At 36.9% G+C, this 72089-nt stretch overlaps 1 protein-coding gene across 6 annotated transcripts; it reads left to right on the top strand.

The window, feature by feature from the left end:
- The first annotated feature begins 35956 nt into the window (after positions 1-35956).
- On the top strand, positions 35957-66298 carry MAP9 (microtubule associated protein 9). 6 transcript variants are annotated; one of them, XR_012378053.1, is made up of 16 exons: positions 35957-36056; positions 36919-37077; positions 37844-37928; positions 39031-39351; positions 45269-45486; positions 48149-48242; positions 49796-50034; positions 51692-51762; positions 52783-52951; positions 54069-54158; positions 55579-55740; positions 55873-56018; positions 56199-56331; positions 62249-62574; positions 64821-64903; positions 65769-66298. XR_012378053.1 is itself a non-coding variant. In XM_025874353.2 (14 exons), the coding sequence occupies exons 2-14, from the start codon at positions 37003-37005 to the stop codon at positions 62369-62371; spliced, it is 1926 nt and encodes a 641-aa protein (XP_025730138.1). In that variant the 5' UTR covers positions 35957-36056; positions 36919-37002; the 3' UTR covers positions 62372-66298. The 6 variants fall into 6 exon arrangements, 3 of the variants coding, with proteins under 3 accessions (XP_025730138.1, XP_073748500.1, XP_073748501.1); XR_003208862.2 differs by having other exon boundaries at positions 64821-66298; XR_012378052.1 differs by having other exon boundaries at positions 62249-64903.
- Positions 66299-72089: the final 5791 nt, after the last annotated feature.

The following is a 72089-nucleotide window of genomic DNA, read 5'->3' as shown; positions in this document are numbered from 1 at the left end:
AAGACTACATTTTACATGGGTAGCTGACATCCAGAGGCCATGATTCTTTTTTTTTTTCTAAAGATTTTATTTATTTGAGAGAGAAAGAATGACAGCTAGAAAGCACGAGAGGGAAGAGGGTCAGAGGGAGAAGCAGACTCCCCGTTGAGCAGGGAGCCCGATGCGGGACTCGATCCCGGGACTCCAGGATCATGACCTGAGCGGAAGGCAGTCGCTTAACCAACTGAGCCACCCAGGCGCCCAAGGCCATGATTCTTAATGGACATATTCAGGGTCTCCGCATTCGAATGGCAAAGACTTGTTCAATTCTCTGGCTCTCTCTTTCATTTCTGGGCCCTTTTTAAAAACTATCCCAAAACTATGGTTTTGGGAGAGTGGTAAGTCATCTCAGACTCTTATCTCTAGTCTCCTCCCTTGCTCTTTTTCTTATCTCTCTTGTTGATCCATACTCTGGCTCCATGCTGAGCTTCTCTGTGAGGCACGCAGTGCCCTTAGACCTCGTCCTGAGAAAAAAGACACCAATTCTCTATGCCCTGGGATTCCCCTTAAACAAATGTCTGCTGCCCTATCACTTCCCTCCAAGGCATGGGATGTGTCCCGAGAAGACAGTGGGAGGAATTCCTCATTAATCTCTAAATACTTTTTCTCCTTCCTCTTTAACCAAGCTCCACTCCTACCGCTTACATTTTAAAAAAGGTCTTTTCTATTAATGTGTTGAAAAGCAAAATGTCTTACTTTGTCCTATGTTCTTTCTACTCTGTAGTTTACTGATTGAAACCTACTTTCCAAATCCTTCAGACTTTGTTCTTAATAAACAATGCTAAGATTTTCAAGTTCAAAACTAAGCATCAAGTCTTGTCTTTTGTTCTTTATGTATGAAGTAGCAAACCTACACTTGAAGGCAGTACATATAAATCCATTAATGAAGCCTGAATGATAGGGGAAGGGGTAGTAGTAAAAGGCATTGAAAACGACATGATTGAAAATCAAAATTTTACTCCACTAGTATGTCTTTTCTCACTAACTAAATATAAGCTCTTCATAAGCACAGGTTTATGCATCTTACATATTTCCATAGCCAGGTACTTAGTAGTATTCTTGACCTGTCGAATGGATAAATAAAGGCAAGACAAGAAAAATAAATACTCAGAAAAATGAAAAATGCCTTACATGCACTGAAAAAAGGGAAATTAATGGTAATAATGGTAATAAAAATAACTGCTAGGGCTATGAACTGGGTGCTATTCTAGTGCTTTGCAAATATTTACTCATTTAATCCTCAGAACTCCTCTATGAGCTAAGTACTATGATGAAGCTCACAGAGGTGAAACAATTTGCCCAGGGTCACATACCAGAAATCGGGGAAGCTGAATCCCAACTCAGGTAATTTGGCTCCATTATCTGAAGTCTTACCAGTGCTGCCAGGGCTACCTCCCAGTCCAATCCCTTTTATGGATGTGCCAATGGAAACATGCAAATTTATGCCAAGCTATTTCAATGCATGTTACACAATCTCATCTCTGCCTTCAACCACTTTGAATTTGAAACTATGTTCTCATGTTTTCCTTGACAATATTCCCCTGAAAATATTAGATGTTAAGATACTGCTTCTCCCTATTTTTGCATGTGATTTCTTCCCTGTTTTTTTAAAGAAGTCCACATAGTAGACTTTCAGTATGCTGTTTTTTTTTTTTTAAATGAATGTGTCTTTTATTCTCATTTCTTAGATGTTGGCTTAGGGAACTCATCTTTCTAACCCATACCTTTATGCCAATTATCCTATCTGTGCTTTTTCATTCTCTTTTATTTCCTTCTCTCAGGGCATTTGGTAGGATAATTTTCCAGACTGCCATCAACCATGGCAAAGCCTCCTTTTACTTTACTAATGATCTGTAAACATGTGTTGTTTGAGTCAAGTTGATGTTACTACCAGCTGCGTGAGTTTTTCTCTTTTGCTTCCAAAATTTCATCTAACTACCTTTCCAACATCTGAAATAGCTTAAAAAATTTCTTTTACCTCTGCTAAAACCCTAACTTCTCACATGTCAAAACTATTGTATGAACATTTCTGTGATGGGCAAAATATGGCAAATCCTCACATACTCAGCATCCCTGCCCCCCACCATATGCTATGTATCTGTCCTGACCCTGTGTAGTACATCTCCTTAATGTAGGTCAAAAGCTCTCCAATGACAGGAACCAGCACTACTCAAACTTAAGCCAATGTTATATATTCCATGGATGTGCAGTAAACAATAATTAAAGACAATGATGATTATGGCACATTGGTTCCAATTGGCCTTAAGTTAACATATAGATGGAGGGTCATTTCCTCCTCTGATTAGACTAAATCAAGGAAATCATGGTTGTAAAGAAACACAAGGATATATATTCTGTTTTTCATAATGCAAAATTTTGAACAGCAAAGTAATTTTTACTAATCCTCACCATTTTCAATTGTGTATACTTCTCTGATTATTTAGAAAGAAACTCTCATTTGGATATTCATAGTCATAAACATCACTCACTGATTTTTGGCTTATTAAACAAAACATACTTGTTAGTTTGAATATTAAAATCTTGATAAGTGTCCAGATGTGAGTAATAGAGGTATGTTATCACATCAATTTTGAGATTAAATTCTTCAACAGAAATAGTGAGAAAATAATCTCACCTTGCTTTAAACTTCTTCTAGCTCAAAAATAAGAAAGCAATGAATCAAATTTGTTTAAAATACCTACAAATTAGAAATTAAACAAATCTAATGTTTAGTACTTTTAAGTAAAATTTCATTGTAAAAATTATATAGTTATATTGTTTCTCCTAAAAATAATTAATAATAAATATACATTAATTTGAGATAAATACATATATAAGCATAAAAATATAGTAGACCACTCCTGATATTCTAAATGTCGCCATGATAAATACTTACTGCATGCACACACACACACACACACACACACACAAACACACACCGTGACATGCATGTACATACACACACAAACACATACAAGATTAACATCTAGCCTTGCAGGTAAATTATTGCAGCATTTTATTGTCAGTTGCTGGTTTACCAAATTAAATTGCTGGCAACCTATCTAAAACATTGCAAATAACCTCTAGCAGTCAGCAAGCTCCACTTATGCCCACAGAGCTTCCAATTAGCTTTTAGAGATTCACTTCTGAATGGAGCAGACCACTAATTATAAACATTTGAAGAAACCTCGAGTCTGAAAAAAATTTTTTAAATACAAAAAATAGAGAAAACAGTAGTAGACCCAGAAACAAATTTAAAAAAATCACATAAAGTGCTAATTAATGTTTTCACATTGATATGAAAAGATAAAACAGTCAAAAAACAAAGGTAGTAGAAGTAAGCAGAAATAAACGTGAAGATTGGCGGGCAGAGAGAGAGATTTTAGATTAACCTTTTTTTTTTAAGATTTTATTTATTTATTTGACAGGGAGACAGCGAAAGAGGGAACACAAGCAGGGGGAGTGGGAGAGGGAGAAGCAGGCTTCCCGCGGAGCAGGGAGCCTGATGCGGGGCTCGATCCCTGGACCCTGGAAGGCAGACGCTTAACCACTGAGCCACCCAGGCGCCCCTAGGTTATCTTTTAAAAATAAAATAGAAAAGCAACTAACAGAAGACTAAGAGCAAGGGGAAGAGGGGAGGGAAGAGCTGAAACATCAATCCACAATGCCCAGTTTCTAAATAAGGAAGGTTTTAGGAAGAAAGAATGGAAGATGAAAAGAGGAAATTATCAAAGCATAGTAAGATAGCTTTCCAGAACTGAAGGACATGTATCTTGATTGAGAACAGGTCAAATTTCAAGACCAAAGAATGAAATTATACACACTTCAATGCACACCGTTGTAAATTTCAGAATCCCAGGAATAGAGCCATCATTTCTAAAATCTTTCAGAGAAAAATAACAAAAAGAGAAGTTACATTTCTCAACAACAAAATCAGATAACAGAAGACATAAGTATAATTCCTTCAAATGCAAAGAATATATGTATTGTTTCTTATTTAAAAATCATGATGTAGGGGCAGCTGGGTGACTCAGTCAGTTAAGTATCTGCTCTTGATTTCAGCTCAGGTCATGATCTCAGGGTCATGAGATTGAACCTCACGTCCAGCTCCTAGATGGGCATGGAGTCTGCTTAAGGTTCTCTTTCTCCCTCTGTTCCCTGCCCCCTGCTCTCTTTCTCTCTCTCTTCAATAAAAAAAAAAAAAAAAAAAAAAACAAACAAACATAATGTAGGTTTATTTTATCGAATTATAAGAATTTTTTTACATACAAGGATGAAAAAAATTTATACTATGTACCTCATCTTAAGAAATTCTTGGAGGTGACATCAACAAGATGGTCAAATAGGAGCCCTGGACTAGTCTTCCTCCCATGGATGTACCAATTTAACAGCAATACATGGATCAACTCTATCTGTGAGAAATCCAGAAAATAGTTGAAAGGCTCCTGCAGCATGGGCAGGTGCAAAACCAGCCACATCAAAACTGGAAGGAAAATGAGAGACATCCTTTTGCCATAATCCCCCCCTTGGCACAGTGCCATATGACTGAGAGGAATCTCTCAGTTTCATAGGAAGTTCTCAGTTTCTCGATGAAGAGGGAAAGAGTTGGATTTCACATCTAACTTTCAACTTTTCCAGGTACTACTTGAAGGGATGGCTTTTCTCTCACTTGTCTGGGAGCACTAGCAGGGCCTGACATACACCAGACCCCTGGGGACTACAGAGAACAAAGGCAGCAGTTTGAACTAGTGTGTGGGCCCTCACTATAGCTTGTCCCCCTGGCTCAATGCAGAGTGGGTAGGCATAAATAAATGATTGCCCAGCTTCTCCCTGGGAAGGGAAAGAATTGGCCCACATGTCAAATGTTCCAACTTTTCCAGGAGTTGAGCAAGGGACAAGATTTTAGCTTGCCTATCTTAGAGCGCTGATGGGAGTTAGTATGCTGTAGAGACCTAGGGGCCACTAAGAACAAAGACTGGAAGGTTGTACTACCACAAAGGTTTAAGAGGCCCACAGAAGCTCTGGCTACATTGATTGGTGAACGTCTTATCCTATATGAGGCCAATCCATAGATATTTTAACAGCTTTATTCATAATTCCCCAAACCTGGAAATATCCAAGATGTCCTTCAGTGAGTAAATGGATAAATAAACTATGGCACATGCAGCCAATAAGATATTATTCAGCACTAAAAATAAAAGAGCTATCAAGCCATGGAAAGACATACAAAAAACCTAAGTGCATATTACTAAGTGAAAGAAGCCTATCTGATAAGACAGCATATATTACGGTTCCAACTACATGGCGTTGTAGAAAAGGCAAAATAAAATCTGTGGAGATGGTAAAAAAATCACTGGTTGCCAGGGTTTAGGGAGAAGATGAAGAAGCATGGCAGAGGATTTTTAGGGCAGTGAAAATACTCTGTATAATACTGTAATGATGAATACATGTCATTATACAGTTGTTCACATCCATAGAATAAATAACACCAAGAGTGAACCCTAATGTAAACTATGGGCTTTGTGTGATTATGACATGTAAATCTAGGTTAATCAATTGTTACAAACATAGCACTCTGGTGGGTGATATTGATAATGCTATGCATATATAAATGCTATTATGCTATGCATATATAATGCTATGCATATATAAAGGGAAAAGGGTATATGAGAAATCTCTGTACCTTCCTCTCAATTTTACTGTGAACCTAAAACATCTCTAAGAAATAATTTGCTTTTTTTTTTAATCGAGAGATAAAGACTTTCCCAGACAAACAAAAGCTGAAAGTTTATCACCAGATCTGCCTTACGAAATGCTAATGGGAGTTCTTCAGCTTGAAACAAAAGTAACATTACAGCACAAGAATGTATAAAACTTGTTGGTAAAGGTATATATGTAGACAAATACAGAATACTGTATTAATTTAATGGTGGAGGGTAAATTGCTCTTAACTCTTGTGTGAATTTTAAAAGACAAAAGTATTAAAAATAACTATTACTAAAATCTGTATCAGTTGATACACAATATGAATAGATTTAAATTGTGATATCAATAACCAAGTGGGAGGGAGAGTAAAAGTGTATAATTTTTATATGCTATTGAAATTAAGTTATCAGCTTAAGATCGGCTGTAACTATAAGATATTTTTATGTGTGTTCCTGGTAACCAAGAAAAAAAAAAACTATAGAAATTATGCAAAAGAAAAAGAGAAAGGAATCAAAGCATACCACTGCAAAAAAAAATCAACAAAACACAATGATAGAAAGAGGAAAAGAAGAACAACAACCACAACAAAAAAATACAAGACAAACAGAAAACAACAAAATGGCAAGAGCAAATCCTTCCCTATCAATAATTTATTTAACTGTAAATGGATTAAACTCCCAGCTGAAAGAATAGAGTGGTTGAATAGATAAAAAAAAAATACAACAATATGTCCCCTATAAGAAACTCACTTTAGATTTAAGGACACACATAGGCTGAAAGTGAAGAGATGGAAAAAGAATATCCCATGTGGGGATATTCCCATTATCCCCAAGAGATGGAAAATATTATCCCAAAAAGATAATCCCATGAGGTTATCCCATTACCCCATAAAAATGGCAACCAAAAGGGAGCAGGGGTGGCTATATTTATATCCAACAAAATAGACTAAAAGTCAAAACTGTCACAAAAACAAAGAAGGACATTTTATAATGAGAAAAGTTTAATTCAGAAAAATGTAACAATTATAATTCTATTTGCACCTAACATCAGAGTACCTAATATAGAAAGCAAACATTGACAGAACTGAAGAAAGAAATAGCAATACAATAAAATTAGGAGATCTTAATACCCTACTTTCAATAATGGATAAAACAACCAAAGAGAACATCAACAAAGAAACAGCAGACTTGAAAAACACTATAAACCAAGTAGACCTCAAAGACATTTACAGAATGTTCCACCCAACAGCCCCAGAATATATTCAAGAGCACAAAGAATATTCTCCAGGAGAGATCACATGTTAGATAAAAGACAAATCTTCACAAATTTAAGAGATTTGAAATCATACCAAGTGTCTTTTCCAATCATAATGGAAAGAAGCTAGAAATCAATAACAGAAGGAAAACTGGATGATTCACACACATGTGAAAATTAACACACTTCCAACAGCCAATGGGTCAAAGAAAAAAATCAAAAAAGAAATTAGAAAATATCTTGAGACCAACGAAAACAAAAACACAAAATACCGAAACTTAAAGAATGCAGGAAAAGCAGACTAAGAGGGAATTTTGATAGCAATAAATACCTACATCAAAAAAGAAGAGAGATCTCAAATAAACAACCTAACTTGGCACCTCAAGTCCAATGTTAAAAGGAAGGAAACAATGAATGTTAGAGGAGAAATCAATGAAAAAGAAAATAGAAAAACAATAGAAAAAAATCATCAAAACTAAGAGTTGAGGTTTTGAAAAGATAAAATTGACAAACTGTCAACTAGACTAAGAAAAAAACACAGAAAATATTAAAGAAAGTTAGAAATTAAAGAGGGCACATTACAATTGATGCCTTAGAAATAAAAAGGAACATAAGAGACTATAGTGAACAACTATATGCCAAGAAACTGGATAACTTAGAAGAAACAGATAAATTCCTGGAAACATCCAACCTAACAAGACTGAATCATGAGGAAATAGAAAGTCTAAACACACCTATGTCTAGTAAGGAGACTGAATCATAGCCAAAATTGTCCCATGAAAGAAAAGTTAAGGACAAGATGACTTCACTGATGGATTCTACCAAACACTTAAAGAATAATTAATTAATTCCAATTATTATCAAACTCTTGGGTGCCTGGGTGGCATAGTCAGTTAAGCATCTGCCTTCGGCCTGAGTCATGATCCCAGGGTCCTGGGATCCAGTCCTGCATCGGACTCCCTGCTCAGCGGGAAGCCTGCTTCTCCCTCTCCCTCCCCCGACCTCTGCTCTTGCTCTCTCTCTCTCGCTATCTCTTTCTCTCTCTCTCTCAAATAAATAAGTAATATCTTAAAAAAAACCCTGAATAACTAAATTTAAAAATGCACTAAAGATTAGCCATTTTTCCAAAGAAGGCATACAAATGGCTAACAGGTATCTGAATAGATTGTCACTGCACTAATCATTTGGGAAATGCAAATCAAAACCATAAGATATCTTCTCAAACCTACAAGGATAGCTATTATAAATACACACACAAACCCACAAGTTGTTGGTGAAAATGTGCAGAAATTGGAACCATTGTACACTCTTAGTGGGAATGCAAAATGTGCAGCTGCAATGGAAAACAGTATGGAGGGTCCTCAAAATATAAAAAATAAAACTACCATAAGGGGTACCTGGCTGGCTCAGTTAGTAGAGCATGCAACTCTTGACCTCGGAGACTTTCTTGAATTCAAGCCCTTCATTGGACATAGAGCTTACTTAAACAAACAAACAAACCAAAAACAACTACCATAAGGCTCAGCAACCTACTGGATATTTATCTAAAAAATTTTAAGTCTGGATCTAGAAAAGATATTAGCACCGCATGTTAATTGAAGCATGATTTACAATAGCCATGATGTGGAACAACCTAAATATCTATCAATGGATGAATGAATAAAGAAAATGTGATATATACAAACAGTGGAATGTTATCCAGCCTTTAAAAGAAGGAAATCTTTCAATATGCTGTAACCTAAATGAACCTTGAGGACATTATGTTAAGTGAAATAAGCCAGTCACAGAAGGACAGATATCATATGATTCTACTATAAGAGGTGTCTAAAAGAGTCAAACTCATAGAACCAGAGAGTAGAATAGTGGTTGCCAAGGGCTGGAGTGGGGGTCAGGAATGAGGAATTGCTCATCAACCAGAGTAAAGTTTCAGTTACACAAGATGAATAAGCTCCTGAGATATGCAGTATAACATTGTGCCTATAGTTAACAATGCTACATTGTACACTTAAAAATCTGTTAGAGGGTAGGTCTTAAGGTTAAGTGTTTTTACCACAATAAAATATTTTTTTAAAAAAGAAGAAACTCTTGAAGGTTATATTCTAGGAAAATAAGGGAATAAATCAAGTAAGAAGAAAACAAAGAATCTAAGAAAGTGTGAACCAGTTCAAGAGATGGAAGATGACAAAATCAAGTTAGATATTTGTAAGAAAGGAGTTAAGAATTATAATAAAGCAGGAGGATAGAATATAGGTTTGCAATTGTCAACACTTAAAATTGATACAATGATTGGTACCGCAGGGAATCTCAGCAGTAAGTTTTGAGAAATAGAGCACATGACACCCCAAAAGTCCAAACCTGTTCACTACATATATCAATAGCAGTAAAGAGACAATATAGACGACTTAATAAGACTCTGGAGTCCAAATGCCACTTACTAGTCCAATGACCTTGAGTAACGTATTTTCTGAAGATTGCCATAAAACACTGTATTTTCTGGAATTTTGTCCTCAAATCTTGACAGGCTAGTGACTTGTTTGTAACCAATAGAGTGCAAGGAAGTGACATTGCATGACTTCCAATGCTGGGTTATATAAGACAATTCAGATTCTCCCTTATTAGCCAAGACAACACCTTCTTTCCTGCCATTTGGTTCCTCATCTGTAAAATGGGCACAATAACACTTACTTCAGGAGTGTGGTGAGGATTTAAAAATACAAAGAAGAAACATAGAAAATGTCTGACATTTTGTTGTAGTGGTAGCTGTTGTTGTTTTTGTTCTTTAATTCATCTTACTCAAAAACTTCAAGATAGGAAGTAAGACTTAAGTATCAAGCGCTACCTATAACAATATGCCGCTGAAGATTACATTATTGTAAATATTAGCCAGAATGACCTAAATCTTACTGGCACCCTTGTTACCATTTGGGCAAACAAACTATTTTTCTGGCTTTTGATGATACACTATATGTATTTCTACAAAGAAAAACAGAGTGGAAAAGAGACAGAGAGAGAGAGATGTCGATTTGTCTTTTTTTTTTTTTTTTAAGTTTAAAAGAAACCAATTGAAGAATCCAAAAGTGATACAACTCTATATTGGTGGCAGGATGTGAATGAGATAAATTGTATCTGTTTCACCAGGGAGTACACAAGTTAGTTGTTGAATTGTATTTTTTAGAGATGATTTTTTTTATGGGAAAGTGTTAAAAATAAAGCCTCAGTTAAAAGTTATTGACTTTAGAGGGACAGAGGATCAGGAGTAGTGGGTTGGGAGAATGAGAGAGCCCGTTCATTTTACTACAAGCTTTTTAGTACTATTTTATTTTTATATTGTGTATTAGATACTTTAAAAACTTGAGGTTAAAAAAAAAAACCATAGGCTGTATGAGAAGGCACAGACTAAAGGCGCACTGTAACCTACTTTAAATTTTCTGTTGACCAAGGTGTACTTCAAAGAGCAGAAGCTCTGTTGCTTCAGGTTGAAAATTACCAGGATTTTTATAGAGAAGAGTAAATGCCTAAGCAATTATTAAATAAAATAAAGTGGATTTTCCTGACAGTGTGAAGAGCTGGCTAGAGAAGAACATCCAGGAATCACATTAATGTAAAAAAAAAGAGGGGGCGGGGGGGCAGGAGAAAATTCCCTTAAAGCTACCTCATACTAAAGTTCTGGGTATAATCCTATATTAAAACAATAGGCACTGTAAGAGTTGTTCCTATAAGCATGCAGCTTTGGAATAGATGCAAAATCCTTAGAGATGTTTCAATCTTCAGAATCTCATCATCATCCAGGAAAAAAAGAAATAGGTTTAAAATAAAAGATAAAATCTTCTGAATTAGGTAAATTTTCTGAGAAGCATTTCTAGAAAACAGCTATAACTATGTATGTTATTTTTAATCTTTAAAGAAGCCAGAGAAAGCAATGGAGAAAAATTGAATGTGTGGGATTCAAACACGGGAACGCAAGTTGGGCATACTTGAATGACTCTAAGTATAACAAGCTAATTTGGTGTTCCTTATATAAATAAGTTCAAGCAAATTGCAGAGCTTGAAAAAGAAATTAAGCCTCATAGCTACAAAATCTCATGACGAAACCACAAATGTTTTAAGTAGATTTGTCTAAGAGCGTGCAAATAGATAAAATATTTAATGCTTATGTATCTATAAGCTGTGCTATAAGGAACTGCTTGTCTAAAATGAAGTTACAAAGTATACATTGATGAATGAAATGCAATTATTAGAAAATGTTGCCACTTCTACATTCTTATTGGATACCTCCTATGCCAGTACTTTTTTAAATTTTTTATTTATTTATTTGATAGAGAGAGACACAGCGAGAGAGGGAACACAAGCAGAGGGAGTGTGAGAGAGAGAAGCAGGCTCCGTGCGGGGCAGGGAGCCTGATGCGGGGCTTGATCCGGGGACCCTGGGATCATGACCCCAGCCGAAGGCAGACGCCTAACGACTATGCCAGTACTTTTTGCCTTGCTTTTTGGCTTATATCTATTATGATTATTTTACCTAAAAATTTTCCCTTGGGGGCGCCTGGGTGGCTCAGTTGGTTAAGCGACTGCCTTTGGCTCAGGTCATGATCCTGGAGTCCCAGGATCGAGTCGTGCATCGGGCTCCCTGCTCAGCGGAGAGTCTGCTTCTCCCTCTGACCCTCTTCCCTCTCATGTGCTCTCTCTCTCTCATTCTCTCTCTCTCAATATAAATAAATAAAATCTTTAAAAGTAAAAAAATAAAAAAAATAAAAATTTTCCCTTGGGTAGCACTGTAAAAGATTCCTAAGTTCATAAGCTATTTAGCATTTAATAAAATAATAATAAAATAAAGGGGTTTGGGGGTCGTTTTTAGTAGAAGCTATTTTATGACAAAGAACATCTGCTAAATACGCTACAAGTCTTTTGGTATCTAAATTCTTCCCAACATGATCATGTTGACTAACTGGATCAGTCAGGTCATGGTTGTCATCATGGAAATGAAAAATTGGGCCTTATAGATACACATTAGTAATAGCAAGAAAAAGAGCCAAAAGACCAGAAAAACCAGCTTAGTCATAATAGCATAAGGCATTAGAGTTAAGAGAGTGTCTTAGGTCACTTTCCCCAGAAGAAGACTCCAAGACAACTTTGTGTGCAAGACTTTTGTTAAGGAATTACTCAGTAGAAACTAGTGAGAGGTGTGGGAAGCTGGACAGAGGATGATAAGCAAGAATGTGAAGCCAGGCAAAGTCCCAAGTAGGCTTGCCTAGGACCAAGGGCAATTCCTAGACACAGGGCTTTCAGAGCTGAAATTGAAAATGTCAGCAAACAGGGACGAATTGGTTCCCCTGCCTCAGGATGCTCTTGCAGGGGAACTCCAGAGTGTAGATTGGACCTCAATCATCTGATGGTAAGCAAGGGAGGTAAGGCTCTCCTAAGCACAGGCCAGTCAGTCCCTTGTTAAGGACTTATTTGAAAGAACATGTATTTCTAGGGATTGTGGGCTTCTAGCACATGACCAGGGAAGGACCCAGTTGCTCAAAATGGTCACCTGAGAAACAGTTGCAAGTTCTGGCTGTTAGACGTAGAAAATATTTCAAAGGAGGGGAAGATGACAAACAAATAAAACAAGGAAATCTGGCTAGAGCATTATCAATACATTTTGTTAAGAGACAAGCAGTTAATCTATCTCTGGGGCTGCTTGGACCTAAAAAGAGTTTTCCGGTTGTAAAAATAGATTCCAATCAAGTAAGATCCCTCTGTTTCTAGATTCCCAAGAGGCTGTGCTCCAGAAATGCTTGCCTTCTTTATTTTCATATGTATTTTTCTCTTAACAGAACCTGAGAGAGTCTCTGTTGAAATATGAAAGTCTCTTGGGGTGCCTGGCTGGCTCAGTCGGTTAAGAATCTGCCTTCGGCTCGGGTCATGATCCCGGGGTCCTGGAATCGAGTCTCACATCAGGCTCCTTGCAGGGAGCCTGCTTCTCCCTCTCCCTCTGCTGCTCCCTCTGTTTGTGCTCTCTCTCTCTCTCTCTGTCAAATAAATAAATAAAATCTTTAGGGCGTCTGGTGGCTCAGTAGGTTAAGCAACTGCCTTCGGCTCAGGTCATGATCCTGGAGTCCCGGGATGGAGTCCCACATCGGGCTCCCTGCTCAGCGGGGAGTCTGCTTCTCCCTCTGACCCTCCCCCCTCTCATGCTCTCTCTCTATCTCATTCTGTCTCTCAAATAAATAAATAAAATCTTTAAATAAATAAATAAATAAAATCTTTAATTAAAAAAAGAAATATGAAAGTCTCTTATTAACATGGAATATTTATTAGTGAGTATGTCAAAGGCAAAGACAGGAAACTCAATAGAGATACAGATAAAAGGAAATAACGTAAGTGTCTATGAGGGGATGAATAAAGAAATTGTGATATCTATCTATCTGTCTATCTATCTATCTATCTATCTATCTATCTATATCTATCTATCTCATATATATGTATATATGATAGAATATTATTCAGTCTTAAAAAGGATGAAACCTTGCCATTTGCAATAACATGGATAGACCTCAAGGCCATTATATAAAGTGAAATAAGTCTGAGAAAGACAAATACCATATGACCTCTCTTAATGTGGAATCTAAATAAATAAATAACCAAGCTCATAGATACAAAAACAGGTTGGTAGTTGTCAGAGGTGGGGGTGGGGAATAGAATGGTGGGAGAAATGGCTAAATTTTTTTTGTTTAAATAAATTAAATTATTTACATATTCTATATTATTACATATATTTATATATATAAATTGAATTATTATTTATATAGTATATATATATATATACTTATATATGCAATTCCCAGAAAGGGAAGCCCAAAAAGCTAACATTTTTTTGAAAATATGATCTGAAGAATGTCCAAATTCATTATTAATCAGAAAGACATTAAAATTCATAAGAATGTAAAAAATTTCAAAAACTAGATAACAAAAATCATTGGCAAAACTGTGGGGTTTGATATTCTCATTCTTTGTTGCTGCAAATATAAATTGGCACATTTTGAAAAACAATCTGGTAGGATTTAGTTATCTTATATATTCTTATACCCAATGAGTTATGACGTGTGCAATTAAGCATACAGAAAACACAGAAAATATGAATTTATGCATATGTTAATTTCAATTGTACTGTAGGTGGGATCAATTACCCTAATTAGGAATGCAGACTCTAATTGGGATTCTAATTTTAATTGGTAATGTTAGTGGTCAGTTATAATTCTAATCAGGAAGCCATGCTCTAGAGTTAGCTACTACAAAAACTTCAAAGATTTTTACCTTCCATTAACACTAGAGGATTTACTAAGATTAATAGATGCTGGGAATGGATTTTCATTAGTAAAATTAATAGTGTCATGATTCTTCTCACTCTTGCATAAATAGGATTAAGAGTTTATTGGGTGGGGCGCCTGGGTGGCTCAGTTGGTTAAGCAACTTCCTTCGGCTCAGGTCATGATCCTGGAGTCCCGGGATCAAGTCCCGCATCGGGGTCCCTGCTCAGCGAGGGGCCTGCTTCTCCCTCTAACCCTCCCCGCTCTCATTCACTCTCTCTCTCTCTCTCATTCTCACTCTCTCAAAATAAACAAATAAATCTTTAAAAAAAAAGAGTTTATTGGGTCAAGGAGACTATATGCTAGAGGTTGGTGCCCAAGAATTGGTCCCTAAAATGTCCTATATCCTGCCACTAGTTCTCAGAGGATTTCTAGTTTCTTGAGTTCAGGGGATGATGGGCCATATCCTGACACTGAAATGTCTTATTTTTCTGAAGTAGAATTTTCATACAAGTCATTTTTGAAGCACCAAAGAAAGACAGAAAGCTGGGAATTCATTGAGCCACAGAAAAAATTTATATGATTGCTTTGTTCTTGTTTGCTGATAAATGCCTATTTGTAGAAGAATATAGAAGAACAGAGTCTATAAGACTTTATTTCATTATAACTTCATGACAAGATTATAGGAAAGTAGTTGATCCTAATCAGCATTTAACTATTGGTGGGTTCTGAGTTCTATTACAATAAGCTAACAGTCGTATGAACCAAGTTGAATTAAGTCAGTCCAGTGGTCTTAGTTTCAATGAGATACAATTTCCAGATTTTTATAAATATTAATATCATTAAGTTACTAAAATATTGGGCGCCTGGGTGGCTCAGTCGTTAAGCATCTGCCTTCAGCTCAGGTCATGAACCCAGGGTCCTGGGATCGAGCCCCACATCGGGCTCCCTGCTCCACGGGAAGCCTGCTTCTCCCTCCCCCACTCCCCTGCTTGTGTTCCCTCTCTCGCTGTGTCTCTCTCTGTCAAATAAATAAATAAAATCTTTAAAAAAAATTAAATGTCCATTTACTTAAAAAAAAAGTTACTAAAATATCCAATGTATCCAATAGAATCTAGGTATGTTATAATCGTGCACTTGACAGAATTAGAACATTATCATAACAAAATCTGAGAAAAAGGCATTCTCTTAATTAAATTACACCCATTTTCTAAAGTTCAGGAGCAATTTGTTATAGATAAGATTTTGGTAACATTTTACCCAAAACCCTTATAGATGTTCCACTTTGAAGAGTATAATATAATGGTCCTTGTTGAAATAAATATCGGAAACAAAAAATGATATTAGTCTACAGGTAATTTTCAAGTTTACCAAATGTATATTGATAATTATAGTACGTGCACTACTGACAGTAGATTTCAAAACCCGTTTACATTTTGTCAACCTAAATTAACCATTATATGGTGTCATGTCTGTTAACAGCCCCAATGGTCAAAACAAGTCACATGGCAGATCCAAAATCAAGAAGCAAGTAAATAAACTCTGCCTTTAATGATAGGAATAAAGAAGTCACATAGCAAAGGGCATGAATTTAGGAAAGGGTAAAGAATTGGGGTCATTTCTGCAGTTACATAGATAATAGGGCAACAATAGCCATGAAGCTTTGCCTTTCTTCTCTCATCTCTCCTATTCTACACTAGCTCTATCCTCCAGATTAGCAAAACATACCAGGGACAATAAGTCATTCTAACAGAAGTGAAAGAGGGGCAGTGAATTAATTGTTATATTTTTAAAATAGGTGATCCTCTATAAGTAGGATGTCTTGTTAAAATATATCTGCAGAAGTTTAGTAAAAGTGCAATTTTTTAAAAGAAATATACATCTGGGGAGCCTGGGTGGCTCAGTCGGTTAAGCATCTGCCTTTGGCTCAGGTCATGATCCCAGGTCCTGGGATTGAGCCCCACGTCCGGCTCCCTGCTCAGCGGAGAGCCTGCTTCTCCCTCTCCCTCTGCCTGCCACTCTGCTTACTTGTGCTCTCTCTCTATCTCCCTGTCAAATAAATAAATAAAATTAAAAAAAAAAAGAAATATACATCTGGAAATTTGGGTTCTATCTCTGTGTCTGTCAGTTAGTTCATCCTTGACCGTGCAAAATTCTCTCTAACCTTTGGTCTATTCTTTCTTAATCCCTTTGTTACAAAAAAGTGTACAATAGAGATGCAGACAGAGTTGGTCAGAGAGTGGGCTAGAGAGAAAGAGACAAAAGGCAGGGTGATAGGTAGGCAAAGGGACAGACGGGAAGGAAAGAAAGAAAGACCCATGGCAAGTCAAGAAGAAAAAGTGCAGATAGGCATTGCTCTCCCATGATTTTATCATTTCAGTTCCTAAGATTATTGAAAAATAATACCACCCTGACATTTTTAATGAGAATCTATAATAGTTAAATAAGAAAGAGGGAACCTATAAGGACAAAGTCGTCCAAAGGGAGCCAGAGGGAGGAGTATCCATTCGCCTTGCATTCCAGTCACTATTTGGTGCCGACACTAAAAATGACAGATCCAAATAAATGGTTAATCCCACTCAAGAAATGAAATCTGTGCACCAACAGCGTCTGTGTCGGCTAGAAGCCTGTTAGAAATTCAGAAGCTCAGATTCTACCCCATACCTACTGGACCAGAATCTACACTTTAACCAGCTGCTGAAGGGATTTGCAAGCACACTGAAGTTTGAGATTCCCTGGTCAAATGCACGAGGAAACCCCTTTACATATGCATTCCCAGAAGCTAAACAAGCTGGTGTGCAGAGATTAATATTTTCTTATAACAGAATCCTTGCCTCAACTGCATGTTTATTAGGGCTCAGTAAGCTCATGCATATTTGTTTAAGGCCAGGATGGGCTTTTTATAAATCCCGCATTGTCCAACTAGCTAAAGCCTAAGGTCTAAAACTGTATATCCCCATGGCATAAAGCCTCTGTTTATTTTGTTTCACAAAATTTACTTAGTCTGAGTCTCAAGGTTCACATTTAAAAGAACCACATGTAGGGTTTTCTTTTTCTTCATTATAACATAAAATTAAATATTTTCAAATGTACAATTCAGTGGCATTTAGTCTGTTTACAATGCTCTGCCACCATCACCTCTATACAATCCCGAAACAAACATCTTCATCACGGCCAGAAGAAGCGTCGTACACACTTTACCAGTCGCTTCCCATTCCCCTTTTTCTCCAGCCCCTGGCAACTATTAATCTGCTTTCTATCTCTAGGGATTTACATAGTCTGAATCGTTCACATGGATGAAATCGTACAACTCATGCTCCTTTGTATCTGGTTCCTTCCACTTCAGGTAGTTAGGTATCCTAATAGTGTAAAGTGGTATTTTGTGGCTTTGGTTTGCATTTTCCTAATGGCTAATGGTGTTGAGCATCTTTTATGTATTTACTGGCCACTTGACTATCTTCTTTGAAAATGTGTCTCATCAAGTCCTCGGCCCATTTCTTTAAATTGAAATATAATTGACATCAAACATTACATTAATTCCAAATGTGCAACATAATGATTCAGTATTTGTATATATTGCAGATGATCACCGTAGTAAGTCTAGTTAGCATCCACCATCACACAGAGTTACACATTATTTTCTTGTGATGAGAACTTTGAAGATCTACTCTCTTAGGAACTTTCAAATATACAATACAGGGCACCTGGGTGGCTCAGATGGTTGGGCGTCTGCCTTCGGCTCAGATCGTGATCCCGGGGTCCTAGGATCGAGTCCCGCATCGGGGTCCCTGCTCCTTGGGAGTCTGCTTCTCCCTCTGCTTCTCTCTCTCTCTCTCTCCCTCTGTCTCTCATGAATAAATAAATAAAATCTTAATATATATATATATATATATATATACAATACAGTATTATTAACTATAGTCACCATCTTGTACATTACATTTCCCCATTGTTTTAAGTTGGGCACTTTGTCTTTTTGTTGTTGGGCTCAGTTTGCACACTCCTCTTCTAAATCTGTTTCCAAAGCCACATGTGAGATAGATGTTGGAGGAAAGCAGATCTGCCTTACTGTTGATGAAGCTGTAAGGGAGGCTATATCTGAAATGTGAGAGTCAAGTGGAGTGCTTCCCTGCCCCCTTCTCCAGTCCAGATCCTGCACCACCTCACCCAACATGTATGGTACCACAGAGCAACACTTTTATCCAGGACTGTTGCCTCACAGTGTTTTAAATGGAGTGAGCAGAAAGAGATCTCTTACTCTCAGATTTTAAAATGATTAGCTCCAACCACATGAAAAATATGGATCAATGGCTTTGATAAAATAATTCACCCTACTTCTGTGGAAAGGAATAAAGCATGGGTTAAGGGGCCACAATATTTTAATAAGGAAAATTCTTCCTCTTAGGAACCAGAAAGTGGGGAAAAATCATCTCCCTATTTGAACCATCAGAATAAAATATTTTAATCTTAAAATCACTTGTCTATTTTAGCAACATAAATAATATCGAGGTGATTTTTTTCCACATTCCTCATTTTGTTTTTTAGATTGCATTCCTAAAATGAATACATTGACTATCAGATTAAATGTTTATAAGAGCATTATAAGAGTAACAGTTAAGGGACTAAAAATAAAAACAGACCACAATGGAAAATGTTTATATTGTATTTGCTTTTGTGTTCTTGAATTCTTTTTTATTTTTAGTTTTTTGTTTATTTTGACATCAAAATAAATTATGTGTTTCTTTCTGGAGGCATACAAAAGTCTTGATTACCCCGCTAAAGGGAGTCAAGCAGAGAAAAATTTCATAGTTGAAGTAATTCCTTTGGAGCATATTATTGGAAGTACTAGACTGTATGCGAAAGAGAGCACTGCTGGCCTGACATGTTGTTGGGAGCCTCCAGTAAGCTAGCCATTATCATGCTGCAGGCATGATATCATGTTCCTCCTGATTCTCACACCACTTGACTTCCTTAACATTTGTAGTAGCTCCTCTGCTCTTCTTACCCAAAGGTTTTTCTATAGTTTTTTTGTTTGTTTGTTTTTGTGTTTTCCCCCCCACTAATTCTCTATATGACATCCCTTCTGCCTTTAAATACTTGGACTGGTTTCTGCTCTTCTTACTGAACCCTGGCTCATGGAATATTTGCTACCAGAAGTAGTTCTGGGCCCCTCAGAGAGCTTCCATGACTACCCAAGACTATCTGCTCCCTCATAGCTCCAAGGCCACTGTTTACTAAAGCAAATCTAAATTTTATGCTTCTGCTTATAATTACAGCACAAACTGAATTATGGTGCTACTTTTGATTCATAGTCTGAACAGGTCTTCTTTATGAAAGTCATGGTTGAGAAAGTGTGGGTCCTAAAGAACTGGACTTGAGAAATCTGGGTAGATTCAGAATAATCTGGTGACCTTTATCCTTTAAATTCCACTGTGACTGTCCTAGAGAAACAGCTTGACTTTCTTAGGATTAGGCCATTAGATTTCCTTTCTTGGAAATCCTTCATTGCCTTTTATTTGAGGCATTTTTCTTATGCCTCAAAATGTGTTCTTTACACTTCTTCTTTTTTAAAAATTTTATTTATTTATTTGTCAGAGAAAGAGAGAGCACAAGCAAGGGGAGTGGCAGGCAGAGGGAGAAGCAGGCTCCCCACCGAGCAAGGAGTCCAACACGGGACTCGATCCCAGGACCCTGGGATCATGACCTGAGCTGAAGGCAACACTTAACTGACTGAGCCACCCAGACGTCCCTGTTCTCCATACTTCTTAGTGGCTCTAGATCTGTAACTAGAGTTAGACTCCCGTATGCTGAATATGAACAAGTAAAAAGTATGGAAAAGGAAAAGATAGCATGAAGGTCAAAATAATCATAGTATTTTTCAAAGTATTTCAGCACAAACCTGGAGAATATTTGTGGGATTGCATTCTATCAGTATTAAACTGGGGAGGAACTAGCCTAACGCTCTGTCAGATGGAATTCTTGATGCCGTATTTATCAGGGGTCTTTGTTTAATGTGTTCGCTCAAGCACTAGAAATAGTTTTAATAGTTTGTTGTCTGATGGAAATCTGGACTCAATGGTATTGTGTATTTATGAACTTGAGATTCCAGAACTTCCTGTGTATAATCCAAAGAAGGAATCTAAAGAATAAGGAGATGGAAATATTGGAGTAGCTTTATTATGTGTAGCTTACTCAACCAACCTTTAATACATGCCCTGAAGAATCCAGAAGGACACTCTTCTGTAGCACTGACATTTATCAGTGAAGGGAGCTCCATTATCCTTGAAGAGCTCTAACATGGTTCTTTGCAGGCCAGAAATGATAGTTGATATTACACCATGGAACATACTTCCTAATTTTACTGTGGAGGGCTTAGGATCTGAGAATGTTAGACGCCAAGTAACAGTACTTAATTTCTGGATACGAAGTGGGCACTGATTCTGTAATAAGCAGGAAAGTTGGAGCAGTAATGAAAATGATGTAACCTGTAAAGATCTTTAGAGGCACCTAATTGGTGATGCCCATTAGACAGATGGGCAGCCTACAGAAGTCTCACTTGATCTCTACAATGACAACAAACACAAGCATACAGAGCTCTAGGTTTCTAAAGACATGTGATGCCACAACATCCCTAAGTCAATTCCCAGACCTGACCCAGTTCACCGATTCAAATTCACTTTAGGGGAGGATGAGTATCACTGAGGATCAGGCACAAGAGTCACAAGTATGAGCTCTAAATTTCTTTCCCTCTACTTTTCCTGAAAAGGACCTAAAACCATTTTTATCAGGCACTGGGAGAAGATAAACACTGAACACTGGTTCTGGGATAAAGTTCATATCTGGGCAAAATGTCATGGCGCTCCATCATAAGAGAGGTTTCCAGAGGTCAGGGGATAAGTGAATATTTTACCCAAGTCAGTTTCACTGTAAGTCCATTTGGCCTGAGGATCAACCCTCTGCTAATTCATGAATTTGCAGTTGACATAGGCATACCCTACAACTTGCAGAAGACCCACTCTGGCTCACTGAAACTGGCCTGTGGGTGACTGACGTAGGAAGGGTTAAGAGGAAAACCTGGAATAGATCTTCCTTTTCAAATAATAAATAAAAAAACAATACTGCCTACCTGAGGTAATTGTAAGTATCATGGGATCCACCCAAGACTAGAAGGATACAGGAGTAGTAATTCCTATTGAATCTTCATTTAACTCAACTGGAAGACAGATTTATCTAAAAAAATAACAATGGCTTATTGCAGCCCTATTAGGTGGTGACTCCAAATGCAGCTTCTGTTTGAGATGTGATCTCATTACAGAAAGAAGTCCACAGAGTTCATGGGGCATTGTTTGAAGCTACTGAGCATTAAAAACGTTTTAAAAATATATATATATCCAAAACCCACTGGGAACAGTTTATTTTCACATGGCAGAGAGAACACCATGGCTTCTCTTTTTTAACTTAAGGCTACATGATCTATCTTTGTCATAATCTAGTGCTCAAAAGAATTGATAGGCCCACCTTCTTACAAATTACCCATTATTGTCCACCATATTGATAAGTTCATGCTGTTTGGACCTTGTGAACAGGATGTGGCAAATATCCTAGATGACTTGGTAAGACACAAATATACAAGAGGATAAGAGGTATATCTCTGCGGATACTCCCCATCTCAGGAAAATGTCTAGAAGCCCAGCATTCTGGACGTATTGGGATCTTACCTTCAAACATAAAGACATGTTGCTGGATCTTGTAACCCTTACCACCACCACCACCAAAAACAAACAAACAAAAAAAAAAGGTATTATCTGTGAATTTTGGAAGCAACATGTAAAACAAGTGAGTTTGCTGCTCCAATCTGAGGCAAGTAGATAAATTATATGGAGCTTTTGGTAAGTCTTGATGACGAATCATGGCCCAGACCCAATAGCCATGCTTATTTCTGCAAGGAGTCTCTTTTTGAGAAAGAGCCCCTGACTTGGTTCCTAGTAGAAACTGATTATCTTATGAGACATGAATTGTTGTTGAAACTGCCAAGTTAGGAAGTTGAAGTTAATAACAACACTCAATTTTCAAGGGGAAGCAGTCCATACAAGATTGGGCTCAAGCAAGTCCTGAAGGCAAATGTGAAGTTACAGGAGTAATTGCTTTGTATTTTTGTGGCATCTGCTTACTCCAACTGCATTTCACCTCTTCCTCAACCTAAACAAAGACCACTTTGGGAATTCCCTAGGACCAGTTATGGGGGGGGGTGCGGGGAAGCAGGCAATCTGCTGATATCAGCCAGCAGTGGACTGGTGCAGCATGACAGCCCCTGAAGGAGAGTGAGGGTGAGAAATCCTCCAATGGGCAACACGGTGGGCAGTCGATCTGCTTATTCACTCTTGGTATAATAAGGGAGGGATGGCAGCTCCTCTACAGTGAGCTACAGATCTGTCTGAAGATTTATTGGAAATAAAATATTACAGTATTGATGACAAGAAGGTTTGTGGATAGACCATTTGGAATGGGCCCCAATTTTGAGTGTATTGTTGTTCTGAGTGCTATGTATAAAAGCCAGGAGGTCTATATTAATAATCAGGTGGATAAGATTAGCTAATGCTCTGTGAATATTATTCAGCCTTTCTTCAGCTACCCCAGTGTTTATTCAAAGTGGCATCCTCAACAAGGATGGAGGTTATACATGAACTCAACAAATTAAACTTCTCTTCACCAAGGCTGATTTGGCTCTTGTTAATGTCGAATGTCTAACCTTCCAGAAGCAGACACCAACACCAAGCCCCTGCTAGGGCACCATATGCAGAGGAGACCAACCAGCCACTTTTATACGCTTTGATTCTATTGGACTGTACCCATCATGGAGGAAGTTAAGATTTGTGATCACTAAAATATACATACTTATTCTACATACGGCTTTGTCTTCTATATTTAGATTGCTCTGCCAGCAACACCACCCAAAGTTTTTTTGAATGTCATATTTACCATCATGGTATCCATCAGAGCACTGCATTTGACCGAAGAACACTTTTTACAGAAGAAAGAAGTGATGTGCTATGCTGACCCCATGGGGTCACTGGTTGTATCACGTTTCCCTTTACTCAGAAGCAACTGACCTCCTATTATGGTTGAATGGATTATTGGAGACTCAGTTACAGTACTGGTCCAAATAGGATACTCTCCCACATGATGCAGTACGTACATTAAACTGGTACAGATACTATGCCTAGCTCTCCCAAAGGTACACAGGTTCAGGAACAAGTGAAAAAGTAGCAAAGTCTTGTCTTACTGTTATTCCTAATGAATTACCTGAAGACTGTGCTTCTCATCTCTGAAATGGTGGGTTCTGTTTGTTGCAAATGTCTTGCTTCCCAAAAGATTAACACTTCCCTCAGGAGATTAAACAATGGTCCCATGTAGAAGTTGAGACTATGATCTGGGCATTTTGGGCTTCTTGTGCCAGCACACAAACATGAGAATAATTGATCTTGATTAATTAAGGGGCAGTTGGGTTGTGGTTATACAATAGGGACAGGAAGAGTTTATCTGGAACACACAGTATGTATTATATAGCATATAAGTGATAGAATATACAATATAAAACTGAAAGGTATATCACATATAAATATGTATTCACAGCTCTATCACTGACTCTAGCATTAGGATAAATGTGTTACATGTTATCTTTATTAATCTTCTTAACAGCAGTCAGAGAGAGGTATCCCCATTTTTTTCTGTTTTGCAGAGGAGGAAACTGCAGAAAGGTTGAGTAATTTACCCAGTCACAAAGCTATTAAGTGGAAGAGCCAGGATTTTAACACAGGGTTCTGATCCCGATGCCCAAATTTAATTGACAAATTAAAACAGACAAAATGCCACTATGCAAGACACATGAACAAAGTGCCAACTTGCAACATCCCCTTTCAACATTGACATTGAAATTGAAGGTGTTGGGAAGCCTGGGTGGCTCAGTCGGTTAAGTGTCTGCCTTCCCCTCAGGTCATGATCCCAGAGTCCTGGGATCATTCCTGCATCGGGCACCCTCCTTGGTGGGGAGTCTGCTTCTCCTTCTGCCTGCTCTGCCTGCCGCTCCCCCTTGCTTGTGCTCTCTCTCTCTGACAAATAAATAAACAGGATCTTTTTTAAAAAATTTTAAAAATTGAAGATGTAAAGAAAAGTGAAAACATGAAACAAAAATCTAACTAAAAAATTATAAAAAGAAAAAAACAAAGAATACAGAAGATTTAAATTTAATAAACAAATAGAAGAAATTAATGAATAAGGACACAAAAACGGTACACAAATCTAAGAGGTGCTCATATAAATGAATAAAATTTGATAGGTTTATATCTAGTTTTAACAGGCATCGAGAAGATTTATGATTTTGATGCCCATTAATTTGTAACAAAGAGTTGCTGAGCAGAGCCTCAGGTGTGAGGGTAGTCTGTACAGCATTATTCCTGTTAATAAACCAGCTTTCTTGCCCTCACTGAATTGATTTCCAACCTTGCCTGTTACCTTGTTTCTGATCTTTTCCTTTCTAAAATATATTTCGATTCATTTTTTCAAACATTTATTTTTCTCTATTCACCTGCCATTTATACATGTCCAACAATAAGAATGTTCCAAACTTAAAGGGAACATCAACTATTAATGCCATCTCTGAATCATAAACGTCCAATTTAATCTTGTAAAATATCTTGGCCCACTGAAAGAGGAATATTCCACCCAAAAAAAACAATAAGAAAAACCCAGGATACAAGAAGATAAGAGGAGGTGAGTTCACAGATTTATTCTAACACATGTGCATGCAATTGTTGAAACAGTGTCCTCTGTACTGTTTTTGGATATCATATTTGCATGCACTTTTAATATATTACGAAGGAGTCTAAGTTTGCCCTACTTAGGGAGCATAGTAAGAAATCACATATAAATATGTATTCACAGCTGTTTTGTAGAGGATACTCTGCTGAAATACTCTATGCTGAAAAAGATATGGAATAAGACTACTGAAAGAAGTTATGGATTCAAGAAACAATCTGTTCTTCAGGACAAAATTAGCACCATTACTATCATTACCAGAATCTAAAAGTAGCTTAACTCTATAATGTTCATTGCACCACCCTTGGGAAAGACTGTAAACAAATTTCATCCCTCTCACCTAAAAAATACAAAAATCAAAATAAATGCAACCCTTATCTGAAGTAACATTTAACTAGAAAGACATATGATTATATAATATCTATATTATATCCATATACACAGAATATACAATATCCCTAACTCTGCATCCATAGAAATTATATACAAGAATTATTTTACTTTTTCTATAAATGCCCACATATAATAGGGACTAAATGATGGACTCTCTCTATTTTAAGATCTGGACAGTGAGGAATAAAGGTGGATACTCAGGGAGAAATTACCACATTGTATTTGGTTAATTATGAAAGTTTTTGTGGAGGATATAAATGTGGGAAAGAGTTTTGAATGATGGTATGTGGGAGGATTGGAAATGACATTTCTATTTAAAAGATGCTTCCAAAACACAGTGTACATGTCATAATAAAACATAGGTTTGCCTGAATAGAGTGGGAGGGTGGGCTTGGAAACAGGTGTGTGGTCATGGAGTTCTATGTTTCTCTAAATTTTGTTCACATTTTTTATGCTATTACTTGTATCGATCCCTGTAAGATTAGTTATTTAGAGTGCTTAGTCCATTTCCAACTGTAAAGCCGTCACACAAATTGTCTACCCGTAATGGTAGACAAATTAAGTATTATGGTTTTAGGGAAACTGATTTTCAGGTTGTACAAGAACTAGGAGATTCTTATCTTTCTCCTCCCATTCTCTTTCCTAAAGAAGCAGACTACATTCAACACTTCAGTGGCTGTCAAAATTTTTGCCCCTACCTACTGAAAAAAATATATTTTATTCTACCACCTCAACATATGTATATATACAATACAAATGTGTATTAAATTTCTATTTTATATGTATTATATTTGTATATTATGTAATATATTATAAATATTTGTTATATATTTTCCATGTATAATATACTCATTATATGTGTGGGAATACAGGCTTCCTGAAACAGCACATACTTTTCCACTTTGTAATGTCTGTGTATTTTTGTACTATTCTAATCTAGTTTATGCCAGGAATTTCTTTTTAATCTTGATTACAATCAAATTAATGTGATGACTCTTTAGTGGGTCACTCACAGTTTGGAAAAAGCTGCCCCTCCTTGCACACAGTCACTGATGTAGTTGAAAGCACTTTCTACTCCCTCCCCTACTCTGTGTTTCATTCTCTCCATCTTCTGGGTAGCACTCCCTGGTTTTCATGTTCTTCCACTCTACATACACTCCTATCACCTCCATTTTAGAAATGGACAGACACCTCTAACTTCCAACTGATCTGTTGAACAGATGAGGCGATTATCCGTTCCTGTTTATTGTTTCTTGTGCGTGATCTCACTACTCTGTTGGTTCTACCAGTTCTCTGTGAACTTCCCGAGAGAAGCAGTGACAACCATCCTGTGGTGCTCCTTGCACGCCCCCAACTCTATTCACACTGAAAGTGGTAAAAAAAAAAAAAAATTGAAGTTCCCTTCTATTCCTCTTTTTCAAGATGTAGCCTTATATTGACATGGATACAGGAAATATGGTTGAGATTTTATTGGGATAACTATGGTGAGAGTGGTATGATAGAATAGGGCAAAATCAAACTCCAAAAAAATGAAAGCAATGCTCAAGGTGACAAAAGATTTCCTATTCAATGGTAGTTTGAATCCTGTACAAAAACAATGAAAGTCTGTGTGTGTGTTTATGTCTGTGCAACAAAAGTCTAACCATAAAATCAAGTAGAAATAAATATTCTCATCAATAACCAAATGTTTAAAGTTTAAACATTTATTTAAAGTTAAATAAATGGAAGCATGTCTATTGATGTTTCCTGTAATAGAAATGTAGCTTATCCTAGGATTTAGAATAATTCATATATAACCCTCAAAAAAAAAAATTCTTACGTTTTTGAATTTACTAAGCCTAGTCTATCAATGTCCCCTAACTAATCTTAGAACAATTGGGACAATTTCTGTTTTCATTCTGACTCTATGCTTAAATTCTTTATTTGCTAAAATAAAACTATTAATATCTCCTTTAATAGTTTAATAATTGACATGTCTGGTAATAGTAATTTTTTACAGTGTAATTCTGTCCCCCCAAATCCTCTTAAATTATATATAATTTAATTATTGTAAATAAATTAATTATATTAATTTTAAATATATTAAATATAATAGTGTTGAAGAATTTTTTCCTTCAAGTTTTTATTTAAATTCCAGTTAGTTAACATACAGTATAATATTAGCTTCAGGTGTAGAATTTAGTGATTCATTGCTTACATACAACACCCAGGGCTCATCACAACAAGCGCCCTCCTTAACCCTCATCATCCATTTAACTCATTCCCCCCACCCATCTCCCCTCCAGTAACCCTCAGTTTGTTCTTTATAGTTAAGAGTCTGTTTTATGGTTTACCTTTCTCTTTTTTTCCCCTTGTGTTCATCTGTTTTGTTCCTTAAATTCCACATGAGTGAAATCATATGGTATTTGTCTTACTCTGACTTATTTCGCTTAGCTTAATACTCTCTGGCTCCATCCATGTCAGTGCAAATGACAAGATTTCATTCTTTCTTATGGCTGAGTAATATTCCAGTGTGTGTGTGTGTGTGTGTGTGTGTGTGTGTGTGTGTGTGTGTGTATAACACTTCTTCTTTATCCATTCATCAGCCAATGGACATCTGGGCTCTTTCCATAATTTGGCTATTGTTGATAATGCTTCTATAAACATCGGGGTTCACGTATCCCTTCAAACCAGTATTTTTGTATCCTTTGTGTAAATACCAAGTAGGCAATTACTGGGTCTTAGGGCAGTTCTATTTTTAACTTTTTGAGGGACCTTTATAGTGCTTTCCAGAGTGGCTGCACCAGTTTGCATTCCCACCAACAGTGTAAGAGGGTTCCCCTTTCTCCGTGTCTTTGCCAACAATTGTTGTTTCCTGTGTTGTTAATTTTAGCCATTCTGCTGGTGTGAGGCGACATCTCATTGTAGTTTTGATTTGTATTTCTCTAGTGATGAGTGATGTTGAGCATCTTTCATGTGTCTGTTAGCCATCTGGATGTCTTCTTTGGAAAAATGTCTATTCATATCTTCTGCCCATTTTTTAATGGATTATTTGTTTTTGGGGTGTTGTGTTTGATAAGTTATTATAGATTTTGGATACTAGTCCTTTATCTGGTATGTCATTCCCAAGTATCTTCTCCCATTCCAAATGCTGCCTTTTAGTTTTGTTGATTGTTTCCTTCACTGTGCAGAAATTTTTTATCTTAATGAGATCCCAGTAGTTTATTTTTGCTTTTGTTTCTCTTGCCTCAAGAGACAAAGCAGAAAAGATTATCCAATGGAAAAAAAGACAGTTTCTTCAAGTGGTGTTGGGAAAATTGGAGAGCAACATGCAGAAGAATGAAACTGGACCACTTTCTTACAACATACATAGAATAAATTCAAAATGGATGAAAGACCTAAATGTGAAACAGAAAACCATCAAAATCCTAGAGGAGAACACAGGCAGTACCTCTTTGACCTCAGTCATAGCAACTTCTTACTAGATAGTGTTGAGGAATTTTTAGAGAGGAAAAGCAGTTCTCACTAAACTGCCACAGAGAGAAATGATAAACTACAGATTATAGTAAATACATAGGGTATTTTCCATTGAGGCTTCATTCAATTAAACATTTCTTGGACATTTATGATTTTCTATACAATGTTTTAGGTTTCAATCATATTACGTGACTACTAAGCCTATTAACAGCCTATCACATAAAGCAATATCATAACTGCAATTGCCGAGTGCTACTGAAGGACAAGAGAACCAAATGTAAGGGAGCCCTGATGTTGCTACTGCTGCCTTAAGAAGGAGAAAGAAGTAGATTCCATTTCTCTAGACCACTGCCAAAGGGGAAATAGCAAAATGAACTTGGCATTAACCCTGGTTAGAAAGATATCCATGAATATGGATAAATTAAATGTTCTAATGATATTTTTAGTAAATATCATGCACATACCCTTATTAAATTTAAAGATGACACAAAAGTGAAAAACTGTATGCTGGGTGACAAAATAAGAACTCAATAAGTTTTCTATAGAGTGAACTATTGAAAAGAGATGCCCGAAACCAGACAATGGTATTTAAGATATTAAAATATCACATCCTACATTTTGATTCAAAAACTCTTTTGAATCCTACGGTACCTAAAAAAAATCACAGCGTTTGGTTGAATACAAGTCTACAACATGAACCAATGGTGGAACCCATCTTCTAGAAAGACGTCAACGTAAGTTCAGACTATTAGCAGTTTTCAGATCTTAAAAAGGAATCACTCCTTTGCATAGGTTAAACCACATCTAGGTTATTCTGCTTATCTTTAGACACAACTCCTGAAGGACAAAATCAATTTATATTGCCCAGAAAAGAACAATCAGGATGATAATGGGTTTTTGAAACTATGGAAAATAGCAGTAAAGGGAAATGGTAAATATGGGGAGGCAGTATGCTAAATATTTCCAAAATGAAAGTTTTTGTCATGTGAAAGAAGGATTAGATTTATTCTCTGAAATTCTTCAGACAAGAACTAGAATCAATGTATATAAAGTAGGGTAGCACATTTTGATTAAGTATGAAGAATAAAATTGTGATAATTAAAACCGTCTAACAATGGAAAACATGCATCGGATGTGGGTGTATTCCCTCTATGTCATTGGGAGTATTCCAACAGGTGTTTTCCCTTAATATTGTCAAAGGCATTCATATACCAAGAATTGTGTTATTATTTCTATGGCATTCTAGGATTCTAATTTATTCTTGCAGCGTGAGCACAGTTTCATTTAGACAGTAGAACTCTCTAAGTGAGACATAATGTTCTTGAATTGCTTTGTCTAAAAGAAAAGAATCTAAAACATACGCAAATATAAACTTTGAAACTGATATTCATAAACCAGATGTAAAATCATGTCTCATTACTTCATTGTCTCACTCCATCTAAAACAGTGAGATGTCCTTTTTAAAAAGGTAAGTCCAAACTTCGAAAAGATTTAGATTTTGCAATATCAGCCCTCTCAAAAAAAGAAAGGAAAGGAAAGAAGAAGAAGAAAAACAAAGTCTGTACTATCTGTAACTTTTTAGACATCACTTTACCAAGCCCTGACACATAACACTTCAAAAATGTAAAACAAAACCAACATAATAAAAACAGGAAAAAAAATAGATTCACTGGCAGCTAATAGGGAAAATTTATCTTATCTAACAGACATAGTATTGGCTGTTTTAAAGGGAAGAAAATTTTGTGGGCTTTAATTATAGAAGGGAAAGAGACATTATAAGATATAACGTAGAAAAAAAAGAAGTCTGCATCGGATTTTTATAGAGTACATTCTTCATTTTTTTCTCCATAATAGAAAAAAAAATCAATTGGCTATGGGTTGCATGGACATGCTGTTGAAAATGAAAGGTTGACATCTGGATCCAAGTCAAGGAATAAAAGCATCACCTTAAATATTTACTCAGGAATCACAAAAGTTCATTTTAAGGTTAAGAAACTTGTATAATAGAAAGTTTTTATGAAAGTTTATTCTAAGTTTGGCTACAGTATATGTATATAAAATACCTAAAATTGAATCCTTGATTGGGCAAATGTAGAGTCCTTGAAGTTACATAAACTATTTAGTAATGCCTTAACATTCATCATTGCCTGTTTTAAACATGAAGAGCTTTAATATATGTTATTTTTAGTTCCCGTGACCTAATGGATCTCCTTAAGAGCACTATGTTAAATAGTGCCTTCCTAATGCTAGGAATAATAGTTATGGAATTAAGGAAATTTGAAATGTTTTATTTTTACCCCCAGAAGAATATTTTCCTGTTACATTTTCCAATAATTCCTTCTTTCTTTAACCATTAATGTTTCCTTTTAAAAATTGAAGAAAATATTTTATATTAATGTTTTACTTGATATGTAGTATTTTATTTGGTGCCAATATATGAAATTTTTAAAAAAGAGACAGTCAACCCTGGAGTTACACAGAATAAAATGAGAAGAAAATTCTAGCAAACAAAATTGCATTTTATAAGGGAGCAATAAGGTATCTAACTCACGAATAAATTTAGGTGAACACTATTCTTATGTTCTTATATTATTATGCGTATATTGTGAAAACCTTTCTGGAAGGTGTTTTGGCAATTAAATATAAAGCCAACTAATGTATGTATACTTTGACCCAGTGATTCCACCTCTAGGATTTTATTCAAAATAAATAAGTATGCCACAACATTTATTTCAAAGCTGCTCATAAAAATTGGAAACAATCTAAAGAGCCATCAATAATAATTTTAGAATATCCATAATTGTATAGCCATAAAGTAACACGCCATTCAAATTTTAATTTACATTAAAGATACTCAAGTGAAAAGACCAGGTTATAGAAGAATACGTGTGACCTAGACATTTTTATGTGAATAGAAAAAATAATATGGAAAAGATGCTTACTATTAACAATGACCGTGGCTGAGTTCAGGAGAGTAGAGAATAGCTTGGGGTATGAGCAGGTATGCAAGTCTTCTAAAAATATTTATTAAAAAATATTTTTTGTCACATTAAACTAAATTCCTAACATTCTAATATAAGGAAAAAGTCAATCATTCAAAAAGCTTTATGAAATTATTTTAAAAGTAGTTCATTTTTAATGTAATTTTTAATCACTCTAAGCATAATAAAATATCCCCAAAATATTAATGATTATATTCCTGTTATCTAAACCTTTGCTGCCATCTTTTGGAAGTAGGTTACTAATGCAGCCGTGGATTTCTTTCACCTTCTGGGAAAGCCTTCCCAAATTAGGAAAACAAGGAAAAATTACATTCTCACAGGAGAGCGACCCTAAAGCAAAATTAGATTTTCTCCATAGTGTTGAAGAATTTGTTTTATTCACATTACCTACAGCTGGATTCTGGCCTCTCTTTCTTGAAAATCCTCAAAGGGGTTTTCCTTTACAAAGAAACTCCAACTGAGCAATGCCTGGACTTTCCTCAATGCTGCGTTTTAATTCCACAAAAACTCATAAAATTTTTGTGCAAAAACAGTAATAGTTTGTCTTTTCTATCCCCAGACTGGACTCATCTTAAGGGGAAGATGCACAAAGCAGGAAGGGGCTGAGCAATTCCAAAAAGGTAGGTGAAAGAGGGAGTTACACTTGGAAGAAATGACATGTAAAACTATTTTACACAGTGTGGGTTAATCGATCAGGAAAGAAAGAACACACTAGCTCAACTTGCTAAATAAGAATAATGTCACTGTGTGTATGAAAACATTATTAAAATTGAAGATTTCTTAAAACGTCAGGAACATCATAAGGTCAATATAACAAACGAGTCTTGTCTGACATTTCATAGACGAAAATAACTACCTGATTATCAAGTTGAATAATGTTTTTTCAAACCTACCTGAGTCTCAAGATGTTACATTAGACATGCTGGCATAATAGACTAACAATGGCGGGTTTCCTTCACTCATCAGAAGCTGATAAACACTTTTAATCAGTGTAGTTGGTTATCGCTGGCTTCCTCAAGATTCTGACACTTCCCTTCCAGAAGTTCTCACCCCGCAAGTTGGCACCGGTATTGAGAAACACACTTGCATCTTGGGTGCTTACTCTCATTCTCTTCTGACATAAGCATTCAGTGTTTAATGTATATATAATCTTTATCAGTTGACATCTATGAGGATTTGCTTTTTGTAGTGCACTTCTCAAAATGCTAGACAGGTGGTTTATTTATTCACCCAGGGCTGGCTGTGAGTACAAGATCCTTTGTCTCTCTGGAACTTGCGCTGCCAATCACAGGACAATAAATAATTTGCCTGCTGAGGGGAGGGCAGGGAACTTTTGAAGAAGAGTCACTCCTCAGTTGCTTCTTGATTGGAAATAGATCTTCTCCCTCCCCTTGTGAACCAAAAAGCAGCACACTATCACTTTGTTCAAATGCTTAAATCTTCAATGAGATAGACTACATATTCATAGACGATTTCCTCTGCTTAAAATATACTCCTGATCCTTCCTATATCCTAAACTCATTAATCAACTCACACTGAGTTTCTCTGCGAAAACTTTGTGGTGCCTCCAGGAAAAATTCTTTGCTCTCTCTTGAGACCTCTCTTTGTACTTCACAGAAAAATTAGCCCAAAGTATAATCACCATGTGCTTACCCAACCTTCCAGCTGTCTCTGGTCTATTAAGATCCCTAGGCAGAGACCTACTCTGGTTTGCATTTGAACTTCCCAAATCTGACCTAGAATGTTATTGATATGGGTGTACTGAACGAATGAATGAATGAGCGAAGACAAGGTTGAGAAATGAAAAGGGCAGAAACTAAAAAAATATTTGCTAAGCAAATATGTCTGAGATCAAGGATATATTTGAAAAAAATAAAATAAAGAGAAAATGTTACATAAGCTACTGAAATTTTGTGTGTTGTAGTGTTTTTATTTTTTTAATTGAGTATGTGTGGCCTTTTGGAATGTTTCAAAAATTATTTTTCAGTTTAAACTGCTATTTGCTTATTCATGAGTTCATGCAACAATTATGCATTTACTGCAAACTGTGTGTTCGATAAAATCATAGTATTAATTCAGGTATTATATAATGTTATTAACATATTATACTGAAGCTACCTAAAAATATTGATAATGTGTATAATATTCTACTGTTTAAGGTAACAGTAGAAAAATACTGTGCTTTAGGTTTTGTGTAGAAATAAAGTTGAGTTCAGGTTAACTTCCTTTGCTTACTGTAGCTTTGTAAGGCATAACTTGATATTGTTTATTAATTATTTTGTACCAAGTTGAAAATAAAAATCTAGTGGGTTCTATGGAAAAGATAGGATCTTAAAGCCTTTTTCATTAATATTTTTTGTGAATTTTATTTTCTTAAATCATACCTAAATGAAAACTACATATTAGCCAGGTGGATAAAAAATGAACAGAGTTTTTTGAATGAATATAAATATTCAACATGAACAAATTAGGACTCCGCAAATTAGGATGCTGGGGATTCTGTCCTCTCACTGTGGGTACAGTCACCATGATGGAATTATATTTGTTTATTAATAACTTACAGGAATTGGAAAGTTAACAGTAACTGGTAGAAATGGGAGATATTTGTCTTATGCAATGACTCAGTCAAAAATGTTTGAAGACATCAAAATTAGGCAAATGTTGATCAAACTGAGTTTCCAAACAAGTTGAATATGAATCGAATACAATTTTAAAAAATTGAATTGTAAATGTTGTAAATGTTGCTAAAAGTAAAATGTTGTAAAATGTTGCAAATGTTGTAAATGTTTGTTTGGTTGTTTTGGTTGTTTTGAAAAAATTGAATTGTAAATGTTGTAAATGTTGCTAAAAGCATAATTTTTAACTAAATTTCATATTTCTTGTTATGCACATTTAGTTTTCAATATGTTAATTTATTAAATCTATATATTTCAATGGGATTTGTTTATAAATAATTGTTGAATGAGTGAAGAATTAATAAATTTTAGAGATATGGGTAAAAATACCAGGAACAACTTTAATTACTAGTCAATGCATTCATTTGAACAATTTAGCTAGGATTAAATATCTTTTAAGTTAAAAATAGTATCAATCCATGTTATTTTGAAGTCTTTAAAGAAGTGTTTTTGTCTTTTGTTTATTTAAGGATTCCCTATGCTACTTAAGTGATGTTGATTTGGGTTACTTCAAGCAGCATGTGGTCCTCTGGTCTGAGACCATTTTGTTTATTGAGTGGTTTGCTTTTAACCAGATTATCCACTTCTAATACAAAGGGGGAAACTTTACATTAAAGAAACACTTGGAATGGGGTTTTCAGCTGTGTCAACAAGGGATGACTTCTGTCCAGGTCCTTTGTGACTGAGTTGTATAAAAAGTGTATCTCATAATGACTGAATGTAATCCCAGGCACTCTTGCAGGTATCCCACCTGCATTATTTCATTCAGTAGTCACAGCAAGCCTCTAAGGTGGCTATTTGTTTTTTTTTCCAGAAGAGGAAACTGGAGCATCATTTGCCTGACATCACACGGGTATAGGGAAGTACCAGAATTCAATGGAGCCGTTCCTTTCCCTAGCCTGCAAATGTCACTACGTAGCTAGCTATTCTGTCCCATCTGTCAGTACGCTCTTCTGTCAGTACTCTATTCCGATTCGTAGAACTTCATAGCCTAACTCTGGCAAAACGGTAAATGTGCTTTGGCTCAAGCAGCAGGTGGAGCTCCACTAGAAAGCTCAAGGCTCTTGGTTCCGGGAGGGAGCCGGGGGGTCCTGTCTCCTAGGCAACAGCTGTAGCACCGTAGACGACAATGCTCCCCTTTCCCGGGACCCAAAGGGGTGATGTCATTTCCTTCGTCTGGGCGATTGCCTCAGGGGCGCGTCAGGCGGAAGAGCGGTGTTGGGTACCCGAGAGACCCGGCGGTAGGGAAGTCACTTCCTTCCGGAGACGCGGTTTCCTAGCAACCGTCTCCCATCTCCGCTTTTAGTCCCTCCCCTTTGCTCAGTCTCGCAGAGCCGGCAGGCCCAGGTCGGGGCGAGAGGCTCCTGCGCGAGGCCGGGGGCTCAGTCCTTAAGGTAGCGGGAGCCCATCGCAGGATCGGCTGGGGTGGGTACAGAACACGGGTCTTGGGGGGTCTCGGAGGAACGGGACGTGGACGGCGCTCTGTTTGCACGGGCCTGGCGAGTGCTGGGAGCTGGGCGGGCAGACGGCGCGGTGCTGTGCGGAGCCGGCTGGGACCCAAGCGCCACCCGGCCGGGGAGGGGAGCCGTCCCCGGGCGCGCGCTGCGGCGGACGGCTAGGTGGCCGAGGCCCAGGCCTCCACTCCGAGCACCAGAGAAGTTCGCGGGCCCATTCGTGCAGTGATTTTAGTGCTGCCTATCATGGAAGCTTCGTTTTGTTTTATCTAGCCCCATGAGCACTGTTGTGAGAGGGAAGAGCGACTGGAAAAAAAACAAAAACAAAAAGCATCGCTATTGCAGTTTAGCATTATTGATCTTTGTCTTTCACTAGAGCTGTACGCAAGCTTTTGTTTGTTTGTTTTGGTTGTCCTTCTAGTTGTTATCTTTTATGCTGCCGATCTCCTTAGGAGTCTTTTTAAAATAAGGTATGGCTGTTTCATGGGCAATGTTATATTTCTTGAATGGAAGAGAAGGGAAAAATAAGGTGTATTTTAATTGGCAACATTTTAGCATACTAAGCTGTTGCAGTCGTTTATTTGCTCATACTTAAAATAATTGCAAAACTATTTTAGGATAACTTAAATTTGACTTTTCTTTTTTTGATAATAAACTCATGAAAATTTTATATTTCTTTAGAAGAACTCTACATATTTAAGTGAATATGTAGTGCAATGTTCATGAGATGCTTTTCTTAGTTGTTCGCTCTTTTTTTTTTTTTAGCACTAAAGGGTAGTAATAGAAATTCTCAAGTTTGCAAAAAAGTCTGATTTGTTTTTTGTATATTTCAGACACCATCAGAGTTTGAATTATTCCTATTATTTATTAGCTGTTTTATAAAGGTAAAGAGTAAAAAACAAAACAAAAAAAACACTATGTCTGATGAAGTTTTTAGCACAACTTTGGCTTATACAAAGAGTCCAAAAGTCACTAAAAGGACTACTTTCCAGGTAAAGTATTTCAAAACATTTTTTTATTTTGAATGATTTTAAAGGTAAACACTGTATTAGCAATGTTGGACTTGAAATGATTCTAGAAAGGGCCCTGTATAACGCAGGAGTATATCTTACATTCCTGTGGAGGTTTTGCGGTTGATCGTGTTTAGGCTTCAGGATTACCAACTCTTCTGTGTGGCTTTCAGACTACTTGACTAGCTTCACTAATAAGTTCTTACTAAGTTAAGTTTAACTCAACCTTTAAAAGTTAAGTTATATAGCAACTTCAAATTTGCATATAATTTTTTTTCTGTTATAATAACATTTCAGTTTTCACTATCCAGTCACCACCATTTTGAACTCAGCCTCTAAGTTTGCAGTATTAGTTATATTTATTACTGCAATATGCTAAAACAAAAGATCTTAAAAAGTACCAGTTTCTTCCAAAATTCCAGTTTGTAATAAATCCTGTCTAAATTGAGTCCTGTCTTGTTTATTATTCTCCCGCCCTAATTACACCCTATAATTAATTTATTTGATACTGCTTCTCTCTTCCAATTGAACTGTAAGCTCCATAAGGAGGAGGATCTTGTCCGTGATGTTACACACTGAGTCTGAGGGCTTGGGTGCATGGCATAAGGTGGGCTTTCATTGAATAGTTGTTATATGAATGAAACCTGAGTTTGAAAGCAGTTATTAATCAAGCATTGTTTGTGTAAAGAATTAATTCTAAATATGAGACCTCTATGGGTGGAAATTGATTTTAATTATCTCGTTTCAGGATGAGCTAATAAAAGCAATTACAGCTCGCTCAGCCAGGCAAAGGAGTTCCGAATACTCAGATGACTTTGACAGTGATGAGATTGGTATGTGTGAATATGGAAAAGTACGCCTCTTTTTGCTTCCTTAGTTATGTTTAGCTCATCCCTTCAAAAACAATCACGTTAAAATAATAGCTGTATATACACTGGTTTTAAATTTCCAACTTTTTAATGAGTAAGAAGCCACTTGTAATCTTCAAGAAGAAGTTGTATGATTGTCTTTGTTTCTGAACGGTGTATACTGAAAATATAAATTAACCGATAGCAGGTTTGAAATAAAAGGCTGCCTGTCTTTTGTAAACCATGTTGGACACACCAGTGTCAACCCTGTGAGACTCTGTAGTGAATTAAAAACTAGAGCCCAGAGAACTAAACTTTGGTGCATGTCAGAATCACTTTTGTAATGCTTTTTGTAAATCAAATTTTTTTGGCTGTAATAGGGGCTCAGTTTTAAAAACCTAGTATATCAGTGCTGGTATGACTTGATTTGGTCTCTTTTGATTATGTAAAAATATTAACATTTTGGGTTTCAGATGTAAGCATACAGAATTCTAAACTTGAAATTCAGTGCTTTGTATGTTAATATTCAGTGAATGATTTTTAATGTTCTCTGAAAATAATCAGAACAGTGGTTGAAGCATTGCTATATAGTTAAGTTGGCATTCTTTAATATTCTTCTCACAGTAAAATCTAATACTCTAGTATGGATGAAATTGTAGTACCAAAGTTTTTATGGAAAATAATATAATTAGCTAATAACTAGTAAAATTCTACTTACCAATGTTTTTGATTTTATATAGTGAAGTCGTTTGCAAATAAAAGCTCTACAGTCCAAAACCTAATTTAAATATCCTATGTCATTGTTATTTTGAGGAACATTTGAATGACTGCTCAGGGTAAGCGGAGGGTTTGACCCACAATTCACATTCAATAAGTAAGTTTTGAATAAATTAATGAAATTGAAATTTTTATTTCATAAATACCAATAAAAACTGCCTAAGTTAGCTGTGTTTTAGAGCTGCAGATACTTGCATCCATTCATGGTTGTAAATTCATTTCTAGTCTTTAGGGTAATCTTTTTGATTACCGTAGCCTTCACAACTTTAAAAGAGACTATTGAAAACATTTTTTCTCTTCCATTTTTCAGTTTCCTTAGGTGATTTTTCTGACACCTCAGTAGATGAAAATTCAGAGAAGAAAAAAATGAATGATTTCCATTTATCAGATGATGAAGAAAAGAATTCTCCAAAACTGTCTTTTTTGAAAACCAAGAAATCAAACAGTGACATAATGAAAGATGAGTCAGTATTCTCCACCAAAAATGATGAGGAAATGGCACCTGATGGTTGTGGAGACATGGTTGGAACTCCCTTATCTGAATCTCAAAATAAAGACCAGGAAATTGAAAAAGACAAAATTAAAATGAAACCTAAACCCAGAATTCTTCCAGTCAAAAGCACATCTTCAGGTAATTCACGTTACTATAATTGCATTTCTTGAAAACTTATTTATTATTTTTAAATTTTTTTTAAGATTTTAGTTATTTATTTGAGAGAGAGAGAGAGAGCACAAGTGGTGGGAGGGACAGAGGCAGAAGGAGAAGCAGACTCCCCCCGAGCAAGGAGCCCGTTGTGGGATTCGATCCCAGGGTCCTGGGATCATGACTGGAGCCGAAGGCAGATGCTTAACCCACTGAGCCACCCAGGTGCCCCTTGAAAACTTATTTTAAGATAATCAAAAAATATCTTTATGTGGTAGCTAGTAAATATTTAAGAAATAGACTTAACTTTTTAGTTTTAGAGTTATAAACCAAAATAATGGAACCATAGAGAAAACTCGTAATTCTGATGTCCAGTTACATGTCAGTCTTGCATCTATTCTGGTGCCTGATAGAAGGCCAGAATACCTTGTCATCCACAGCTATGGCTCCTGAAGCTTCTAGGTCCAGGCTTGCAAGGTCTTTGGGCTTCAGTTTTGTTTTTAGGGATGGGCCTGCAATGCAGTCCTTTCTGATCCATCTTACACTCCAGAAATTAGCTACAGCAGGAAGGAACTAGTCCTTCAAACAATCATTTCCATGTCATCATTTGCCAGAAAATTTTTTTTGACATTTGAGTATGTGAAGGGAGAGAGTTTTGTTGTTGGTGGTGTTATTTAAGCCTCCAACTTTCCTTCAGAAAAGAGAATCTCCATTTAGTTTCTCTGTTCCCTGGGAAAATCCACTAAAACTCAGTTTTCTGAAGGGAAGTTCCTGATGTGATTGGGAGTACAGTAGTTTCTCCACAATTCTATTGAGCTGTAGGCACAGTGGAGCAAAGATGGAGTGAAGCAGGAACCAGCCTCTCTGAGGTCCCCTGAGCCACCACACAGAAACAGGGGCATAGAAGTTTAAGGGTTTGGTGTCTTCTAGTCATTTTTTCCTGTTTTGTAGAAAAAATATTAGTCGATACTAACCTTCATAAAAATTTCTTTTCTTTATGTCATCATTAAATACTCTACTGGTAAATATTCATACTTCACATATTAGATATCAGTGGTAACATCAGACAGAACTTTATTTCAGACATGTATTAGGGAACCACTCCTTCCCCCACAATCTCACTAACTTTCAAATATGAACAGGGCAGGGACTATTAGGAGAAAAGCCACCATGTGTTAACTATACGTGACCTTGGTGAATAGGGTAGGCCTTATTGTCCTCATGAGGAGGATAAAACCTGCTCTTCTTGTTCTACAGAATTGTTGTGAGAATCTGTTGAAGTATATCTCAGAAACTATACAATTCTACCAAAAATATAAGCACAAGGCATAATGAAACAGAATTAAATTGCTGAAATGTACCTTCCCAGTGTCCTAAATAGTATCAAAAATAGAGAGAAAGGGAACATAATGGAATTTGATGAATAATCTAGTAGTTCACCATTTCCCAAAGTACCTTCTACAGTTTGTTCATTGGTATTATTGGAAAAACACAGAACTATAGAAATTTTAAAGTAATTTCTTTGTGAGAGAACTTCTTGGAGACATTAATAAAGAAGTATTAACAGGGAATTTTTAAGAAGGATAGAACAGACAGTGTTTCCTAGTCCTAGTGACTTTAGAAATCTATTTTTGTGGATTATATTTATCCTATTTGTCTTGATTCTGAAAAGCTTTCATTAGGTAAATAAGAAAATGTAAGCATACAGAAGCTAAAAGTTGGTCTGATATAGGTAGAAGAATATAATTAGAACTTTATGGTAGATAATCATCAATAATCCACCTATTTAATACCTTTGTTTAAAAAAAACCTGTGACGAATTAAAATGAATAGAGAAATGCTGTCTCTAAACCACAAGATGGCACCAGGATTCTAAATACTATACACAAATGTGCAATACTTATTTTTAAAATCATTAGCCATTTGCAATTTACTATATGTTATATAAAAATAATTACCAAAACAGGTAATCATTTACACTTAATTATAAAAGAAAGCATTTTGAAAATGTATAGATATATTTTTTCTTTCTGAAAACTTGACAGTACTTCTGGGAGTGGAATTTTGGTATAAAATATATTAAAGTCATTATTCCTAGGCTCTTCAGATTGAAGAAAAAAATTGAGATTAGTGGTTAGTGCCTGGCATATACAGTTCAGTAAGTATTTTAATGTATAAATGAATAAGTGAGTGATTCATTGATGAAAGAAAGAGTGTGGTTCACAAGCTAAGTTTTATCCTTTTCTAAATTTTTAGACTTTTTCTTATAAAGTTTGGAACTTAATGTTTTTAATGTGGTAACACATTGCAGAGTAGCAATTAATGCTTTATAAAAATATTGGAACCTGAAAGTTTCCTTTGTTCTTGCTTGTCTTTTGTTAAAAGTGCAATAACTAGACTCTTTCACTTTACTGAGTAACTGTCACATGGGGAGTGATTGCAGAAAGTAATTTTTACAGGGTATTTTGCTTTTATTTTAACATTAAAATGACTAAAGTCATGAACTTTGGAGAAAGGATGCTCTTGCTTTAATCCCACAAACTAGAGTTTATGACCATGGGCACACAACCTCTTTGTTCCTCATTTTGTCTGTAAGGTAGGCATAATAGTTGAACCTGCACTAGTGGTTTGAGGCAGTTAAATGAGTTTATATATTTGAAGTGTTTAGAACAATCTGGCATAAATTAAGCACTTTTCTAAATGCTATTATTTCGCATTTGTTCATAAGCAGATCATTTTATTTTTCCATACATGTTTATTATGAATACAGCCTCTTTTACTATGTTACAAGCACTGTGATGATAACCACGAATATGACATTAAAAAGACATGGTACCAGAAAAAAAAAAAAAAAGACATAGTACCAATCCTCCAAGACTGTCTTAATCCATTTGGGCCACTCTATCAAAGTACCATAGACTGGATGGGTTTTAAACAACAGAAACCTATTTCTCACAGTTCTAGAAGCTAGAAGTCTGAGATCACAGTGCCAGCATAGTCAGGTGAGAGCCCTCGTCCAGGTCTCGGACTTCACATTGTATCTTTACATGGTGAAGGGACAAGGGAGCTCTCTGGAGGCTCTTTCTTTCATGAAGGTTCCACCCTCATGACCTGATCACCTCCCTACTGCTTGATACCATCGCCTTTGTGGTTAGGATTTCAGCCTAAAAATTGGGGGATACACAAACATTCAGACCATAGCAAAGACTTTGCAGTTTAATGTGAAGGTATATAAAAGGTGTATTAAGAACACAGGAAAGTAGGCAACTTAATTTACCTGAGGGCATTAGGGAAGGCTTTCGGGAGGAAATGGCAATAATAGTTGAAACTGACAAATAATGGTACCCCTCCCTACTCAGGCGTCTTGGTTGTAAATGACTCAACTCAAACTTCAGTGGAAAGAGGAATTTATCACCTTATTGAGCATGGATGTGAGAAGACCTCTCTTTAGGTGTGATTAAGTTTAGAAACAGTACTTTCATGTCATTTGGATTCTCCACTTCTGTCTTCCCTCCCTGATTCCCAGACCTTCTCACTCTCTCCTCCCACCCCTGTCACTGGCCCAGTTACTCCTTCCCTTGATCCTATATTCTTGGTCTCCTATATTTTGGACCTATATTGGTCTGTTTGTCTCAGACATCCCTTCACTTGGCAGGGGTAGTCCCCAAATGATATCCTTCCAGCTTCATGACCTTAAAGGCATATCCTCCAACTCTAAATAGAAAAATATGGACCTGACCGCCTGCTGTGGACAGGGGAGAAGTTTCTGTGATAAGCTGGGATGGTATGCATTGTGGGCCCTCCCTTCTCATTGAGGTATGGAGGAGATCTTTGTTCACCCACTAGAATTATAAGGATGGAGAAGAGGAGAAACTACCCTGAAGAAAACAGGAGTGATAAACCAAAATAAACAAAAAACAAAAAAAAACACACACACACACAAAAAGCAAAAAACAAAAGAACACAAAGAAAAGAAAGGAAAAGAAAAGTTTACCACAGTTATTAATGTTCACTGAGCACTTACCATGAGTCAGGTACTGTGCTATGCACTTTATTTTCTCACTCAGGTCCCACAGGTGCCTTAGGAATTCTTAACTCATTTTACCAATGGGAAAACTGAGCTTGTGGAGGGTTATATGGTTGGGTAAGGTTACAATGTTAGTAAGTGTCAGAGCCAAGATTCAGATATGAAATACCTGAAATAGGCACACTCATACAGACGGAAGGTAGAATGGTGGTTTCCGGGGGCTGTGAGGGAAGGAAAAGGGGAGCTGCTGTTCAATAGGTGTAAAGTTTCACTTAACGCAAGGTGAATATATTCCAGAGATCTGCTGTACAACACCGATCCTTTAGTTAACAATACCGTATTGTGCGCTTAAAATTTAAGAGGGTAGGTCTGTGGTTAAGTGTTCTTACCACAGTTAACAGAAACTGACTCAACACCATCTTTCAGGCATTATACAATATTCTGCTTACACTGAGGCTCAATTGACATGCAAGCATTTGTCAGGAGAAGAGGCAGGAAGCAGACATTCTAGGCGGAGGGATCAGCTTGAGTAAAAGTATGGTACCAGGCGGGGGATTGCGGCAGAGCCGCGAGACCGCAGGGAGCCCGGCATTTCCAGAACACAGATTGCAAAGTGGGTGTGCCCATAGACGAGGCAGCGCCAGCAGCCGGCGAGAAGACCGTAAAACCTCGTATCTTGTTCACAGGCACTTAAGCTCTTATTCCGTAGGGTTGGACGCTGGGGAGCCATTGAGGCATTTTGTGGAGAGGAGCGATGTGATCTGATTTTCATTTTATAAATACCTCTGAGGCAGGAATCTAGGAAAGAGCGGATGAGGAGCTGACGGTGGGGATGCAGAAAGTGGGATAAATGAGAGATGTAGCAAGAAGAATCAGTAGGGTATCCTGACGCGTTGGATATGGGGGGAACAGAGGGAGGAATCCGGGATGGCTTGAACATTTGGCCAGAGTTTAGACCACAGCTAAAATTGGCAATGAAGCATTTATAGCAGTGCCAGCTTGGTATGATGATGGAATCTTCTAGTAGCATTCGTAAGCCCATGTGTAGATAAAGAGGAGGAAGGTGGTGATTATTTCAATTTTGAAGTTTTGTCGGAAGAAAACACTGGTAAACAATGGAGAAATGAATATGCATAACAGGTAAAATTTAGGCAAAATGTTTAGGTAGAAAACTTTCTTATGTTTTGAGGGCTGGAAGTATACCAGTGTTAGACTGTTGTTTTAAACTTGGAAGTAATGGAAATGGTAACTGAGAAATTTTAATAACTCCAGGGAAGTTTTATGGACTCAGAGAACTGCAGCTCATAAATGAAGTTCTTCATTCCTCCGTCCAGGGAGAGCGAGCACTTCTGTCCGCAGTACTCACATCATCCTCATACTTGTAACAGAACTTACCTTTCTCTTGGACTTCCTTTTGTTTCAAACCACCTCCCCTCCCATCCTGTAAAATCCTTGGACAGGGCCATTGTCACTGTCTTGATTAGGAAGTCCAGTAATGTGAGTAATGTGTACAGGGCCTGGCAGCCCTCACTGCAGGTTAATGGATGAGCCCCCCTCCTGTTATAGAGGCAGAAACTGGGGCACAGTTGGTGTTCTGTTTTCTGTTTTTTACTTTTTCTCGAATGCTATGAGAGTTCCTAAAATTGAAGAGTTAACTTGTAACAGGTGTCCCAAGGACCAAGTATACTAGTTCCTTCTAGGATGGCAGCTACTTTTAAAAAGGAAAATTGGATTAGGGACTATTGCTTATTTGTGCTTACGGGAGCCCTGTGTAGAGAAGGACTGCCCGGGACAGAGAGCCACGGTGCACAGGCACGGGAGGGAAGTCACGGGCGTTGTTTTATATGCCCACGTTAAAACGGTTTGTTTTTTCAACAGAAAGCAGCAGTGGCCTCGAAGCAAACCACCCCTTTAAGCCTTCACCTCGGCCCCGGGGCATGTTGAAGAAACACAGCCCTGGGGACGTGAAAGATGGGCTAGGAGAAGATAAGACCACTGCCCTCCATGAACAATTGGAGGCACACTCTGCACCGCCCCCCCTTCCAAAGCTACTAGAAGCTGAGAAAAAATCCTTCTCCGGAAACCTGGATCCTGAGGTTAGCACTACTGTTGAACCGCTGAATTGTGCTCAACTGAGGTCTTTGCGCCTGATTATGGAAAAGAGAATATTTGTGTACCTGTGTGTGTGCACGTGTGCATGTGTGTTTATGTGTGTGTTGTACATGTTTTCTTCAGCAATTGATAGGGAAATAATCTAAAGAGGTTTTTTTTTTGTTTTTTTTTAAGATTTTATTTATTTATTTGACAGAGAGAGAGCACAAACAGGGGGAGAGGCGGAGGGAGAAGCAGGCTTCCCGCTGAGCAGGGAGCCTGATGCCGGGCTCCATCCCAGGACCCTGGGATCACGACCTGAGCCGAAGGCAGACGCTTAATGACTGAGCCACCCAGGTGCCCCTAAAGAGTTTTTTTTTAATATACAGTATTCCATTGAGTCTAAAACTTCACCTACTCTAAGATATGGCAAAGATGTAGCATTATTTTATGTACTGCTAAGAAAGAAGAAAAACTCTGCCAATTAATCTATAATACACCAGTATTATAAAATGCATCATCCGATTTCAGAGAAAGTAAAATGTGAAAAAAATGTGTTGCCCTTTTGAATCGAGGCGATACTGCCTATCTTTCATCAGAAGAATTTATAGTTTTATTCACATATCTTTGAGTTATATAATCTATGGCTAAGGACAATATAGCCAGTGTCATTTTATTCACTTGGTTTTATTCACTCAACAAAGGTATATTGGATGATCATGACACTGTCCTGTGTTTGGGGGGATCTGCCAGAATGGGAGTAAATGTGACTCTTCAGGATTTCATCAGAGAGTTTCCTGTGTATTGTTATGGGGAGGGGGAACGCTTGGCCCCTTCTCTTAAGCCGACTGAACCACTCAGGCACCCTCGGTGGGTTTTTAAAAAATATTTATTCCGCTTGGATTTCGTTGAGCTTTCAGGATCTATAAACTGATAATTTCTATGAAAAGGAAGTTTTAAGATATTTTTCCTGCCCTAGTTTTCTTTTCTCTCCTTCTAGGACTGAAATCTTTGGTGTCTCACCTGATCTCTAAAATTCTGTTCATGTTTCTTCAGTCTTTATTCCCTTTGTTTTTCAGATTGAATAATTTGTATTGCTCTGTCATCAAGTTCACTGCCCTGTTCTGCCATCCCCTATCTGCTGTGGTCTATCCAGCAAATTTCTTATTTCAGTATTGTAGTTTCCAACTCTATAATGTCCATTGGGTTTTTGGTTTTTTTTTTTTTTGTATTTTTCATATCTTTAAGATCCCATCTGTGTCAGCTTCCATGCATGCGTTTCCTTTAAGTGCTTGAACATATTTATAATACCTACTTTAAAGTCCCTGTTTACTAATTGCAACATCTGGGTCATCTCTAGGTTGGCTCCTGAGGACTGTTTTTGGGGTTTTGGGGTTTGTTTGGTTTTTTTATGAGTATGCACCACCATTTTCCATTTCTTCACCATTTAGTAACTTTTTGATTGAATACAGGATATTATGAACGATATGTTATAGAGATTCTCGATTCTGTTATGTTCCTCTGAATATGTATTTTAGTATACAGATATTGTTGTGCCTGGACTCAAACTCCCAACTCTGTCTCCCTTGCCATGGGTATCAACAGAAATCTGTGCTTAGTTCTTTCAGTTTCTAATTGCTATGATTTCACAGGATCTTTTCTGATGTCTTTTCTATGCCATGCATAGATGAGCAAAGGGTTTTGGGTGAGTTTAATATGCAAATTTGGGGGTTCATGCCCACTACAGCTCTTCCTCAAACTTACTGGCTGATCTTCTCGTCCTAAACTCTTATCTCCTGCTCCCTTAAGCTAGTCCAGTAAGGCTGTAACTTTGTACTCAACACTTGAACTGCACAGATGGGTGAATGCACTCAGGCAGAAAGCTACTAATTTGCCAGTGTCCTCTGCAAAGCTTTGTCTCTCAAGGTAGAGTCCTGTGTTTCAGCCCTTTTGCCATCTTCCGAGATGGTTTCTATTTATTGCTTTTGACAAATAATTGTCTTTGTACTATAAAATATTGTGGAAATGAAAAATAGCATTTATTGTTGATTCAACAAAGCCAAACTTCTTACATTATGATACCATCAACTTTAGGCTAGATTACTCTTCTCTAAAGAGATGTTTAGTTCAGGCACACAAATATAATTATTTCATTTCAGATATAATTTTCAGAATTTTAAGGAAAACTCAAGTGCATGAAATCTGTACTTTTTCTATCTAAATATTTGGTAGTAGCTGTCTACTTGGTTTTATAAATTGCTTTCATTTGGACGAATAATAATATTTGACACCAAAGGTTTTTGCCTACTGTCTCCTTTATGCTTTCTTAGAAATAAGAATTAGAGAAAAAGATATCAAATCTTTGGCTCAAATATTTATGAGATTTGATTTGAGAGCAAGAATTTTGAAAATCACTGAAAACAAATATCGAGATGCCAGTTCAAGAACTAGAATAGCTACTTTAGTGACCCCTTTTATCCAAGACACCAAGGTTTGAACGTAAAGCATGTTAGCCTCCATAGGCTTAATGCTTTTGGTGTTTCAGCAGCAAACTCCTAATAATGATGATTTCAGAGTTCTAAAATTGTCTTAATAATGCTGTTGCCCTACCACAAATCTTAAGAACTAAACCTACATAGTAAATCCTTTTTTTTTTTTTTTAAACAGGATCCATGTCTGACAAGTTTATCATCATCATCCCTTAAAGAAAGTCTTGAAGATTCCTTTTCACCAGGATCTGGGGGTAAAGCATCCATAAAAGGTGGTTATATCAAAATATTACAGCTTAGTTTATGTGTGAACTCTACATTGCTTAGAATCCTATTTGTAAAAGAAAGAATACATGGTTATAGGAATGACAGGTTTGTATTTGCCTCAGTTTTAATCCCAACTGTGCTATTTACTAACCATGTGATTTTAGATGGAGAACTAGACACAGTTCCAAGAGCAAAGTAACTATTCTCTCTGGCCCTGTATACTGATTTTTTAAAATGGGGATCATAAGAGCAACCTACCCCACACAGTGGCTGTGAGAACTAAATGAGTTAACGATACATGTACAGCACTGAGAACAGTGCCACAGTAAGCACGCAGTAAGTGTGAGGGGTGAGTTGTCAATGTATTTCTTTCCTTAGTCCTAGGACTTGTAGCTTAATGAGATCTATAAACTGATAATTTAGAGCTAAAAGGCATCGCTGTTTCTAGGACCGAGATGTGTAAAATTTATTAACTGCTTACTGTGTAGTATAATATTTGTCATTTTACAGATGAGAAAAACTGAAATGCAAAGATAGTGGGAAACATACCCAAGGTCAGTGATGGAGCCATGATTTGAATCTTTGGCTCCACAGTCCTTGTTCTTTTTACTGAACGCGTTGATTAGCAGCTCTAAAGAATCCATTAATGATACTTGGGAGGCATGAGTGCTCGCCAAGTGAAAATGTCTAACTCTAATTACAAAATTATTTTAAATCCCGCTTACTTCAAAACAAGTTTCAAAAATGGCTGTAATGGAAGCGGCAGAATTAAGACTTCGGCAATAAAGATACAAGGTTGGCCAGTAGGTGGCTCTTAGTAGAACTGAAATTTGGCGAGGACTGATTACTTTCTGTCGAACATTCCAAAGTGGGGTAGAGAGAATAATGGAAGCAGTTCTGTGATAGCAAAACTGAATCTTCTCATGCCAGAGCCTGAGACTGTCCCTTGGAGCCCGAAAGGGAAAAGCAATAGTCCCACCTTTAATGCCTGTTACTAAAGGCAGGTATCAGAAGCAACACTGCATCTTAGCAGGAATAAAACTGCCTAGAGGATGCTTTATCCTGTGTGATGACTCTTCTCACGCTGCATGAATTCTTGGTTCTCCTGCACCTCTACGGGTTTACAACTGTACTGCTTGTGCCTATGGTAACAGAGAGATGTGTGCCTCCTGCTTACACAGCCTCTCGTTCCAGCGAAGAAACACAGGCTTTGAATAGAACAGATATGGCCGTCCTACTTACTTGGTTTATCGGCAGCAGGAGCTTTTGGTGTGTCTTTATTTAGGGTAGTTATTCCATTCTCTTTACTAATATGATGTTTTTTTTCCTAAGTATTAGGTATGTCAAATGTTTTAGGAGATTGAGTAGCCATTTTCTCTTTCGTAGATCACTTTGGAGAAAAGTTTATTCAAGTTGAATATAATAGCTCTCCTTGTATTTTATTCTGCAAGACAAAGAGATTATAAACAATCCTCATTGAGTAGAAAGCGAATGAATCTCTTATCTACCGTATTAGTTCAGAAGAGAGTTTTAGTTTTGTGACTCTGTCTCAAAATAGATCAGAATGAAGAACTCCCTGAAAACCATATGAAATCAAATGAAAATGAAGAGAATTCATTTTTGATAGACTTTGTTACTACTCCAATTGAGAAATCCCAGGAAAGTCACGTGATTACTGATGACCTTGAAGAAGAGAAGGAGAAAGCTGAACTGATTATGAATGACTTAACAGTTGATCCACCACTATTGAAATCTCAGAGTATCTTAATATCTACTGACGCAACTGAATCTTCAAAGGTATTTGTATGAAATTACACCTTTTATACTATAGCTTAAAACTCAAAATAGACTTTTTAAGTATTTTATCTGCCTCATTATGTACTTCTGAATTGTCTGTGGAAAACTCATCTTTTGATAATAGTATATTGTTGGTTAGACAACAGAATCAGTCGAGTTTTACTTCAGGGAAGGTTTACAGTGAATATAAGTCAGTATTTCTTTAAAAATTATCAGAGGTATATGATCATAATATACTCTTAAATATCTCAGAAATACAAACTCTTTAAGTGGGTAAGTTTCTATAGGTCTTCATGTTAAAAAATGCAGCTACCTGGAACAATTTCTGAGGCTTTGAATTAGTGGAAGTTACTCCTTTAGATATCATTTTTAAACATTTTACAAATTTTAAGGAAATGCTTTAAGAAATGTTTATCAACATCTTGCTTGTTTAAATGGATGGACAAGATTATTATCAGAAACATTATTATTATTATTATTATTATTATTATTATTATAACCTTGAGAGCCACAGTTTCGGTGTGTAGGATTACTTGTCACCTAGCTATAATGTACCAGAATACTATATTTTTAAGATTTATGGTGTAGCATTTTTAGTTTTTATTTCTCTTGAATTTAGTCTTTATTCTTTATAGCTGTAGTTAGCTGGTGGCTATGTATACTTACTATTGGGAAGGGTAACAGTGCTAGTTTGAAAACCTGTGGTTGAATAGGACTTGTATAATACAGAATATCAGTGCTTTGTATTAAAATTTATGGGGAAGGTTCATTAAACCATGTTCCAGGTATGTTGTTCCTAACCACTTTATTTAGGAAAAGTCACTCATGCCAAGTTAGTAATGTGCTTACGTCTGTGGTCTCACTTCAATGCTAGCACCTGTCTGTCTGTGTAAAGTAAAGAAGTTACTCCATAAAAAGAAAAAGCGTATTCTGGAACTTACAGACAGGATCCTAGAAATGTCTGATAAAGGCAGTTCTAAATAAAAACAGGCAATTTCTGTATAACAAGTAAGATCGTAACATTTCCTTTGATTGAATCCTTAGCTTTATCCTTACTCCCTCCTGCAGGACCTTCCTCAAGTCTGAATCACATCACTCCCCTGCTAAAGTCTCTTGGTTGGATTGTCCTCAGAAGAATAAAATGCAAACACCTTCCCGCATCCTCAGGACCTCACGCTATTCTTCTCTGACCATATTCATCCACTCTCGCTGCCATTCACTGTGCTTCAGCGTCATTCACCTTTTTCTGTTTCCCAAAATCATCACGCCCTTTCCCTTCTCAGGCTCTTAGCGCTCACTGCTTCTTTCTTTCCTTCCACAGACCTCCCTTCATGTGGCCCCTTTCTTCCCATCTTTGTCTTAGCACTGCTGTCAAGACGTCGGGGAGGCCTTCCCTGGTCACTGTCATGAACGTAACCCCTCACCCTAGTCATTGTCACTGGACCCTAGTTTTATCTCCGTCGTGACTCACTTTCGATTTGGTGTTTCATGTCCGTCACCCCTCTCTAAAATGTAGTGTCCTTACGAGTTTCCAGAGGCTGCTGTACTTGAACATAGTAGATGCTTTAAGAACATTGATTTCCTAGCAGTTTGGCCTCTAAGCCTAACTGTGATAATTATGGTGAGTGATCCATCTATGGTATTTTCTCTTTAATAGAAAACCATTGAAGACAGAAATATGAAGAATAAAAAGTCAACCAATAATAGAGCATCCAGTGCATCTGGCAGGTAATAAAGCTATCCTTATCTGAGTGTACGTTCCAATAAAGCTAGTTTTAATTCAACTTCTGTAAAGTGAATTTCCTTTGGCATTATCTGACTTTCTTTAAATTCCCATCTCATGAATTGAATGAAGTCATTACTTCATGATAAAACTCCTCAGTTGATCATACTCCTTTATGAAAAGGAGTTGATTAGGGGTTCTCTGTACTCTACATGGTTCCTGGGATAGAGTTGCTTTCCTGTTTTTCCTCAGACAGTACATACACAGTAATAGAGCTGAAGTCCAGCTTTATACTTCTCTATTAAGTACCTTTGTCTCACACATGGAAACTGTACGTAAAACCTTGAGGTTCTAAGGACTAAGTTGGTTTATTGAAATGATAAGACTCTGTATTCCTTCATTCACACTGAGGATAATGAATGCCTAACTCATAAATGCTACTCAGAACCTTCTCAGTCTTTTAAGTTACCATAAATCAAGTAAAACAAGAGTCAGCAAACTTTAACTGTCAATTGCCAGTTAGTACATGTCTTAGACTTTGTAGGCCGTACAGTCACTGTTGTAACTAGTCAGTTCTGCTGGCGCAGCCGGGGAACAGCTGTGGTGCAGAAACTCACGAAATAAATAAACTGCACAAAACCAGATCGCGAGCCATATTTTCCTGCCAACCCCTGAAACAGAGGTTGTTATTCTAACTTTATATTTAGAGTTGTTTTTTGTAACAAAATGATACAAGAGATTTAAAATCTGCTTTATTAATATTATTTTTTCCATGTAACTTGAGATGTAGTCCATTTTTCTTAAAAATGTTCTAATTATAAATATCTTGAAAGAGCAATCAGTTTGAAGCTCTTAGTAGACTAAGAAAAAACTATCATTTTCCTTTTTTATCATCACTTTCAAAGTACTTATAATTTATTAATTTACAATATAATTTAAAATATAGTAATTGCAAATTCTAATGAATTTTTCTTCTACCAAGTGCAACTGTAATATTTTATGTTGATTTATTTGGATCTTTTCAGGTTAATGACCTCTGAGTTTTTAAAGAAACCTAGTTCTATAAGGAGACCTCCATCGACAACTACCTCTTCTCACTATTTAGGGACTTTGAAAGTCTTGGACCAAAAGCCTTCACAGAAACAGAATGTAGAACCTGAAAGAGCAGACAGCATAAGGGCAGCTGTTTACCAGGTAAAAAGGAAAACATTTAACAAAAAATGAAGAACTGATCATGTAATAAGGTTACCTGTTTATCAAGGAATAAAATGACCCTGTCAAAAATAGTGGCTTAATACTTAATTTATTGGGAGAGATGTTCTTTTATAATACCTCAGCAACCCAAAGGTTTTTTTTTTATTAAATTTTTTCCTTCCAAGCTTTGCTTAACTGATTCATGGTTGTTTAAGAGAATACGCCATAGCAACTTATGAAAATACGATAAAAGCAAAAATACTGTTAAGGTCTATATATGTTTTTATACTTTTTCTCCTTAAAATGTATATTGTTAAGAACAAAAAGAGTTTTAATTTTTTCCTGAGACTTTGCATTAAGCTTACACAGAAAAAGACTTTCCTGATTTTTTCACAGTTCCAAAAGAGGTCCTTTTTTTTTTTTATAGTACCTTTTAGAAAATTGTACTTACAAATTTCGGAGAAAAGTGTTAACTTATGTAGCCATTATAGGCAATCTTTGAAGTCTGTTGTTATATTTTCCTAACTCATGCTCATCTTTATATATTAGAATATTATCAGAAAAAGAAAAATGATACTAGTTTATATAGAACTTCTAAATTTTGTGTTTTGCTCTTTTAAAATTTCTCAGGTGCCTCACTGGCTCAGTTGATTACGTGTCTGCCTTCAGCTCAGCTCATGATCTCAGAGTCCTGGGATCGAGCCCTGTATCGGGCTCCCTACTCAGTGGGGAGTCTGCTTCTTCTTCTTCCTCTGCCCCTCTCCCCTGCTCCTGCTCTCTCTCTCAAATAAATAAATAAAATCTTAAAATAAAATTTCTGTCAAATATTTCAGAAATGGATAAGAATTCTGATTCATTTGGGAAACAATATGACATAGTTGGTTTTTTTTTTTAAGATTTTATTTATTTATTTTTTCTAGGGAGAGTGAAAGAGAGAGAGACATCCTGAGTGTGGGGAGGGGCAGAGGGAGAAGCAGACTCCCCACTGAGCAGGGAGCCTGATACAGGACTGGATCCCAGGACCCTGGGATCATGACCTGAGCCAAAGGCAGACACTTAACCAACTGAGCCACCCAGGCACCCTGAATATTACATAATGTTTTTCTTGTTTTCACAGGAGTGGTTAGAAAAGAAAAATGTGTATTTACATGAAATGCACAGAATTAAACGGATCGAAAGTGAAAACTTAAGAATCCAAAATGAACAGGTATTCTGAAATATAGAAATGGAAAATATTCTGGGTTTTTAAGTCAGTAAAATATCTCTGGGTAACATTTCTAAATCCACTCTTTTTTTAAATGGCAAAATAACATGTATATAAAAGAATTGATCACTGATTTTCTCTGGTACTTCACACATTTTTAGTTTGTTATAAATAAACCATCTTACATAAAAACAGATGCTCAGAGATTTCTGGTTTTATATGTGTGGAATAGATTTGACACGACTGATTAGGAACTTATTATTACTTGTGACCTCCTATTCACTCTTTCTTTACTTTTCACTGTTAAAAATTGACTTCAGTCTTACAGCTTAGCCAAGAACGTAAAGGGTCATCAGGTAGGAACCTCCAGTTTTCCTCTTCCCCACCTTGAATTTTATATGTATCCTTAAGACCAGCTCTCACCTGGGCTCTTGACCCATATCCTTCCCACTCACTGGAGCTGACTCGTTTCAGTCGGGCCTGTACTTCGGTCTCTACCTCTGACTCCTGCCTGGCGGCCCACAACAGGCTTAGTTCCCTCCCAACTTCTAAACTAGAAGCCCTTCCCTGTGCCGCCGAGTACTAAATGGATTTAGAAGGAACCCCGGGTCCCCAGTGCCCGGGACTGCATGGAGCAGCCGTGTGTGGGTGCGCCTGCATCCCCATCAGCACCTCTGTGGCCTTAGACGGCTGTGCTCTGTGCCCGACACCTTCTCGTGTCCTGTTCGCACCTCGCTGAGGTGGCTTGTACCTTTACTTCTAAAGCATGTTTTCTCTTTATAAGCCTTCATGTCATTTAGCGTTAAGCAATAAGGCAAAGAATACTATGGGATTGGATGGCGGTAAGTCAAGTAATAACATTCTTACCGAATCCTCACCTACATCTTTTCCGGTCTGGCACCCAGTTTCAACATTCGGGCTGTGTTTATTTTGTAACAGGTTTATGCTTTGATGTCAGTCCAAACTCAGGTTCAAAGCAAAGATCGGGGCTTCCTGCATGACTTGGCAGGTCGACCTCACTCTGACTTACTTTATAAGCCTGGAACTTTCCTCATCTTTTTCTTGTAATGGAAGGTTTTATTATGAGCATTTTGCAGTAGCACTCAGACTATTATAGTTTATTTTGATAACATTTGTTTAGTACGCTTCCAAAAGAGTTCTTTCCCGTGAATAGCAGATCAATATCTGATAAATGATTTTAGAAAAGGACCTTTTAAGCTGCAATGAATAATTCCGATAGCATTTTTTTTCTAAATCCTTTTGGTCCCAACCATTCTAAATAAGTTACCTGCTTTGAAAAACAATGTCCAGAAATGATGACTATGAAGGGAATTCAACACAATCTGTATGTGTGTGTCTGTATCTACCGCTGTCTGTCCATCTGTTTATACACACATGTCCGTCTCTTATTTTTTTGAAATAGAAAAGAGCTTCTAAGAGAGAAGAAGCGTTAGCATCCTTTGAGGCCTGGAAGGCTATGAAAGAAAAGGAAGCAAAGAAAATAGCTGCCCAAAAAAGGCTTGAGGCAAAAAACAAGAAGAGAACGGAGGAAGAAAATGCCGTGAGAAAGGGAGAAGCGCTGCAGGTACTCAGTGGCTTGGCGTCCCTGCCTGCATCATGTCGCCTTCTCTGACTACTGTAGATTAGTGAGGAGCTGTGGCTCTTCTCCTGTGATCACTTTCACAGTTAACAAGAAAATCGTTGTGAACTTTTTCAGGCCTTTGAACGATGGAAGGAGAAAAAGGTGGAATATCTTAGAGAGAAAAATAAGAAGGAGAGAGAATATGAAAGAGCAAAGAAGCGGAAAGAGGAGGAAACGATTGCTGAGAAAAGGAAAGATAACCTGACAGCCGTTGAGAAATGGTAATCCCAAAGGAGAGCTGTTTGGGTAGATTTCAAGTGAATGACGCTTTAGGCTCTTAAAAAGATTATTTGCTTGAAACTTACTAACGCATTGCCATCTCATTATGGCAAGGATATATTAGGGAATCTTTATTATATCCTGCCCGTTAACCGTCCAGTGTTCTCTACTATCCTACATAGGAATGAAAAGAAGGATGCTTTTTTCAAAGAAAAGGAGAAAGAGAAAATAAATGAGAAAAGAAGAGAAGAACTGAAAAGAGCAGAGAAAAAAGATAAAGATAAGCAAGCCATTGATGAATATGAAAAATGGCTGGTAGGTATTGTCTGTTAATGGTCTTGTGTCTTGTGAATGTACTCTACTCTTGACTTTTCCATCCGTTTCCATCCAGTTCTCTATGTCTCTGCCTACTGACCATTTTTACCTGAAGCTGCCCTGTGGAATCCATTCTCTCCCCATGTCTGTCATATTGTCTTTGATTTACTCATTTCTGTTGACTCTTCTACTATTCCCTCAAGCACTCAGACTTAAAACTTCAGGCATAATGTTCTTCCTTATCTGCATCCCGACATGCAGTCACTTACCAATCACGCCTGTTCTTGCTTTGCAACGACTCTTACGTCTAAAATCATGGAGAGCTGACAAGTGCACTGCTTGACGGTATGCCAGACTATTTTAGATGGGACTTGTCACGACACATAGTGATACTGAACTGAATAGTGAGATAGTTATTCCATTTTTTAAGTTCTCGTTTGCTCTTTCTGATGACCCCAAGGAGAAGGTTTCGTTTTGGTGTTGTTTAGCGAAAGAAAGTAAGTAGGAAGTTTGGGAGGAAAATGTCTAGCTGGACTTAACATTATTTTGTTTTTTATATTTTTTGTTTGTTTTAATGTACCTATGCTTATAGTTATTTTTCATTGATGTTAAGCAAAATACTGGTTTCTCTTAAAGTATCATTATAAACATGCATGTTTATCATTTTTTGACCAAGTAAGGCATTCATATGAATAAGTACTTTATACACGAGGAGGTGACACATTCATATGAGTGGTTAGCACATCCCATGTTGCAGCAGTCAAAATGTGTAAAATTGCTCCACTGGGTTTAGGATCCGGTTGAGTTTCTTTCCAGTAGGAATTCTTGTCAAACCTATTTTGAATTCACATCAATCTGCTAGTTAAAAATACTGTCCAGCGTATTTTTTTTTTAAGATTTCATTTATTTATTTGACAGAGAAAGACACAGCAAGAGGGGAACACAAGCAGGGGGAGTTGGGAGAGGGAGAAGCAGGCTTCCCGCCGAGCAGGGAGCCCGATGCAGGACTCGATCCCAGGACCCTGAGATCATGACCCGAGCCAAAGGCAGATGCTCAACCAACTGAGCCACCCAGGCGCCCCTGTACAGGGTATTCTGTTGTTGTATTTCTCTGGTTAGGACTGAACTTGAGCAGCCTTTCATTTGTATAAGGGTCATTTGTAATTTTGTTTGTCAATTGTTAATTCACAGACTTTGCACATTTTTCTCTTGGTCTTTTTCTTGATTTTTAGAAGTTTGTTTATATACCAGGGAAATTAGCCTGTCATTTCTGGTAGGAGTTACAACTACTTTTTTCCCATTGCTTTGTTGGTGTCTCAACTTTGCATATAGTACTTTATGCCATGAAAAATGTTATTTTATTTTCTGGTGTCAAATTTATCAGTCTTTTGGGTTCTGGTTTTCAAGCGTAGTTGAAAAAAACTTTCTTTATAACTCGAGGTTAAATGAAATGCTCCCATTTTCCTTCTAGTAACATTATGACTCAATATCTTCACATTTTAACATTTGATCAGCTTGTAATTTACCTTGATAAAACTGAGATACATGATTTGGACTTTATTTTTTCCAAACTCATCTCCTATGAAATAGCCTATCTTTTACCCATTGATTTGAGGTACTGCCTTTGTTATATGATACCTTCCCAGATTTTAGGGTCTGTTTCTTGACTTTCTGTTCTGTGGTCAATCTCAAATCTCATGGTACATATTCCAGTACCATACTGTTTCATTATCAGGGCTTTATATGTTTTCATATCTGTTTTGGTTAATCTTTCTTCATAGCTCTTATTTCAAAGTATTTCTGACTGTTACTGTTTACTTTTTCACATCAACTTTAGAACCAGTAGTAGGTAGAGAGGCATGCAGGACACAAAGCAGACTATTTAAGATAGGATAAAAACATGGAGCACTTAGGAATAAACTTAAGAAATGTGCAAGACCACTATGAAGAAAATTTTAGAGCACTTCCGCAGGACCCAAATGAAGACTTGAGAACATGGATCAAAACTGCTCTTGGATAGAAACACTCAGTCTTATAATGATGTTATAGATGTCAGTGCTCCCTGAAGTAATTTACAAATTTAATGTAATCCTAATAAAAATACCAACAGAAGGACTTTAACAAGGTTCTTCTGATTATTCCAGATAGCCTTATTGATCATCTTAATTAATATTAAGGTTGATAATTAATTGCTTATTTCCTATTCTGACTTTCTTAGCCCCTACTGGTAAGAGCAAACTTGTTTCATGTTTCCCTCTCTCTCCCCATGTTAAATGGAATGGACAAAAAGGGGTTTGTTCAGTCAGTTTCTGTGGACACAGCCTAGTCATTGCTTTTCTGCTCCCTAGTTGGAGGGTCTGCCTCTCTCTGATATATAAAATGATTAATAGTGACCCAATTACAGTTTTTTGGTTTTGGGGGGGGTTGTTTTGTTTTTCTCAGTTAGGATTCTGAAAGGAGATTCGCTCTTTGCTTCAGTAGGAGTAGCAAGCATGGAGCAAAATGTTAAGACAGAAAAAAGGAATTTCATTCCTCTCTTCATTCCTTTTGTTGTATGTAAATAATTGTATGCTGATGGAAACCTTGCATTATGGTATTCTTGTGACACCTCTCAATTCCATACATATGCTGGTGAAAGAATCATAGACACCTCATAATTTACCAAAATGCTGCCCCTCCCAAGCCATCCAGCCCGCAGAGGCAACATTGTCTAAGGGTTCCTGGATACTGTTGCTCTTTGAGAAAATCACCAATATAAGGAAACCACCAAACTTTATAGTGTTAGCAGAGACTTGGAGAAATGAAGAGACAGTCTGAGCTGCAGGATGAAAAGAGCAAGTACTACTAACATTTCAAGCATTTCTGGATTAATGTTTAAATTTCATAGTAATCCCCACATAGTCATTTCTTTGAAGGGAGTGTGTGCAGGGAAACAAAATGGTTCTAAAATTCATCCAGTATAATAAAAATGTGAGAATATGGATGATAATATTTTCAAAATAAGATGAAGTGTAGGACTGTTTCCATCAAGCAGTAAAATATAAATTTACCATTCCACTCTCCCATGAACCAGCATTCTTCTCTCCTGGATTATTCCCATCACTTTCCAAGATGTATAATTCTTAATTCTTAATTCCTCATTTGCCTCCAGATGTGGCTCCACATTTCACTGCTCTTTTTTTTTAATAGCTAAACTTCTACAAAGTTTCATTTACACTTCTTGGTTCTCCGTACCCCTTTTACCCTCAGCACACTCCGGGCTTGTCTCTTTCACCATCACTCTACTGAAACTACGCTTGGAAAGTTAGTTTTGCCAAACCATCTGGCCATCCAGTTGTGTTGTTTTCTGCTGCATTCCCCAGACCTCTCAAAACATTCTGCGTGGTCGCTTTCCCCTTCTGGGGAAAGGAATTGTTTTCTTCCCTGTTTTCTTCCCTGGCTGCCCTGCTCCCCCGGTGTTTCTCATTTCTCTGCCTTCCTCCGCAGTGGCACTGTTGACTTCTCTTCTCTTAACCTGTGTTCCAGATGTTACCGTGGCCTGCAGAGCCCACAGCACCTCACTCACCTGCCTTTTTATTCTCATCTGGTACCCCTCCTGTCTTCCACCCAGTTTGAGTTGTGCTGGCTCACGCTGGTTCTCTCGTTTCCTCTCACATCCCATGTGTCTCCCACATGTCGGAGCCCTCACACACACTGTTAGCTCTGCTTGGAATGCTCTCTCCTAATGCCTCTCACAAGGGGCTTCTCTTACCCGGCTTGTCTCACTTTGAAGTGACTTTCCCTGAATCCACTTTTCTTTGAACGTAAGTACTCCCTTTTATTCTTTAACAATCACAACAACTTCTTTATATGTTCCATAGAAATTCTCACCATTTGAAATGATCTGTTGTTTATTTAATTGTTTATTAACCATCCGTTTTGAAAATCCCCTGAGGGACAAGGACCGAATCTGTGTGTTTGGGTTTTAGAATCACTTTATCCCTGGTCCCCAGTAGGTATACTGCTTGACCCAGAGTAGGATCTCAGTGCTGAACAGTTGAATGAATGAACACAGATCAAAGCAATGTAATACCAGTAAAATAATAGAACCCCCTCAGGATCTCTCAGAACCTGTTACAAGTAAAGATGTGCCATATAATAAAGTGACACAAATTAATAGATGCAAGGATACTATAACTCGGGTTATTTGTGTGATATTTGGGCATGAAATCACTTCAAAGAAACAGCGATAGAAACTTCAAAAGCACCTAAACATTAAATATAAAATGCCAAACAAGAGAAGAACTGAAAGAAAATAAAACACTATCAAGTCTCATGGGGATAAGATGCTTTTCTAAACCGAGAAGTGCTATAGAAATAACAAAGGAAAACATGAACAGATATTGAATTTAAAATCATTAATGCATTAACATAAAAAGTCAGTGTAGGTGCTGCTTGGAGGGTGGATTCCTACAGCTGCTTTGGAAAATAAATCATTTCCCAGCAAAGTTGAACATACTAATACCCTAGAAAACCAGCAATTTCACTCCTAGGCATATACATGGAGAGAAAATCTTTTAAGTACAAGGAAACAAACAGGGATTTTTATAGTATTGTTTTTACATGGAAAAAAAAAAACCATCATGTTTTCAACAACAACAAAAATAGGTTAACAAATGGTGATAAGTTGACATGCTGGAATTCTATGAATATTTTGTGGAATATCAATGAACTAGAGCTATGATTCACATAGATGGATCTTAGAGATATTAAGATGAATAAAAAAGGAAGTTGCAAAAATATATATAGCATGTTACATCTTACTCTAATAAAAACATGCAAAACAAAATTACTTGTTTTGGGATTAATAACATTTATAATACAAGTATGAAGAGATGCACTGGAATGCTAAGCATCAAACTGAGAGTAATGGTTACTTCAGTGGGGTGGAGAGGAACCAGCACGATGAAGGGATGAACACAGAGACCTTCAAAAGTATTAGTTGTTTTTTGTTTTTTTTTTTCATAAGGCAGATGGGCACACAGGTTTTGATTACATTACTGTTTAAACAATTGTCTTGGCTGAAATATTTAATTTTTTTTGGCTAAAAAGGACTAAAATTAATGTAGATAAAATATTTGCTTTGCAAAGATAATATTTATCATATGAAATATAAAATTGCCGAACATTAAAAACATTGATACCCATATAGTTAGATGAGCCAGATAATTGAGCAAAAAATTCACAAAAAGGCTAAGAAATAAAAATGTGCTCAAGCTTAATAATAAATAAGCAAAGAAACATGAGACTTAATTTTCAACTATTTATAAAAATTTTGAAGTATCCCTGCTGTCATGGCATATTCAACCTTTGTACCCAGTAAATTTAGTTCTGAGAATCTGTTCTCAGAAAGACATCACTAGGGGCGCCTGGGTGGCTCAGTTGGTTAAGCGTCTGCCTTCGCCTCAGGTCATGATCCCAGGCTCCTGGGATCAAGCCCCGCATCAGGCTCCCTGCTCAGCAGGGAGCCTGCTTCTCCCTCTCTCTCTGCCTGCCACTCTGCCTACTTGTGTTCTCTCGCTCTGTCAAATAAATAAATAAAATCTTTAAAAAAAAAGAGAGACATCACTAACTTCTCATAATTATACTCTTTGAGTTACAGAATTATAGGTCTTTTTTTCCCCATTTTTCATAACTTTGTTTAAATATTACCACTTTTAATATGAGAAAATAAGTGATCAAGTGGTGCATTAATACCTGTTGGTAGTATACTTATAAATGAGCAATATTCTCAGCCACTATTCCTTTATAACCAGTTAAATAGGAAGTGACATTTAAATGTCTTATAATAGATTACTTTGTTCTTTAGCAAGCAACTTGATTTGAAAATAATGCTTATATATGTATATAAATTTATAATTTTCTATTTTCTTTTTAGGAAAAGAAAGAAAGGCAGGAAAGAATTGAACGAAAACAAAAGAAGCGTCATTCCTTTCTTGAAAATGAGGCACTTCCTCCCTGGAGCCCTCCAAGCAGAACTGTGTTCTCAAAAGTGTTTTGATGATTCTCATTTTTACATTATTTAGTTATTTATCAATTCTCCATTTTAGCCACTATTTATTCAATTAGTTATAGTTAGAAGAGTCTATTTTAATTAAGTGCCAGCCATTTCCACTGACAATGGGAAAGATGCTTTGGTGTTTAATCAGTGAAATGATTGAAAGCATTTTTTTGGACTGTAGATAAACTGCCTCAAATGAGAAGGTAAAAATCAGATTGCTCTTACCATTCTAATGACTCTATCATGTCCTCACAGTCCTTACAATCAGATGATCCATGGTCACTTTCTCTAAGCTGTGCATGGTATTTAAGTGTGTTTATTCCCCAGAATGAAAAGGAAACCATCTAGGTACAATAATCATTGAAATAATTGAATCTCTGAATGATTGTGCATCTAGATTCAGGTTTTAAAAGGAATCGTTGCTGGGTGTGTGTGTGTGTGTGTGTGTGTGTATTATTCCCCCCCCAAAACTGATCTTAAGCTCGAGCAGTTGCACTTAAAGTGTGCAAGTTAGAGTTTCAGTCAGTTGAGGCAGTAGTTCAGTAGAACTTGAATCATCAAGGCATTTTATTTAAAACGTTTGCCTTATGTTTTAATATGAGTTTTATCTGTCTCAGATCTTAACGTGACAATCGTAGGCACTTTATAATGACTAGACCTCTGAAATTTGTCTTCTAAATTCTATCTCACTTTATTATTTCAGTGGTACCAAAAAAAAAAAAAAATCAATTTCTTGGTAGTGAATATACTTACACAGTAGTTATGGAAATTCCGTAAGAGCTCAAGGTCATTATCACTGTTAATAATTTTTTCCAGACTAAAGCCATAAAGGTGATAAAGGCAATTTTTGATCTCTTAGCTTATCCCAGAGTCTTAAAGCTTATATTTAGAAGACAGCTGTATAGGAAGACAATTTGTAGAAAATGCCCAAAGAATCTTTATTTATTTATCTGATCACTGCATATCTTTATATTAGTTGGACTTGTACTTGAACTGCTCAGCTAGTTTATCACAGACCAAATGTATGCTCTCAGAGCTGAAATACTACTTTAGCCAATGATGCCATGCAATGATGGATGAGAATAAATAATTACTGTTTATTAAGCACCTAATGTGTACCCTCTGCTGGATCTTTACAAGTGTCAATTCTTATCTTTACAGCAGTTATTCAGTGTAGGTGTTATTTTGCAGATAAAAAGTCCTGAGACTTGGAGAAATACCTTGCCATACATTTAGCATGTGACTGAATTGGGATTAGAATTAAGTCTTTCTCCCTCCAGAATCAATATGCTCATTTTTATGCTCTGTATTATATCAACTTTACAAACACATTTTACCTCTCAGATCCTAAAATCATGTATTGTTATCCAGAGATTATCTTTCCTTTAAGAAATATCTGTTTGTTATTAGAGGTGGTGAACTTTATTAGATCTATGAAATGAAAGATGTTTCCATAATATTTAAAGATATAGTCAAATGCCTTACACCTACTGTTAGAATGTCAGGAAAGCCAGCAGGTTGTGGAACATAGCCTTTCAGATAGTCACTCAGGAGGTTTCACTCAGAGGATTAACCTCGGTGTGGTGTGTGTGCAAGATAAGGAAGATCTCATGGATCACTTTCTATGATCACATTAGTGCTATAGATAATTTGTTTTACATTTATAAACAAAACTAGAAGCCTTTTTATACTGCCAGGAACTAGGAGCATACTTCATGAACTTGAAACTATTATTATCAATGTGTATTATCAGTATGGGATTTAGCTCCTTTCTTTTTCACCAAATATATATATGGTGCCTACCAGAATGAATCGTTGTTTCTGGTATCGAATTAGCTATTCAGAGCTAAAAAGGTATTTGCAAATTTCAGGAAAGTAAAAGACAGAAAGATCAGGGATATGAAATCATAAATGTATGTGTCATAAATTTCATATTAAATATTTGCTTAAACTTCACAATTATTTTCTTCTTTATTATATTTCGTAGCTTGCCATTATCGTTTCTTAGTTGTTGTGAACATTGAATGAAATGAGTAATTAAAGCATATGGCATTGTTTACATTTATTGCCTATCAAGAGCCCTGCATTACCCCACTTCACGTATGTGAGAAGAAAATTAACATAGGCAGGGTTCATAATGCTTATTTGACATACACTTTTAGCATACAAGAAGAAATCTCCCCTTTCCTGGCCAGTCTAGCACTCAAAGGAGAATACAGAGGTGACCCGTATTAGGGAGTTCCTAAAAAGAAGTCTAAATACTAATTTCTTAGCACTGCTTGTGAAGTAGGATCAAAAGAGAAATTGAGGTGTTCGCAAAGACCCAGCAAGTTGTTTCCCTCAAAACGGGAAGTTTGTCTTACTATGATAAATAATATATTATTTCCAGTGTACAGCGACCCGTACTGGTCAGTTATCTAGTTGAATGAAATCCTCTCTTCTCCTGCAGCAGAAATAAAGCTGAGTTTTGGGAGCTGGGTGAAAGTCAAGTACTGTTTACTTTCTGAGATCCGAAGAGGCGAATCAAGCCTGGTAATATTCTCTTGAATGTATTTATCTGTTTAAGGTGTATGAGTTCCCCATATGTCCTTAAAAGTATCAAATATCAATATACATATTTGCTCATCAAGTTTTCATTAATTTATAATAAGAGGGAATTCAAATTCAAATTAAGGACACTAAAAGCCTATAGGTTTTCAGATGAAACTTCTAGTTTTGTAAATTGTATTGATCCCTTGAATGCTGACGCTTCAAAGTAAAGAAATTAAGAATTTAATGAATATTTTAAGACATTGCTGAAAAGAGTTTCCCGAGAAATTTACTTATCGGTACAAAAAATAAAATTTTAGACACAATGTATTTTCCATAGCAACCAAGAAAATAGTGTTACATAAATAAAGAGAAACTATATGGCATTTTGGATCAGAAAGAAGAGGCAGTTTTCTTAAAGGAGATAAAAAGTATTCAGGGATAACAATTTTTCAGTGGTTTGTATCATATCATGTTTTGAAAATGTTAGTGGTTCATTTATTGTTTTAATAGTATTGAAACCGATATTTTTCACTGTTGCCAAAGCAGTAGCTGATAATAGTTAAGTATCCACAGTGGTATTACCTTGGAGGGATAAAACTGCATCTGGAAGGGTTTTTAATACTTTAATAAAACTGGCCCAAACCCTATTTCCAAGGTGAACAAGACTACTCTGACTCATCCAAGCCCATACCACTAACCATAAGAATCCCGAGTTAGAGATCAGGTGTCCAGTTTTCTAGTGTAATCAGCCCACCATTCCACAATTTTGACAATCTGATAAAACTTTTCACGCTAACTTTTGTAACCATGGTCATTTTCAACTTGGTTCATTGTGATCCTCTCAGATGCTCCCTTATTCTTCCAGTGCCTTCTCCATTACTCCACCAGATCAAGGCTCTTTGGGCACCTACACTACTACTTCGTGGGTCGGGGAGAACTGAAGTTTCTCAAGCCCTGAGTCACAGGCGAAGATACAATGGAAAAAAGGAATTTCACAAAATGGGAGAAATTGCATGTTACTCAAAGTAGTTCCCAAGAATAAACTAGCAGAGAAAACAAATTTTCCTGATGTCATCTTGGCTCTAATTTCAGTAGTGCTATATTAACAGGTATTTAGACCCATATGCTTCCATGCTACACAAAGCAAAGATATTATCAATTGCCCTGCTTCCTAGGTACATTGCTTAACTGAAGACTTCCCTGAATTCTTTTTGTTTCAAAATTTTATGTGATTTGATTATTTTGAAACATGTTACATGTAACCGTATAATGTTAACTAAATTATTGGTATTAAATCAGGATGTTGTTTTAAGAATTACTTGAGGAGATGTATTTAATGTCTGCTTTTTAGTAGCATACTTCGTGTTGTGCTAAATTAAAGTTAACCATTCAAGATTTATTTTTGTTGGGTGACATTATTTTTTGATTGTGCCAAATTTCATTTCATAACTTTGGAAAATGTGATATGAGTTTTATTTGTGGGCTAACGAAATAATCATTGCCTTTTGCAGCAACATGGATGGATCTAGAGAGTATTATGCTAAGGGAAATAAGCCAGTCAGAGAAAGACAAATACCATATGATTTCACTGATATGTGTAATTTAAAAAACAAACAAAACAAAAAAGAGACAAACCAAAAAACAGACTCTTAACTATAAAGAACAAAGTGGTGGTTACCAGAGGGGAGGTGGGTGGGGGATGGGTGAAGTAGGTGAAGGGGATGAAGAGCACACTTGTCATGATGAGCACTGAGAAATGTATAGAATTGTGCAGTCACTATATTGTACACTTGAACCTAATATAACACTGTATGCTAACTATGCCAGAATTTTTTTAAAAAGTTGAAATAATCATATTATGCTGATACACCTTTTACTAGAAATGACTGAAAATTTTTTTAAAATGACTGAAAATTTGGATATAAACTTTTACTTGAAATACTACACAAATTACAAAAGTAATGTAATTATAAAATTATCAAATAGTTAAAAAGTGCAAATAGCAAAAATAACACGCATTCCCATCTCCCCAAAATAATCATAGTTCACATATTTTGTACTCTTCCAGCTTTTAATTTCCACTGCATTTTTTCCTGTAGTTGAAATTAAATGGAGGATGAAGAAAATAGAGATACAATTCCCTCTCTCTCTTTCTGTTTTTCTCTGTGTCTCTGTCTCTCTCCCCGGCTACCTGTATGTATATACATAGGTGTTGTGTTTCTATATATGTCTATATATCTCTATATATACAGATATGTATAGTTGAGTGGAAAACTCGGGTAACCAAATATGCAGTTTGATCTCCTTTTCTATTTTAAAGAGTAAAAAGTTTGAATTTATGCATGTAATCATACGTGTTGTACTTCTATATATATCTGGTTACCAGAGTTTCTACATATATTTGGTTACCCAAGTTTTCCACTCAGCAATATATAATGAACATATTTCCATGCTATTATGATTTTTCTAATAATCTTTGATGCTGCAACTACAATTTAACCTATTTTGGGCAATTTGTTTCCTTATAAATGTTTACTATAGTAAGTAATAATACAGCCAACATTCTTGTAATCAATATCCTTGTTATTAAGAGGGTGGACCTCATTAAATCTATAAAAGGAAAAAAGAATTCATAATATTTAAGGAGTTAGTCAAATGCTTTGTATCTGGTATTAGAATGTTAGGCAGGATGCCTGCGTGGCTCAGTCAAGTGTTGGACTCTTGATTTCAGATCAGGTCATGATGTCAGGGTCCTGAGGAGCTCTGAATTGGGTTCCACACTGAGCGTGGAGCCCGCTTAAGATTCTCTCATTCCCTTTCCCTCTGGCCCTCTCCCTTCCGCCCCTCCCCACTTGCATTGTCCTTCTTAAAAAAAAAAAAAAAGGAAAGCCAGCAGGATGTGGAACTTAGGCTTTGAGATAGTCAGGAGATTTCACTCCAAGGATTAACCTCGCTGCGGTGTGTGTGCAAGAAAAGAAAGACGTCATGGATCACTTTGTCAGATCCCATCATCACTATAGATAAAAGAAATTTCCTAAACAAAACTAGAAACCTTTTTATATTGCCAGAACTACAAGACATGGCACGGGAGTTGTTTAATGGGTACAGAAATTCCGTTTCTCAAGATGAAAGGAGATGGAGATTGGGTGCACCACAGTGTGAATGTGCTTAGCTCTACTGACCTGCACATTTAAAAATGGGTGAGATGGTAAATTTTATCTTATGCGTATTTTACCACAATTCAAAAAAAAAAACTTCACAGCAAAACACAATGCTTACTCATTCATCTACAGGAGAGATATAGAGGAAACTTCTCCCCTAATTAGAGCTACGTCTTTTCTTTTGGTCTGATCAGATCGACTTGCTCATCCCAGAGGACTCATCTTTGATTCAATTACAGTTTCGAGGCATGTCCTAGCTGCTCGGCTTCAACCGAGATTGAACACTGAGAAGAAAAGAAACATTTCAACCACACCTCCTAAATAACTCCTCCTTTCAGATTTTTTTTTTCTTGGATATTCTTGCCCACTTAATTTTGAGATAAGCTTTAGGGTCCTTTTTAAGCTTTTAAAACAAAATTACAATTCGTGGTAGAATTGCAATAATCATGCACAATGAGAAAATCTGTTGGTTTGAAAAAGAATAAAAACTAATCCCTTTCTGAAACTGATTAATGTTCACTTGTATTTTTGTAGAGATCCATTTCACTCTTAAAATTGATGAACCTATGGTGCTCATGGATTCCCTTTGGGGAAAATCCACTGTGATCCCTACTCATCTTACATATACCCAGAGTAACTTAGTTACTTTCTTTTCTTCGCTGTTTCCTTGCTTAAATAACTGTTATTGAAGGTCTCACCTTTGTAGGTGAATGAATGTATGTATTTCCCCAGCTTAAGGGGAAATTTAATACTTTATGGGGGAAGTACTTTATGAGGACAGGAACAATATTTTACACATCTTGGTATTTCTACTTTATCAGTGGGGCCTAGATGAATATTTCTTGGCTAATAAAAGGGCAAGTTAAAAATAGAATATAAAAGACTGCATATGTGTTTATAGTGACTATATAGTACATATATGAACAAGGACCCTATTATTTGATAAAATTATATAAATTATTTTATATATAATTAAAATGGCTTTAAAATGAGTATGATAACTATTGCAAATAACTTAAAATAAATGTCACATCATTTTTTTCAGGCCAAAACAAAACAAAAATTTTAAAAATGGAAAACTCTCTGTGTGCATGTGTGTGTGTGTGACTGCATTAAGTTGGAAAACCTCATTTATATTCTAGCATTCACAATTAAATAGATTGAGCCCTATTAAGCAAAATCCTTTCTTTCTTGGTAGCCTTCCTATGGTACTAGTCAGCAACAAAAAAGAAGGAATGAAGGAAGGGAGGGAGGAGGGGGGAAAGATAGCAAGCAAGCAAGCCCAGGGCTCACCGGCTCATTCAGTCTAAAGGATGAAACTCAGTAGAATAATCTATTAACTAAAGCTTAAATTCAGATATACCAAGTGTGGGTGCTGAAACTAGACTCAACAGTGAGCCCTCATTCTGGGTGAGTGGAGGACATGGTCACTCTGTGGCTACTTTTATCTCATTACTAGATTTAGAACTCAGAATTACACCTTTAAAGCTTGTGATTGTGATTTCCACAAGGCTACCAGATGTTGATTGTCCCATATCAAAACTGCTCATTTATGAAGCAGTGAACAAGCTGCCATGTGTGAGACTCTTCCATAAACATTAGGGATTTGGCAATAATCACCCCTGCTTTCAAGGAACTTACAGTAAAGTCAGGAGGAGGCAAACAAAAATCACCTGAACAAATATACAAATCAAACAATTTCAGTCTCTGATAAATACTGTGAAGAAGATAAAGTAGTTTAATGTGATAGAGCATGACCACGTTGTGGAAGATTGCTTTTCAGCAGGAAGATAGAAGAGGCATCTCTGAAGAAAAAACATGTGAGTTGTGACCTGAAATGAGAAGGCAAGCCTGGGGAGACTTGTTGGAAAAACAGTCCAAGCAGCAAGAACACTGAGTGCAGAGGCTTTGAGGAGGGAAAATGGCAACATGGTGGGTGGTGAACAAGAAGCAGAGAGGAAGGAAATGAGGTCAGAGAGGAACTTAGGTTATATAGAGAGTCTGAGCCATTTTAAGAAGTCTGTATGTTATTCCAAGTGCAATGGAAGAGTTTTAGTTGAGGTGAAGTGAAGTGACATACACTTTGAAAAGTTCTCTCCGGCTACTATGTGAGGGGTGACCCGTCGGGAGATTTCTTTACTAGCCCAGATAAGGACTGACGGAGACTTGGTCTGGGGTTGTAGCACTGGAGGTAATAAAAAGTGGTTGGATTTGATATGTGTTTGGAAGGTAGAGAAATAGACGTTTCTAATGGATAGAATATGAGGTATGAGGGTGAAAATCGGCAACGGCATCAGGGGTTTCATTCCAGCCTGAGTGAATGGATGAATGGCGATGCCCTTTATTCAGATAGGCTTGAAGGCGACAGATTTGGGGATGCAGGATATGGAGGTGGATCATACATTTGCAGGGACGGATGCCAGGAGTCTCCAATCCTAGCGAAGAGATTAGGGAATGGAGTGGCCGACTGACCCAAATTTGTGTCTGGCCCCGCATGCTCTTTAACTAGCACATGCCATACAGAACCCCATGGCACACTCATAGTTCCAGAAGGTTTATTAGTATGGTCCACGATCTGTCCCAGGAAGCAATGGTATCCCAAGACAACCCATGCCCTGTGTCGAGTCCGGTCTCGATGCCGACCAGCCCTGCTCTTGCTGTTTGGAAAGCCTTTTTTGCCTTCTTTTCCCACCACATTGAGCAGGAGGCATTTCAGTCCATCATGACAAAGGGTCATGAAAAAGAAGTATCTCTGTGTTTGCACTTCCCGGAAGCTGCTTGGTCCCTGTGCCACTTTCCTCACTCCTTTTCCAACAATTCTCCAATTCTGCATAATAATAAATACCTATGAAGATCAATGTTTGTCAAACAAAGCACAAACGCAAACTGAATATTGTATTCCAGAGCTAATAGCTGGTAGGTTCACAAAATCCTAGATTCACAAGTGCTGACATTGTGGTAATAAGAAATAAATATTTCGTATTCACTTCTGGCACAGAGCTCCTGTAACTCTTGAAATCTCTTAAGGGATGAGAGCAACCAGGGTGTCTTTTGTTATGTTAATAAGGTGACTGTACTGTAGGAGGAAGGCCGGTTGCTGGGAGACCCGACCATGTGATCGGAGGGTTGGAACGTTCAGTCCTGCTCCAGGGAGGGGAGAGGGGCTGGAGGTTGAATCAATTGCCAGAGGCCGATGATTTCATCGTCATAGTTTTAGGTAATGAAAGTTCCATAAAAACCCAAGTGAAAGGGGTTTGGGGAGCTTCCAGGTTGGTGAACATGTAGAGATTTGGGGAAAGTAACACACTGGGATAGGGCATGGAAGCTCAGCGCCCTTTCCCCATACCCTGCCCTCTGGATCTCTTTCTGAATCCTCAGGCTGTTCCTTTTACTACATCTTTTTACAATAAACCAGTAATCTAGTAAGTAAAATGTTTCACTGAGTTCCATGAGCCACCGTGGCCTATTAATCGAACCCAAGGAGGCCGTCGAAACCTCCAATCAGAAGCACAGGTGATAAATAACCTGGGTTTGCAACTAGCATCTGAGGTGGTGGGGGCTGGGGGCTGAGAGTTGGAGGGGTGGGGAGTCATGTAGGATGGAGCTCTTAACCTGTGGAATCTGATGCTCTCTGGGTACAGAGTGTCAGAATCGAGTTGAATTGTAGAACACTCAGCTGGTGTTGCAGAATTTCTTGTCGATGGTGTGGAAAAACCTCCACACATTGGAATTAAGGTACAGAATCCATTTAACAGGGTATAAAAGAGTACACAGTAAAAAATGTCTCTCTTTGCTGTTCTTGGCCACCAAGGTCCCTTTCCAAAAGGCAACTGTTATTAGTAATTTTTTGTTTGTCCTTCCAAAGATATTGTAAATATTAAAAGCATATAATTAGCTGTTCTTTGTTATGACCCTCAAATGATAATATACTAATATACTATGCTGCCCAGAGCTTATACCCTGGAAAACTTTCTAGACTAATGCATATAAAAATACTTTATTCTTACTTATAGTTTTATGCAATT

The sequence above is a fragment of the Callorhinus ursinus genome, unplaced genomic scaffold, assembly GCF_003265705.2.
Source record: "Callorhinus ursinus isolate GAN/ISIS: 27379988/994484 unplaced genomic scaffold, GSC_fseal_2.0 scaffold4, whole genome shotgun sequence".
NCBI classification, from domain to species: Eukaryota; Metazoa; Chordata; class Mammalia; order Carnivora; family Otariidae; genus Callorhinus; species Callorhinus ursinus.
Note: the sequence above shows the minus strand (reverse complement) of the source record. Positions and strands in the feature narration are given on the sequence as shown.

Coding starts and splice junctions, on each gene's coding strand:
- MAP9 (XM_025874353.2), top strand. CDS start 37,003: ATGTCTGATGAAGTTTTTAGCACAACTTTGGCTTATACAAAGAGTCCA. Junction 37,078..37,843: donor CTAAAAGGACTACTTTCCAG/GTAAAGTATTTC, acceptor ATCTCGTTTCAG/GATGAGCTAATAAAAGCAAT. Junction 55,741..55,872: donor GAAAGGGAGAAGCGCTGCAG/GTACTCAGTGGC, acceptor GAACTTTTTCAG/GCCTTTGAACGATGGAAGGA.